We start from the raw sequence: 72,089 nt of genomic DNA, 5'->3' as shown, positions 1-72,089 counted from the left end.
AGTTCGTAGAAAGTCGACGGCGCGCAGTGTTGCCGTTTATAGGGTGTACATCTAATTTAAAAATTAACGTACTGTATATACAATTGATTATATAAATATATAGTAAATTATAAAATATCGGTAATGACAGAGGCGGTTAATGTAACTAGTTTATTAAAAAAGACTTTCGCGGTAAACCTGTTAGTCACAGGTTTATAACAGTCTTCCTGTACATATTACTATTGTTTTAAAAAAGAGTCCGGTAATTATTAAAAAATACATTCCATTTTAAACGAAATACTTAAATATGTATGAATTTTAATTAACTGCTCGCAAAATGCGGCGGACACTTGAAAATTTAATAATTTTTTATTATGTACTCGCCGGTGAATATTTTTACATATCTATCTCCTTCATAAATGTGCTTATAAATGCAGAATCTCTATGTCATATCTAGCTGTACGTTTGTACCTCAGTAGAAATATAATAACCAACAAGGAAGTCGTTATAAATTCAACATAATAACTCTCTTGACGAAGCAAAAATATAAAAAGTGTGATAGAGAAAAACCAGTTTTTTGAATATAAATTATGCATTCATTTAAAACATATAATAAAAATTAAAAAAATATATGAAAAGTTTTAGTGAATATATAAAATATTTCAAAAAAGTTTTTAAATAAAATTCAAATTTTTTTTTAACAAGATTGAGGTATTTTAACATTAATATACACCGACAGTTTTGTGTTGGTAATTAGAATTTTTGTAAGCAAAACAAGAGACATCGCTATGTCGTCGCTGTAAAATTAAACCAAGATAAACCCAAAAGAGGCACTTTTCAACAGAGCACCCCAAAGATTTTACAATTATCTTCTATGGTTTTCTACCGTTTATTTCGTACTATAGCTACCATTTGCATGGATAAACTTATGAAAAATGTTGCTTGTTGATATATTCGTGACAAGTAATGAGGTTGTTGACTAAATCCAGGAAAATATGCAGATCTGCCACTATGACTTTAAAATTTGATTTACCAGGTTTTTCCAAAATATCATCTGACGAGATTTTTAGACGAAATATTTGTTTGCAATCCTAGGAAAGCTTATTTACGGTTATGTAAATCTTTAGTTGTTTTCACTCGGTGCTTTCGGCAACAGCGCGTGTTGTTACCGAATATATTGTATATTTGAACTGATAAAGTTATAAATAGTTATTTTATTTTCTTGTTAGTATATGTTGGATAGCTTTACCCGAGATTTTAAATAAGAAATTCTTTATATCCTATCCAGTTCAAGTATGTCCAGAAATTAGTATTTATTTCAGATGGAAATAAGTTGAGGTTAAATAGTATATATAGTTCATCCCAAACCCTTCTTTCAGTGCGTCATAGTTGATCGAATTCTCTCTAACACATTAAGCTAGAAGTGGCAGAAAAAAACGTGAGTCTGTGATTATTATACATAGAACTTAGAAAATGATTTATCGTAAAGCTAATTCTACTTACGGATGTATAATTAGTTAGAGTTTAGAATACGCTAAATAGATATCCAATCAACGATGCGCATAAATATAATTTGACGCAGATTGTCCCGATCGTGACAGTACTTTCACAATGTCAACTGATAAAATGATAATTGTCATTCCAGGTTAGTATTATCAGAGATTTTACAGTAAAAATTTTGTATTTATTGTTATAAAACTATTTTAAATATACCGAAATATATTGAGAAAGAACAAAGACTAATATTAAAATTATTAAATTATTTTCAATTAGAAAAAGAGAGATTACGATCCTACAACTGTCAAATTTAACTAAAATGTCATGCAATAATTCTCGACATTCTTACAATCCTATATGACGTCAAAATTAGTGACGCACTGAAAGAAGGGTTTGGGACAGACTGTACCTCTGATCTGAACATGAGGGTTCATCAGACACATAATAACTTGTTACAATATTACTTACTTTGCTTGTGCAAAGTTTTCATAATAACACTTCTTTGTGTGCCCTAGTGACAAAAGTTGGTTTATTTCCTATATTTGGTGGTGTATGTTGGCATCACGTCCTATAATTAGCTGTAATCCTTTATCTAGGCAATATGCAACTATATCACTTATATTGCTTGGTGGATCTAGAGCCTCATCGCCTGGAAAGTAGGCTTAACACCACCAGTTTCTTCTCTAATCCTCTATCACTGTGAATTATACACGACCTTGGCCTTATAGCTTTAGGTGTGTGTATAACACTTTCCTTTTTCTATTGCTCCTGCAGGAGGGCAATATAATACCTATTCTACTCTTCTAACCAGCGTTGCAGATGCAACTTTTGCGTGTTAAAGATTGGTCTACAGGAGCCGTCTTTTTCTCTTCACCACAAATAGTTTTCCGGTGTTTTCTGCTTTGTATAAAAAAGTTAATTTTCTAACTCCGAAAAAGGGTGACATATTAAATTTATGGAGCTCTTCTAAAAATTTAAAATCAATTGAGAAGGTTCATAAAACTCATTTGTCTGAAGGTGTGCTTCCTTAGATTATCCATAGATGTGCTTGAGCCTATGGTTAATTTTTCTTAGTCTATTAGGGGTTCTTATGGACTAAACGCGTTCTAGAGGTGCATTCTCCCAAGGCCTTAGGAATAGAATCGCCTCCTTAAGCCACCTCTTATCTGTGTCATCTTCACAGTTAAGTTTTAGGAAGCCCGGTCTGCGGCTATTCTTTAGGAAGCAAACCTGAGTTCCTGCTTCATAACCCACCTAGATGGCTTTTTGGACGGCCTTAAGCTTATCTATATCCATCTTGACTTCTGAAAATTCTGATAGTACTGCCGCAACCTTAACAGAAGCGGCAGCTTTGCTTAAAGTCACATCCCCGGTTCTCTTCATTTTCCCTTTATTTTGTTTTGTCATGGCCTCGATGGCTTTGACGACAACTTTTTTGCCTTTGCAGCATCCTTGGTAAAATTATCCTTTATTACAGCTCTTTTGGCTTATGTGTAATCTTCACCATTTTCACCAGCTTACTGATTTTCTCTTTAGAGTTCTAGGTAGCTTTGAAGCCTTAATCCTTTCGTCTGTCATGAGATTAACGTCTTCCAACGCTGTTACTCTGACAAACTTTGTAGTTCCCTATCTATCAGCATGGGAGGTTTCTTTAAAACTTTCTGGCCTTTCGGGCGTTTTGATTTTCTTAACGAGTTCCCTGACCTTCAGCTTCAGAAACTTTGGTGTTGACTTCATAGTTTCCCGGCCTTCCGGAGCCTTTTGGCCCTGAGTTCTTGTTTATTTCGTTTGTCCTATTTGATTTTAGGAGTAGCTAGAAAAAGACAATCCACCTTTCGCAGTGCCCTGCTTGCGAGAGTAAGGTCTAAGTATGATGAGGTGCGACCTATTGCCCCAATGAAACCGTTCACGACACTGTCACCCTAGTATCTTACAGCCTTCACTACCGTGTCTTACACATTGGCTTGGGAAGTATTTATCGACTATCTCCAGCCTGTATCCGCTTTAGTAAATAATAATCAGATGAATAATGCGACGAACCTAGTTTGACTGGTAATAGTTAGTAGCTTTGTATGTCATTTTAAGTAAAATCTATTAAAAATACGGTTGTCTAAAGCGTTTTCTTACAAATAATACACATAAAAAAGCAAATTACCTCAAAAAAAAAAACTACGCACCTTTAAAACAGAACTTTTTTGGTTTCACTAGTCCATTATCTTTACATTTATCAAATGTACATGACACAAGCCACCAAATATGTGGGTAAAAACCACTTAAATGGTACAAAATTTGTTAATTATTACATCTTTGTTAAAAAGTTGGTGTTGTGATGTTGAGGTTATTAACAACAGATACCCTCCATGGCAACGTAAGACTACCAATAGGGTAGCTAAACATTCGGCGATGTCTTTGTACAGGCTTCAGATGGCAACTCGATCTAGTTGCCAGATTATATTGTAATAAATAAGAGATTAAAAAATAGTGTCAACACAATATGTCAATAATGACATCTCCTAGTGTAGATACTGGCTCAGACCACAGTCTTCTAATATATATATATATATATATATATATATATATATATATATATATATATATATATATATATATATATATATATATATAGTTCAGCTCAACAGGCCTCAAAGGCCCAAGGCTTCAACGGTTTTCTTCCATTTTCTTTCTATCTTGTGCTAAGTTTTTCCAATCTTGTACCCGCAGCGACTTCAGATCTTCTTTTGCCGACTCCAGCCATTTTCTTCGGGGGCGGCCTTTTTTTTCTTTTTGTACCAGCCTCCGTGTTTATTAATTCATTGGGAACTCTTCCTTCCTTCATTCTTGCTATATGTCCGAACCATCTTAATCTTTGAATTTTAGCAAGTCTTGTTATTTTTGGTTGCCCATATATTTGCATTATTTCTTCATTCGTTCTTCTTCGCCAGATGTTCCCCTCTTTTACACCTCCGTGTAAAAGAGTATAATTTGCTCCAAAATGGAGCAAATAATACCCACAATTAATAACACTAGCTGTAAAGAAATAAAAAGATATAACGGTGCACTACTTCAGGAGGGAGAAGTTAAGAAAAAATTCAGGCAGCAAATTGAAGAGAAACTGAAAAGCCAGACAACAGTAAATGATATAGAAAGCAGATGGGTACAACTAGAAGAAAAAATTCAAGAAGCAGCCAACTCAGTATTAACAGGAAACAGACAATGTAAACAAACGGATTGGTATGATGAGGACTGTAAGAAAGCCATTAATGACCGAAATAAAGCTAGAATAAATAGTATTATAAGAAATAATGAAGAGAGTAAAAAAGCTTATGCCGCAAAAAGACGGGAAGCAAAGAAGATTTGTAGAAGGAAGAAGCGGTCAAGTTTAGAGCAAAAACTAGTTCGTATTGAAGAAGATTTTTTACATAAACAAGTCAGGAATTTCTAACAAGAAATAAAACGAGACCGAACCCAATACAAAACCACATCAAGATATTATAAAGATGAAAAGGGGAATCTGTTAGGTGGAACAGATGAAAAATTAAGAAGGTGGGCCAATTATTTCGAGAACATATTATGTACGGACGACCAAGATGAAAGGGAACAAACGCAACTACAACATGAAGAAGTAAGATACCCAGATGTAAATGAAGAAGTACCTACCAAGGTAGAAATTATAGAGATCAAAAAAAACTTAAAAAACAACAAAGCACCTGGTGAAAATGGTATCATTGCTGAGTTTCTAAAAGAAGGTGGCGAAATGGTGCAAAAAGAAATCGCTGAGTTAATACGCGAAGTGTGGATCAGAGAAAAAATACCCAATCAGTGGAAAGAAGCAATCTTATGTCCAGTGCATAAAAGAGGAGACGTTACAGAATGTAAAAATTACAGGGGAGTAGCTCTCTAAGATACAGTGTATAAGATTCTGGCCATATCAATTAGAAATAAAATTAAAACAAAAGTTGAAAATTGTCTAGGTGAATATCAAGCAGGTTTCAGAGCAAACAGATCGGTAATAGACCAAATTTTTAAAATGAAACAAATTTTAGCTAGCTCATATGAATTCAACCTAACATTACGCATGCTGTTTATTGATTTTAGTCAGGCATATGATACTATAAAAAGAAATAGAGTATTCGAAGCACTGGAATATTTTAAATTTCTACCAAAAATAGTAAGACTGACTAAATGCATACTCAATGATACTAAAAGTAAAGTCATGTTAGAAGGACGGGTTTCGGATAGTTTTATCACTAATAGAGGTCTGCGACAAGGTGACCCGTTATCAACAGATTTTTTCAATTTAATCTTAGAGAAGATTTTACGAGAGTGTAACATCTACACTAGAGGCACAATATATCATCACATTCATCAATGCGTAGCATATGCAGATGATGTTACCTTAATAACAAGGAGACCTGCAGAATTAAGAGAAATCTTTACTAGAATAGAGAGAATGGCCAGGGAATATGGTTTAGAAATAAACGAAGAAAAAACAAAATATATGGTGATGAGGGGAAACGAAAATCATCAAGGACAGTTCTTTAAGATACAAAGCCCAAGTGAAGAATATAACTTTGAAGTTGTTAGCCAATTCGATTACTTGGGAGTGACACTAACAAATAGGAACAAAGAGAACCAAGAAATCATAAAAAGAATGGCCAAAGGTAGTAAGAGTGCTGGGAGCCTGACTAAGATACTGAGGTCGAATATAATATCCAGAACAGCAAAAAAACGAATATATACAACAGTTATCCGACCTACAGTACTCTATGCTAGCGAGACCTGGACACTAAATAAAGATATGGAAGTAAAATTAGATAGATGGGAACGAAAAATTCTTAGAAGGGCAGTCATTCAGATAAAATCTTTAAGCTTGCTTTAAATATGGCATAAAAATTAATGAAAAACTGATAAATACCATCAGAAAGGAAGCATTCTTCTTAAGCGTCATATCTAGAAGGCGACAATTCTTTTTCTACCGTTCGATTTCATTGTCCATGTTTCATACCCGTAACTGAATACAAAGAAAAGTAAGTCACGCATTGATATAATTTTAGTGTTCTTTGACCAGTAGCCATCTCTTCATAATTTTGATCGACTCATAGCATTATTTGCCATTTCTATTCCTCTACGTACTTTGGTTTCACAAGAGCCTGTACAACTAAAGCTCTCTAAAAATTAATAATAATTTAACGTCGCCTTATTTCCACTATATTCGTCTAAATACATTAACATTTACATGCCAAAAAATACGACTTTTGGATATTTCTCAAAAAATTTTCAATAATACTTGTAAAATAAATTCAACACATTGCACACAAGAAGTAATCTAAACAAAAGAATAAAAATATAGTGCACTAACGCGGGTATAAATGATATACATATTGTTATTGTATAAATATAAATAATTTTTTTTTATTAATTTAAATAAAAAAAAATTGTAGGTTAGGTTTCACGCAAACAAAAACCATAGACATATGATACAAATAGACTGATCGCTGAAATACATTACCGTTCCACCAAAGCGACAGAAAAAACTGTAACCCATGTGTACCCATTTGGGTACACTGGGAACACATGGGTTATTGGTAAGCGAAAATTTAAAAAAAATCGCATTTTTCGTACTTACCACATAAGTTGTTAATAAATTAAAAAAAAACGCCGACGTTTCTGTAAAAAACGTATAGGTTTTCTTACTATAGATATACATTAACGAAAAAAACTATTGTGATGTAGGGATGGGAAAAACCTACCGGTTTTACCCGAAAACCGGTTTTTTTACTTCGCAATAACCGGTTTTATCGGTTTTTTTTTTGTCCCGGTTATAACCGGTTTTTTATTTTTAAAGTAAAAACCGGTTATTAGGTTTTTACGGTGATTATGATTAGGTTAGGTATTTTTTTGGATCCCAATCATAATTATTATTTTCAAGTAATTATTCCAAACAAAACCATAATTAAAATTTTATTTTATTTTATAAATACAGAAGCAAACTGAAAGTGCAAACTCTCATCAGCCAGAAACAAATTAAGTTTTATCGTTGATTGAATATTCAATCAACGGTTTTATTATAATATTTCGTAGAAAAGGTATTTGTAATCATAATATTTACATAAGAAGTGATCTTTTACATCATCTATTTTTCACACTTGACTCTCTTGACATTGAAAGTGGGTGAATGGTTGTTTCTAGTTGTTTCTGATTACCAAAAATAATGTTCTGACTATAAATATCGAATTACCGATTACGAATACGAATCTCCAAGCATTTCCCTACGTTTTCAAAACGATACACACATACAGGAAGTATTAAATGAGTTAAAATGTACCTATTATACAAATATACAAACGTGTTAAAAGTAATACATGATAATTTTTTTTTGATGGTAGTAAAAATAAAAGATGAATTGCATTATTCAATTTATTTTTAAGTAAAATATTTATGTTGATATTTTTTTTTAATCCCATTTGAAAGAGTCTGGGAAATTTTTTATAAGTTGAAATGGTTATGGTGGGGAATTTTTTGGGTTTGAGAGGAGAGGAAAATTGGTGGGTATTTTAGAGGATTATATTTTTAAATGGTAAATTAAATTTGCATCATTAATTGAATAAAATAATTGCATATTATATTTCACTCTCATTATATTCATTGACAATAGAACCTGAATTATTTTAGCGCTCTCTGTTGAGCAGTAGTATAATAATTTTGGTTTTCTGCTCTCTGCATCTGACTACAACCAGATGGAATTCTGTCTACCATATGCTTAAAAGATTTACACTAATGTCCCCATATATAGCTGCAATTTTTTTTCAGATCCCTCAATTAAAAAAGCACCAAGGATGATTTCTGATTCAGATATAAAACTAATCACTGAAATTGTAAGTATTTTATCGCCTTTCGATGAGGCCACAAAGGAGATCTCGGGTTCCCAGTACATTACTGCTAGCCTTGTTATCCCCCTTGTGTCCATTATCGAAAGATTTTTAAGAAACCTCAAGCCAAACCTTAGTACAGCTCAAAAGTTATACCAAAAGTCCACAAGGAAACAAAGTTCCTGTATTTGGCTGTATACCATATATTAAAAAATTTTGAATAAAATCCTTTATAAAAAGGTATATAGGGGTTTTTTATATACCTTTTTATAAAGGATTTTATTCAAAAAAATTTTTATACCAAAAGCTTATAACTAGCCTTCAAGAGAGGGGCACTAGGCTTTTACGAAATCCCCTGCTTTGCCATGCTACAATCACGGACCCGAGGTTCAAAAAACTATATCTGAATCCGTATATAGCGGAGACAGTCACATCCAATTTAGGCTCGGAAGTTAGGACGTAACTTACCGAAATCGGAAAACTTTATCCTTCCTGCTCCTTCCAGAATGAAGAAGCCAAAGTGAGTTTAAAATCAAACCCTCTTTGGTCTTCACACGATCTGGAGTTGGTGAACAGTGGTTTCAGTTCAAGTTCTCAGGACACACAGATTGAAAGTTCTTTTTCAAATGAACTGACTCTATATCTGCAGCGGCCTTTGCTGCAAAGTGATTCGTTTTCATTCTGGGATCAGAACAGAACCTGTATGCCAAGCTTGGCTTTTATAGCTAAAAAAATACATGTCGTTGGTCGAAAGTTCGGTGGCATCAGAGAGACTTGTGTCATCATTGAATGATATTGTGTCAGATGAGAGAAGCCGCTTAACCGACCAACATAATGCTAAATCCATTTCATATAATATAACCTATTTGTAGCCTTCTAACCTATACTTTTTTACTTACAATATTACTTCATATTATTTTATTGTATATTATTGCAATATGTATATATTAATCTTACGCTATATTATATTTAATAATAATCGTAATAATCATAATCATAATTAATAATAAAATAATAAATAAATATAATAATTAATAGAATAAAATGGTTTTATTAAAAATTTTGATTTATTTATATTGATATTGATGTTCTTTCGATAGTTTTAATTTTGATCATATTGATATCGAGTCGAATGAAGTATCGCAAACTAAAGTGCATTGTAAATGTAACTTTGTAACTATTGGATTAAAAAACCGAAAACCGGTTTTTGGAAAAACCGGTTTTTTTTGGCCGGTTATAACCGCCAGGTTAAACCGTAAGCAAAAAAAACCGGTATAACCGAAAGCCGGTGTTTTGTCAAAAACCGCCATCCCTATTGTGATGTCGGTTACGGTTTACGGTTAAATTTTGCTTATCTTCCTTAAGTAAATTGCAAAAAACTAGATAAATCTAAAAATAATAAAATGCGTATATTTTAATTTAATATTTTGTACACAACAATAATTTTAATAATTGAATAGTCAGAATTAATTTTTCTGTTAGCAAACAATATTTTAAATTTTCTAGAAACAAACAGTGAACGTGTCTATTCCCTATTTTCTTATTATAAAACACAAACTAGCTAACAGCAATTTTCGTTACCACACAAAGGCAAAAAAGTCCTGCCGGTAAAATAAACAGCGGAAATATTACTGGAAACAGGACGCAGGGAGGAAGAAGTTTATCACTAAATAGCCGGAAATGCTTCCTTAAGGCTTTCCTTGGTGCTGCCAATTATGGTAAATTCGTGAAGTATTCAAGTTAGGTTAAAACGGTACAATCTGTAGAAATTTATTTATAAAAGGGAAGTTTGCGTGTAAGTTGGTGTTATGAATGTGCTTATGGATATAGTAGGTAGCGATTATGGTAATGAGGTAATTTAATTTGTTTTAAATTAATTTTTGCTATATTTTGAGAAGAAATTATATCTTTACATTAATGAAATTCTATTTCTCATAGTTTTATAAATATATTTGATCGTTTTATAGTGTGATGACTACTACGCTTATTATAGAATATTAAATGTAAGGAGCAAAAAGTAGATATTTAAAGAAAACTTTTTTGTATTTAGACATATCCTTAGTTTTTGTCAACGTTGCCTCTTATTTAGTAGCTACATTATTGTCATTATATCGCAATATAACGTTCTTTAGACATATCCTTAGTTTTTGGCAACGTTGCCTCTTATTTAGTAGCTAGATTATTGTCATTATATCGCAATATACCGTTCTGTTTTTTCCAGTTAGTAACTTAACCTCGAGTTATTCTATGAATGGTTAGTTTTTAGCGGTAGCCAAAAGAGAAACGTGAGATCAGAAATGTACCAGGTATACATGAGGGAGGCCACTAAATGTGTCAGTAACCCTTTGAATGATGTTAACTTTGTTAATTAATACATATTTGTTGTAAAATTTATATGATGTAGTTTTAAGCATTTGAGTTTTATCATTAGATAAGTTTTAAGAATGTCCGATCATATTGGAGAAAACACTATTTTGAGCCAATTCGTCAGACTATGCTTTGCTTCGGTTTGAATCCATACGCCGGTACCTACACTATCTTCTTCTTCTTAGTCGTTAACCTGATGCAGGTATCGTGATATCATGAAGCTATAAGCTAAATTTCCCAATGTTCCTCCATGTTTTTCTATCTTCTGCCATTCTAGCACATTCTGACAATGGAGCGCCAATGGTAGCAACAATATGGTCCGTGTATCCTGTAGGAGATCTACCTCTATTTCTTTTGCCTTCTACTTTTCCCTGGATGGTAAGTTTTTCAAGACCATTTCTTCGAAGCACATGTCCAAAGTAGCTTATTATTTGTTCTGATATTTGTGTTCTTAGTCTTTTCTTTATGTTTAGCTGGTCCAGTATGGATTCATTTGTTCTTCGGGCCACCCATGGTATTCTCAGCATTTGTCTCCAGCAGTACATCTCAAATACATCGATGTTCTTTTTGTCTTTCTCAGTAAGGGTCCAGCATTCCGATGCATAAGTAAAAACTGGAAAAACTAGACTTCTTACTAGTCTCATTTTTGTATCGGTAGTTATTTCATGGCTTTTCCAAATTTTTGTTAATTTTGCCATAGCGCTTTTTGCGATTGCTGACCGCCGCTTTATTTCTTCAGTACAGCCTCCTTTGTTGGTTATTATTGAGCCCAGATACACAAATTTTTCTACAGCAGCGATATTGTTTATCATGACCAGATGATTTTGATTGTTGTTAGCTCTGTCAATTATTATGATTCTCGTTTTATCTCTGTTTATTTTAAGGCCCATCGTTAAGCTTACGTCTTCTATCCGTTGTAGCAGGTGAATCAATTTAGCTTCAGAACTAGCGAGGATAGTAGTATCATCTGCATATCTCAAGTTGCAAATCTTCTTCCCGCCAATGGTGATGCCACCGTTCCAGTCCTCGGTAGCTTTCCGCATTATCCATTCACCATAGATGTTAAATAGAATTGGGCTTAGTATGCAGCCTTGTCTCACGCCCTTTATGACCCTGCAACTATAGGTTAGTTCCCCATTTATTCTAACCCTGGCATAATTGTTATTGTACAGGCTTTTAATTAGCAGTATCAGATGATTGGGGACTCCCATTTCAGACAAAACCTGCCACATTTTACTCCAGTTGACCAAATCAAAAGCTTTACTATAATCTATGAAGCACAAATATGTTGTGATGTTGAATTCTCTGGATTTTTCTACAATCTGCCATATGTTTAAAATTTGTTCTCTAGTACCACGTCCGGGGACGAAACCTGCTTGTTCCTCCGCAATGTTGGGTAGTAAAAAGGGCTTTATCCTCTCGAGAATTATGTGTAAGAGTATCTTACTGCAATGTGCAATTAGAGCAATTGTGCGATAGTTGCTACATAAATCTTTCGCTCCCTTTTTATGTATAGGAATATATAGTGATTGTGTCCAGTCCTCAGGCCATTTACCTGTCTCCCACACTCTTTGACAAATTTGATGTATTATATCCACTCCAACGTCATCTAGGGCCCAAATCATTTCAATAGGTATGTTATCTGGTCCATCAGCTTTCTGACTTTTTTGCCTCATAATTGCTGCTATAACTTTACTTTTGAGTACGTCAGGTTCCGTGACAAAACTGGCATCTTCTTGTTGTGATGGGGCGTCTGTGCTTTCCTTTATCATCAGTCGTCCACAGTATTCTTTCCATCTGTGTAAAATATATTTTTTAGAAGTGAGTAGAGTTCCGTTATCATCTTTGATAGCAAGGTAGTTTGGTGTAAAGGAACGTGTTATCTGCTTTATTTTTTTAAACATATCTCTGGTCTCAGTTTTGGTTTTATGCCCTTCTATTTCCATGCAGATTTTGTTCAAGTGTGTGTTCTTGTCCTTTTTGCAGAGTCGTTTTATTTGACCGTTCAGCGCTTTATAGGCCTCTTTATCACTTTCACTGTTCAGTCCTGTGTCTTTTAAGCACTTGCTCTCCTGTATTTTAGTCCACGTGGAGTCTGTTATCCATTGTTTATTTCTTTCTTCTCTATCACTCTTAATGTTTTATACACTACAATGTATATACATTGTACACTATAATGACAACTAAATAGCTGTGAAAAGGGGTAACCCTGGATACGATCCTCTGCATAAAGTTCGTCCGCTAGTGAAACATTTCAATGACAGGTTTCTATCAGTCCCTATGCCTTCTAGGTTGTGGGTAGATAAACAAATGTGCACTACAAATATCACTGGTAGTGACCTCCGACAATATATGCCCAACAAGCCACATAAGTGGGGCTTCAAATTTTTTTACCTTTGTGACAGTTCTGGACTTTTGTATTCATTCGAAATTTACACTGGTGCAGGAGACAATATAATCTTGGACGACACTCCAGATCTTGAGGCTGCCTTAAATGCTGTGGTTCGCTTATCAAAGCATATTCCAAATTTTTCTTAATCATATTTTATACTTTGACAATTTCTATACGTCTTTGGGCGTGCTTACCTATCTCTGAAGTAGAGGAATATACAGCTTGGGAACAGTGGGAAGAAACAGAGTACCCAATTGCAAATTATCAAATTATCGACTGACGTAGATTTGCAACAGAAGAAAGTTGTCCGTGGCTATTCAGAAGAATTTGTTGGTAACGCTTGTGGTATAGATATTACCTCTGTACTATGAAACGATAGAAAATACGTGCGACTTTTGTCGACTAATGTTGGCGTGAAACCATTTGCATCCAAAAATGATTGACTACAGTCCCAAAAAATTAGACGATGGGAAAGAAAAAAAAAGAGTTCACAATGAAATCGATTGCCCACTGATCATCAAAGAATATAATCGGCATATGGGAGGTGTTAATTTGATAGATGGACTATTAGGTCGGTATCGCATCATATGAAGACCAGAAAATGGAATAATCGTATTTTTTACCACCTCATAGAAGTGATGGTGATCAACGCTTACCTACTGTATCACAGGATTTATCTCCAAAAAGAAAAGTTGCCAGTGTTCAGAACACAAGTAGCTGAATCGCTCTGGTTGTGTGGCATGACTCCATTTAAACGACAAGTTGGCCGACCTTCCAGTAGTTCACCTAAAACCACTGCAAGAGCACCAAAGAAAGCATAGCTTTCGACGGAGGGTTACGATCAAATAGGCTACTGGTGTGTATTTCGGGATCGTACTGGTAAAAAACAGTGCAAATTTTAAAAATGTACATCCGAAACCTAAGCATATTGTATAAAATGCAATTTATCTATGTAATTCAACCACAAAAACATGATTTTACGGTTTTCATAATAAACAATAATTTCAATATGTTTTTATTTGCTTAGTTTGATAATTCAAATAATTAATTGCTGTTACCTTAATGCATGGTTACTGCACAAGTCCGCCTCAAGGCGGATGTCTGTTTTTTCCTTTTAGATGTACACTTGACAGTAATATCAATTTTTTCCTCACTACAGTTGTGTTCGTAAGTGCAAAATCAAACTTTCCTGAATTTTGCAGCTCGAACAAAAATTGATGCATTAGAGGGTTAAATCAAATTTCAATATCATAATTTTGATATTGAAATTTGATTGAAATTTGAATATATATATATATATATATATATATATATATATATATATATATATATATATATATATATATATATATATATATATTAATTGATAACTATCCTTCAAAGGAACCATTGTATAATTGAGACAAAAATTTAACAACAATGTTCCCAACCCCGTTCTTTGTTACACGAACCTCTATCGAAGCTAGTGGTCGACCGATAGAAGCGAGCAACATCCAAAGTTTAGTTTTACAAATAAAATTAAACGTCAGAATAGTTCGTATCAGTGTTAGGGCGTGTCTAAGGGTCTAACTAGCTCTGCCTTCAGGCGAACACCGCCAACTTTGCACTTTGATGCGCATTTTACCATCAAATGACATTAGATCAAGCCCTTGCCCTTGTTCGGATCCGCTTGTTGGGATACTTTCGGTCAGGATTTGACTCTCTGTTCTCGGAGGGGAATCGGAGTGTTTATTGAGAAAGTTAAGCCTTTTACCGAATTAATGCTCTGTCTGTCCGACTACAAATTGCATTTTGCCATTAAACAGCTCAACTATCAGTGTTCGTTCGGTTCAGTAGTTACCCACAAATTCAAGAAATTTAGTTTAAGTTTATTTAAACTTGAATTATGCTTTAGCAGCTATATACCTTTATAAATAGGATTTGAGAAGATAAAATAATATACAAGGAGGAATACTAGATTAAGTACATTGTCATGGGTTGCCATACTTTATATCTTTGCTTTGCTTTATATCTGCTTTGCATTACTGGCTTTAGTTTTGTACAAGAATCTACAAAAGTAATATGGTCACCTCGATAAACTTCCAGTACAATGTTAAATGCAAATGAGCTGTGTTATAAAAACTATGCTAATAACACGTTTAGGATGGTTCTAATTTTACAAGTAATTACCAATAAAACATTGCAATTTACAATGTTTCTTGCTCACAGGGCGGATAGTTTTTTTCGTGTATTTATATATTGTAATGGTGTGTAGAAATGTCTCAAAAATGATTTTCAATGAAAAGTATTCATAGAACCTATAAAAAATACACGGACCCACCGGTGTACCGCGCCGTCCTCGGGTAATAAGCCAGTATCACCCGTAGGTCGCTTCGGCAAGGGTGTCAGGTACAGTTGTCAGCAGCGACGTACCTTAACTGGCTCCCAAACTCTACAAAATTCCTTTTTCTAATAAGAAGAAATTGAATCTCTTTCTTAAACTTGGATCTTGAGGAAAATATGTATAATATACACCAGAAATTAGAATTGTAGTCGTAAACAATTTATTTATTAAAGAAACTGCAACCTACAGGCTATACAGGTTGATAGCTTCTTGACATACTTTTTAAAAACTCAAAAGCAGTTATACGTTTTTCCTATAAAAGACTTATTTGATGTTCAATGAAATTTCTTTTAAGGCGAATTGATTTTCGTTATACTCTTTTAGGGATACTACTACTTCTTACTTTATTATAGGTATCTACTTGAACATTTTTCAGAACCTCTAAAAATTGGAAAATGTTCAGATGGCAAGTATAAAACAAAGAATTGAATTTTGAATGGAAACTCTCGCATGCATTCGTCGTTCTTTGTAGAGACGTACTAGTTTCGGTCCATATGGTAGGTAGAAATTTATCGTCTTCAGCAATGTAGTTCTCCACCAAGAAATCTGAAATTGTTGAACTACTGAATGTCTGGGTAAGATATCTCCAATGTCAATCGCAAAACAATCCCTACGCCTACGTCTTCGGAGTCCAAAAAAGGACGAGTAAACACGTATTTCAAGTAACACGTGTAGATAAAATTAGTATATACACAATAGGACAAACATGAAGAATGTTCTAAAATGAGATAGAGATTATAACATAGATTTCTGGTTACAACTTATGAGAGCTCTTACCTGTAATATAAGAATGTCTTAAACACTTACGGTTCAAAAAGCTATCCAAAGGTACAAAACGATTTATTAAAGAGAAAAAGAAAGAAAAACAAATAGCATAAATAAAATCAGTACATATACATAAAGAACTAAACAAAATTCCTACTACTAAATACTACTTACTAGTTATTAACTCTTTCGAAAGTGTATGTGCACTATTGTCTATCCAAGTCGTTATCACGAAGATCCTGGATCAAGAGCTGCGGAGATGTGCTAACCATGTGTCAAAGACCACCCAAAGAACCATGCGAAAAATACCTTTAAACACTTCTAGTGTATACAAAAAACGGGCACTACTGTATATTATAATCAATATGTATAATATATCTGTGATTATAATTGATTGCTGTTATACCAACAGCGGGACAAATCGTTGACCGATTTGGAGAGCACTGTATACCTGTTTTGAGGATTAAATCCTTGACGGATTTTTAGGGACTTCTGCCAAACAGAGATGTTGCTTCATCCACGTCTAAATGCGCTCTGAGGGTAAGCGGGTGCCTGATTTTTCAGGAAGTCTTTTTTGTAAGAGATTTAAAAAGCGCACAAAAAACTATAATTCTGTTGACAAATTGTTTGACAATCGTTTGACATTTATGACATTTATAGAAAGGGTGCATTTTTGTCAAAAGTGGAGTTAAATACTAAATTAAAAATTATTAGATGTCGCTACATAGTGTCTATACGAAGCCATGTTAGAGTTGCTTTCTAAGACAGAAAAGATTTATTTCACGTTCAGAGCGTTTGCGAAAGCCGTTCTGATGATGCCTATTAGGCTGAAATACGTATAAACGGATGCGCAAGCTCCCTATACGTGAAATAAAATCTTAACTGTCTTTTCCTTTTTAAATTAAAAATATTTATAAATAGTTTTACATGGAATGGAATTATTCGAACAACACGAAATGTCTGATTCTTTCAAATATTTCGTTGCCAATCCCAGCTTCTGAATCTTTCGCCACCTGTTTCAGGTGACAAGTTCATAAGACTAATAATCTAATTTATATTATATTAGCCTAATGGGTCACTTACTAAAAATATTCTTAAAGATCATACAGAATCGAATTTATCGAAAAGGGTATATCTCTGTTTTATCGACTACCAGAAGGCTTTGTATGAACTACAGAAAATAAAGCCAGAAGGAAGAAATCTGGTGTGCGACAAGGCTGTGTTATGTCTCCATTGTCTTTTAACTTAAACTCTGAATGCATATTTAAACAAGATCCCCAGACGACCAATAGTTGTGGGGAATAAATGGTTGTGTTATTAGGGGAGAGCTACATTTCTGTATCTGAGTCTGAGAGAATAGACCTAGATAGTCTCCCTATATATATTAACTATCCGTAAAAGATAATTTTAGAATTATTTTGAACTAGATACAATATATTCTCGATCAAATATCAGTTGTAGAAAAAGTTTAGTATGCAAAAACAACAATTTAAATTAAATATCATTGCAAAGCATTCAATTTATGAGAATTAAATCAAAATGTTGAAGTCAAGTGTATGGTCCACGTAAGAATGAATTAAAGGTTAAAATATTAATAAAGGTTTATATTATTCTCAAAAAAAAATTTAATTTAAATAAGCACTAGATAGGGTCGAAGTTGATATAAAAGTAAACGATAACTATATTAACAATATCAGGTATGAAGACGATACCGTTCTGATAGCAAAAAAATTAGAAGACAAAATTATAAAATATACTATAAATAGATAGAGTTATTGAGAAAATTAATGTTGCAAGTGAAGGAATGGGATTGACAATAAATTTTAAAAAACTAAAGTATTAAAAACATAAATAGAACAGGCTAGGAACATGTACAACAAATTTAAGCAAATTATCTATAACTGAAAACTAAGCTTAGACATCCGAATGAGAGTTATTAAATGACATGCTTGGTCAATTCTTCTGTATGTAGTTGAAGCCAGAACATTAAAATTAAATATTATGAAGAAACTTTATCGCAAAGTGCTTAGAATATCATAGACGTAACATATTAGGAATTAAACAGTATTAAACATCATAAATCATAAATCATAAGTAATACATATAGGAACACACAGAGGATGCGTTCGAACAGAGAACCTAAACACCAAGTACATCAACATAGAACGAGGAGTGCATCAAGGGTGCATTTTATCCCCCCTAATATTTAATGTATATGCCGAATATATAATTAGAGCTTCTCTTGAAGATCGCCCTGAAGGTGCCAGAGCCAATGGAATCATCATTAACAATATAATTTATACCGATGACACCGTAGTATTAGCAGAAACAGAAGACCAACTAAAAATATTGATGAACATATATCAGAAAAAAGTCACAGGCTGGGCTTTATACATTAACTTTTCCAAAACTAAAATTCTGGTATTCCACAAAAACCCCCATGAAAAAGTTATACCTAACATACAAATAAATAGTATCACCATCTAAGTTCCCAAAGCTTCATATACCTGGGCAGAGAACTAAATGGTCAACTAGACCACTCAAAAGAAATTAGAACACACATTGGAATAGCAAGATCTGATTTCATGAATATGCGTAAAATGCTCTCTAACCCCAAGCTATCAGCCTCAATAAGATTGAAAACACTAAAGTGTTATGTGTGGTCTCTATTACTATATGGCTGTGAGACTTGGACATGAAAGCCAGTAAGATTTGGATACACGGACTGCATGCTTTGTAGTTCAACTAGTTATTGCTACAATTTTGACACATATTGTGGAGTATCAGTGGATAAATCAAAAGTCGTGGCGTTGCCTTTAGGATCAAAAGTTGTTCTAAATTTGCTTAATGTCGTTAATGTGCCTACTGACTAGGAAGTATTTTTGACAATTATTTTACTAGTTACATTTGATGGAAACTTTAAAAGAGCAGAGGTTTAGGGCAACAGGCACAGCAAGAGAAAATCGTATAAAAAAATGTGCTTTGTTACCTTCCGCTGTAATGAAAAAGTAAAATCGTGGATATTTCGAATAACGCTTTGACAAAACAAGTCTACTATGTTTTGTAAAAAAATGGAAGGACAACAATGTGGTCACAGTGGCATCAAATACCGATAATATTGAACCACTTTCAAAAATGAATCATTGGTGTGCTGCTGCCAAACGAAAAATTGATGTACCCCAACCAAAACTTTTCTCATCATACAATGCTTCAATGGGCGGTGTTGATCTCTTTGATCAATCAGTTAATAACTACCGAGTCAGTATATAAGGTAAAAAATGGTGGTGGCCCATTTTTATCCACATGCTCAACTCAGCTCTTGTTAACTCGTGAAGGTTACAAATATTTGCTGAAAATAAAGAAATGGATCTTTTGGATTTTCAACGAGATGTAGTACGTCATTATTTAAGAAGTTTTTTGAAGTCTGCTTAGTCTAAAAAACGACTAGGAGGATCTGTACCAATTAGTCTAAAAATAGATGAAAGCGGTCATTTTCCAAAGAAAATAGACAAACAACTTCGATGTCGCTTATGCCATCAAAGAGTAAGTTGGATTTGTATAAAGTGTGAAGTTACTCTGTGTATTGAACGTGATTATTTTGTACAATTTCATACTAGTTAGATTATATTACAGGATATACCCAAGTGGGTACCTATATTGTAAGAAAATAAAATATTTTTATTTTTACACAATATTTTTGACTCCCGATCAGCCTAGTGTACTCGTATGAGTCATCACCATCCAGCCTTAAGAGTCCACTGCTGAACATAGGCCTCTTCCTTATGTTTCCAACCCCGTCTATCTTGCTCCGCTCTTAATCAGTTTTTATTGAGTCTTCTTAAATCGTCAGTCCATCGTGTAGGTGGTCGACCGACGCTTCTCTTGTCTTCCCTTGGCCTCCATTCCAATAACCTCTTTGTCCATCGCCCATCTGTCATTCTGGCTATGTGTCTTGCCCATCTCCATTTTAGTCTGGCTATCTTCTCGATGATGTCAGTCACTCCGGTTCTTCTCCTGATGTCTTCGTTGGTTATTCTGTCTCGCAGAGTTATTCCTAACATGGATCGCTCCATTCTTCTCTGCGTGACTCTGTTTGGTAGCTGCTGCTTTTGTTAAGGTAAGTGTTTCTGAGGACTGGGAGGACGCACTGATCAAATACCTTTCTCTTTAGGCATGTGGGCAGCTCACTTTTAAAAGTTTCTCTCAGTTTTCCAAATGCTGCCCACAAAAGGCCGATTCTTCTCTTCAGTTTATGAGTCTGGTTATCCCTGCCAATCATAATTCCATGTCCCAGGTATTTATATCTATCTACGAGTTCTATTTCTTTCCCACCAATACTGATGTTCTGGTTGGGTACCAAATTGGTCATGATTTTTATTTTCGAGATATTTATATTTAAACCTACATTTTCTGTAGCCACAACGACTTCCTTTACCATCTCTCTTGCCATACCTAGATGTTCAGCTATTATAAGTATATCATCGGCGAAACGTAAGTTGTTTAGATATTCTCCATCTATTTTTATTCCCTTTGTCATCCAATCCAAATTCTTAAAAGCATGTTCTAGCACCGTATTAAAAAGTTTAGGTGACATTGGGTCTCCTTGTCTAACCCCCCGTTCAATTTTTATGCAATTACTGTTAGTATGTAATCTGACAGTGGTTGTTGCCTGTAGGTATGTACTCGTATAAGTACACCTACTTTTTACTAAAAATTTAATTTTTTTATGTCAAATAACAAGGAATTGTTACTATTTAACCAAGATCCAACAAGAACATTCTAAAAAATTTTGTATTATCGAAAAAAAAAAATGTCGTGGGATCAAATGGGTTAATTAGCTGTAACAATATTGACAAATAAATCTACAAGTCTATACTTTTAAATTAGATATATATTTAAAATTTTTATCACAATTAGCCTTTTTAAAAAACATGACTCGCGACTCGCCGGTGGGTTACTTCGTCCGTTGAAGCAAAAGTAGTGTTTCATCGGTGGGTCGCTCCTTATCTACGGACAAACTATTAACGGTTCACCTGTGTACCGCTCCATTTTGAACGTATTAATAATTTTCAAACGAAGTTAATTTTTAAGATATCCTTATAAAATTGATATAATAAAAGTAATACTGGTATATAAACAATAAATTAAATTTCTAGAGAAGCAGTTAAGCGTATAATTTTCAGTTATAAAAGTTCAAAATAACAGACAAAGCTGAATAGAGAAAAGAATCGAAAGTATCAGCTAGAAATAACAAGCAATTATCGTGCAAAAGTTATTAGGCTTCGTTTCTCTTGACCAACGACCAACGAGGATTTATTTCAAAGCAAAGCCTTATTTTCTCATCGTACAAATCCTATTAGATTATCCTAGCGTGACGTAACTTCTGTTTGCCGAAAGTGTATTGTTACCGAACCAAATCGATAATTTAATTGAAAAAGCACGACATTACCGAGAAAAATTATTAGCAGTTTATTGTTGTTTGGTTACGATTGATTTTTTATTTACGTCAAGCGTGTAGAGATGGGAGAGACAATTTGAAGCTGTTATCTTATAATAACGGTATAGTGTTAAGATTATTATTTATTCCATAAAGGCTAGGGCGAAAATTATTTTTTTTTTGGTTTTGTGGTGTATTTTTTTTTATTTACACAAATATATCTGCATCAATAAGCGATATTAGCGGGGGGACATGCACAAATAGTAAGATACATATTATTACATAATAATTCTTTACAATTTGGTACGTAGTTTAGTTACAAGATAATTTAATAAAATGTTAAATTTTAAGTCAGACCATTTTTTAAATTATCACTAAGGGCAAAATAGAAGGGGGGGGGCGGGCTGGGAGAACTAACTACGAACAAGAAATCGGGAAATACTTACAGAGATATCCTAGGCAAATACTATACAAGAAGATTTCTTAACTACTTAAAATTAGGACGCCGTTTAAAAAAAATTTCTTACTCCTTAAAAAAAGGTTTAGGGTTTTTCTTTCCTAAAAATTTTAAAGTGTGAATATTTTTTTAAAAGAAGTATTTTTTTAAACTCATAGTTTAAAGAAAAAAAACTACATTTTTATTTTATATTAACAGTTATCACAAAAAAAAACTAAATCTATCAAAAACCATTGAACTTTCTATCAAAACAAACTAACTTTAAAACTATTGTTATGTACCAAATGTCAGAAAAAAATGTGCTAACTGTCATATATCGAAAAAAAATTACCAAACTTTTAAATTAAAAACTTAATGAATAATACAATATTTAAAAATAAACAAAATTTATTTATAAATTTTTAAATTGTTATGAGAGCCAATCCTAGTGTATTAACGATAAATCTTTATTTTAGAAAAATTTAACAAAACTACCAGCTGCACTGGCTAGTTACTTTTTTTAAATTATAAAAAAAACCCGTAAACTAATTTTTCGAAGCCAAATTCAGATTTCTGCTTTAATCTGTGCCTTCTAAGAATTGCAAAGCAAAACAGGCGTTGATACCGATGTTATTAGAGACATGGGGAATCTAAAATTGGATTCCACAACATATCTCCTCAACTAAGCAAAGATCCTTAGCGAATTGGATTCTAGTACTCATAAAGGGTATACCGGAATAAAAGGAAAAAGACAGTTAAGATTTGATTTCACGTATAGTGCGTCTGTATATCCGCTTATACGTATTTCACCCCAAAAGGGATCATCAGAACGGTTATTTACAGACGCTCTGTGCGTGAAAATAAATCTTTCCTGTCTTGAGGCTTTCCTATTCTGAGCAGCACAAGAATCGCAGAATTACTTAAGACGTTGAACAGTCTTAGGTAGGAAAGTTTCATAGAAACAACTTCATCTAAACCTTTTTTTGTCAATTATTTGATCATGAGTAAAAAATATAGAGTCACCTGTAGACAAAATATGAACATTGGAAAAGTAAAATAATAATTGCCGCCGGTTTTAAACATCGTTCGTTGACATATTTGGCACCGGAAGATTTTTCATAAAATCAAAACATAAGGCCTCAGAATTAATTAGCTCGCTTTCGAGCAGAATACTTGGCTAGTCTCCTATAATCATACAACGTTTGAGCTTTCTTTATGTGCAATTTTCATCATCATTGTTACTCACTTAAATTTTTTCTTCAAGACAGTTTTGCTATATATTCATCACACGCTGAACATGTATCACTTCGAGGATAACAAAAGGATATGTTGTATTTTGTTGATAAGATCTATCTGTATGTTTCGTAGGAAACGTTATTTGTAGAAAACTTTCCGTTATACGTATTATATAATTTTTTAATATTTAATTCTTCAAGCAAGTATCTTCTTCTTGTAGTATCCAATATCCGTTGTGGATATTGGATATTTGGATAACTGCTGCTCTGAAAAGATTTGTGGTTGTTGTGTTGAACCATGTACGTAGATTCTTCAGCCAGGAAATCCTTCGTCTACCTGGTCCGCGTTTTCCTTTTACTTTTGCTTGTAGAAATATTTGCAGTAACCCATAACTTTCGCTGTTCCTCATGATGTGACCGAGGTATTCGATTTTGGCTGTTTATATTGTGGTTAACAACTCTTTTTCTATTTGTTAATTTGTTCTTAATAAAACGTTCTGGTTAATAACGTGGTCGGCATAGGATATGTTCAGGATTCGACAATAAAGCTACATTTCGAAATCCTCGATTTTCTTACAGGTAGCGCCTGTGAGAAGCCACAAGCAAGTGTAGTTTAGACAAATCATGACAGCTTTAATGTAATCTCTGCCTTTTAATAATCTTATGTGTTTATGTATATGTTTTTTGTTTCATCAGTTAATGAATCAATTCCATTTTTGTGTTTTCATTTGCCATCAGTTGGAGCCTTCCTAGTAGAGATGAGTGCCTTTTTTATTCTCTTTATACGTTGGTTTATAATGCCATGGATGAAAAGAAATACAAAAAGAAAACTTGTTAACATATAAGCACTTACGTCATTATTGTACCACTTATTACTCTAATTTTGTAGGAATATGAATATTCGCGTAGGTTACTCTCATTTTCATTCTTTTAATTTTAGTAATGACACTAAAGCATTTCAAACGTATACATTTACAATCCTCAAACTGCTCGAGTTTTTGTGGAAAAGTCATTTAACCTACCGTGTTTTGCTCGCTTCTTTAATGCACAAAGCTTTTGCTGAACCTGTTTATCTTCATCACTACTCATATTTTCCATTGATATTTTAAAATTTTTACAATGAACTAACTTTTTTAAACACAAACGAACACTAAGAGTACAACAACTTGGAAAAACCGAACAAATACAATAAGAATAGGCGTCAAACGATATTTTTTTTTCTCCTACAATACCGGCAACTACCGGTACCTACTAAATTAGCCGAGTAAACAAAAGCAGGCAAGCAGCGCTGTTTATTGTATATTTAAAACATATATGCCATCTGGACTTTGATTGGTGTTTCCTTTCTGCCTGTGGACTCTGGCTGTTATTTGCCTGTATGGCATATTTTCAAACGTTATTACCTATACCATTTTTCACAGTAAAACACTTGCACGTCACGATCTATACAAAGTGACGTCAATTGTATTTAAAATTTCCAGAACATCAACCTTAGAGTTCAAATTTTCCTAACACAGCTAATAATACGAAACCCATACGGAACTGCCCGATCTTTCATAGGCGTCAACATGGTGTAATAATCAGAAAAATGTAATCATCATTATATTGGAAATTTTAGAATTATATTGATTTAATAACCAAAAACATTTGTTATTATTAATAATAAAAATTTTATAAAATAACTCTTTGAGTGTAATATTCCATAAAATAATAATTTTAATTAAAGATATTAGACAATTGTACGCAACTGATATGAAAATACTTCAAATTTTATTAACAGTTCAGCGTATGGCAAAAGTGTATAAAGTGTTGCCGCTTGTTTAGAGTAAGAATTTTCTTTATGTTTTGATTTCTTACACAATTTGATCAAAATATAATATATATTAATAAATTGTATTTATAAATACATATTAAATTTAGATTAATAGCATTAAAAACTAATTATTGTTATGCATTGTGATTGTGCTATGCAAAAACAAATAAATAGTATGTAGAAAGCTGATAAGCTTTCATATAAGATAGATTATTTTGAACAAGAAATAATGGCGGAACGTTTTTACTATTAAAGCCCTAAAAGAGGTAAGTTTCAAATGTAGAATATATAATTTAGTATTAACATGTTTGTTTATGTATTTTAGTGTATTGCAGTAGTCTTAAAACTAGGTGTATTTACTGTTAATATAATAGTTTGACAAAAGGTTGACATTTTAAAAATTCCTCACTTACTCACTATTCTGATGTTTTGGCAACGCTGTGTGGTTCTGACGTCGTAAATCTTGAATGACGTGCAAACATTTTTATATGAAAAATGCTATATGTATATAATAAGGCTATGTTTTCATCTCTTGCAACTAGAATAGTGATTTCTGATGGTTTCGTACAGAATGGCGAGAATAATTCAATTTTGAAAAAATGTGACTTTGGCTGTTTTTCCCCTCTGCCCTTTTATATTTTCGATACTTCGGGCAGGATTTTGTAATAAGAATAAATTTTGTTTTTGTTGTTTCTAGTGAGAAATTAGTTTTCACAATTACATTAATAAGCGCTTATTATTGCTATTGATAGTATTATTGTCGTTTTCTTAAAATTCTTTCATGTAGTTTCGTCAAGAAGTCTTTTTCATATCATATCATTTCCCCATCAACAAGATCGATTTTATATTTCAGTGAAACCGAACAATTTCTCAACAATCAAACGTCAATTTCAGTCGCCGGGAATCGCAGTCGTCGAAGAAAATTGCATCGTCTCTCAAGATGAACGATCAATATTCATGCGGCGTTACTGTCTAATTGTTTTAGAGAAGAGCAATCATCGTCTATTAATTTATCAAGTTATGCAAAACACAGGCAGCGATCTCATGAATTATTAAACCGACTCCTTTTCGAAACCACAAAACCAGCCAGAGACGCCACTTTCTCCACGCCAACAATAAATATTTCCGCTGCTTAAGGATATTATTGGTCCAAGGTTAAGTGTTTAGTATTTGTGTTTTCTTTAATACCTTCATAAAAGTTGTGATAAGAAAACTTTATTTATGACTAAAAAATATGATAAAGCCCAACAATCAGAAAGATTTAACTGAGTTTAATATACAGTGAGACCTGTGTATAACGGAAGGGCTTGGTATTAAATCAATTTTCGGATTCCAGCATAGGTAAGTTGGATTTTTGGAATTACAATAAGCAGGTATTTTTTTAAATTATAATAGTAAGTATGTAAAGTTCGGGTACTTATGTTTCAATGTATTTCTATATTGTTTATTAATTTAATATAGGTATTATAAGATAAATTTAAAGAAATCCTCGTACAATTATTAAATTCTTAACATTATTTTAACCCAGTAACGTCAAAATTTCGAGCAAAATTTATGTACTGAAGTTAAAAAATGCAGATATCATATGAAGAGTCAGAGGGGAAAAAACGATGAATGTCGCAAATTTAATAATTTGCTCTACAGCATTTTTTATAATTTAAACTTACACCTACCACTTAAAAACCATTCGAAAAGTAAAAAAAAATTAATAGGAACAAGCTATAGGGTAGTTGGGGGTAGAAACAAGCACGGGACTAAAAAAGCACCTTATTTAAATTTGCGTCTAATGTCCAGTTTGAACCGATTTTAATCGGTTCAAACGTTTGGCAACAGTGTGCCATATGTGTTGTTTCAAGTTTAAAGCTGATTTAAGGCGTTGTTTACAAACCATAAGGTAAGTATTTTGAGGCTGAAAACCTATATAAACTCGGCGACAACTTCAATCTTCACAATAAAATTAAGGAAATTGCTGGTGTCTTCAAGAAAAAACAAGTCACTGGTATACATAATGACCTGAATAAACTAATAACGGACCCTAGCGATATACTTAATACTTGGAAATTGTACACAGCCAATTTGTTCAATGATGACAGAACACAAAAACCACCACAACTGAGAGACCATTTGTATGGCCCAAGTGTATTTTGAAAGCTAAAATTGTACACGCTATCAAACTATTAAAAAGTAACAAAACCCCAGGACCAGATGATATGTACGCAAAAACAATCAAGTTACTTAATGAAGAAAACCTAGACATTATTGTCAAACTCTTTAACGGCATTTACGATACGGGCCAGATTTCAAAAGATTGGCTTCGCTCTACATTTATCGCTCTATCAAAAACACCACGTGCGAACTTCTGGCGAAGGACCACCGACTAATAAGCCCAATGAGTCACTTTTTAAAACTTTTCCTGAGAATACTGCACACCAGATTGTTTAAGAAATGTGAAGAGGTCAGTGGATGGAGTCAGTTTGGTTTCAAAAATTGACTTGGCACGAGAGAAGCGATCTTTAGTATGCAAACTTTAATACAGAATTATTTAGATCATAGAAAGGATATTTTTGTCTGTTTCATCGCTTATGAAAAAGCATTCGATAATGTAAAACACGAATTGATGATAAAATACCTACAAGAGTTGGGATTGGACGACAAGGATATAAGAATTATCGCCAATCTATATTGGAACCAGACACCAACAGTACGATCTTCAAAACGAAACAGAAGATTTCTCCATTAAAAAAGGAGTAAGGCAAGGTTGTATACTGTCTCCAATGCTGTTTAATTTATACGTAGAAAAAGCCTTCGCAGAAGCAGTGGCAGACTCTAATAAGGGTATTAAAGTTAACGGCATATTTATTAATAACATCAGGTATGCCGATGATACAGCCATAGTGGCAGATATCATCGAAGATCTTTAATGCCTTTTAAATGATCTAACTCTTGCAAGTGAAGCTTGGGGTTTGAAAATAAATATCAAGAATACAAAAACAATGATTATAAGTAGAAATGATTACCCCAACGCAAATAAATATGTCTCTGGAGAAGAAGTCGAACAGGTCAGGCAATTTAAATACTTGGGTTGTTTGCTGAACGAGGGTTGGGACCCCAAGAATGAAATAAAGAGCAGAGTTAAACAAGCCATATATGCTTTCTTGAGGCTTCGTAAGTTTCTGACTGATCGCAAATTGGACTTCAACCTCCGATACAAGATGCTTAAGTGTTAAGTGTGGCCTGTTCTCTTATACGGAATGGAAGCATGGACGTTAAAGGCCAGTTCCATTAACAAACTTGAAGTATTTGAAATGTGGTGCCTGCGTCGAATGCTTAGAGTATCATGGACGGACAGGGTCAGAAATGAGGAAGTACTCAGAAGAGCGGGCTTACAGGATAGGGAACTTTGTAGTTATGTAAAAAGTAAGTAGACTGTATACTTGGGACACATATTACGAGGAGAAAGATATACTTTTCAGCAACTGATACTCGAAGGGAAGATAGAGGGTAGCGCAATATGGCTGCGCAATATTCGACAATGGACAGGAATCCACAGGTATGAAATGCTTCGCAATGCTGCTAAAAACAGAAATATTTAATCCTGACTATTTAACATCTCACCTGACAAGACGATGTACGGTGGACGCCTACGCAGAAATGCACGGCACCTTAAGAAGAAGAAGATAATTTCTTAACCTGTAATAATTTTCTTGTTGACTTTGAGTAACGCAAAATTCTCCCTCCACCGGAAAATTTGATTCCGTCCAACAAGAGTTCATCGCTTGATTTGTCACAATTTGGTTATTTTATTTATATTCAGCGGTTTGACTTTCTTATATCTTTTTGTTTTATGTGAAATACTTCCCAAGATATTTTTTGGAGAGTAACTTGTAAAGTATACACTTTAAATTGCTTGAAAGCTTTCAGAATGTCCAGTTTTTCTGGTAAATTTGGCACGCTAAAATGGAACATCGATAAATTACTTGTCTGGATTTGCAGGAAATAATGCATGGTACGTCAGAGCACGAAGTTTGTAAATGATAGTGGCCGAACAACATTAATCTTACAATAATTTCAAACGAGCCGTGTCTACACGGTTATTGTAAGTAACAAGGGTGAAGAGAACGGTAGATAAATATTACTGTCGATGTGTAATCGTAATTTATTTGTTCGTTTGCTAAGGGTCACAGGATATGACAAATAGTTGCTGGTAAATTATAAGCGTTAGAGATTTATTTACCCATTTATCGAAGTTTTGAATTAGGTAGAGCGGTAGTTTTCTATACTTTTAGACAGTTTGACATCAACTAATTTAACTTATTTTCAAACTTGTCAGTGTGGTGAATATTCATAATTTAGCAAATATAGGATTTTAACTGCTGAAAGATATTTTAACGTTTACTAAACTTTTAATGAGGTATACGAGCGTTATGTCTTGAATTTTAAAACAGATAAGTAAGACGAAATATTAAAATATAAGTAGGGGAAAGTGGTCTACATTCGCCCGTAGAGAACATTCGGCTACTCCCAATATATCCGATTTACGTTTAAATTAGGCGCCAATATCAACCCAAGCTGATAGAAGAAACATCGTCCAAACTTGGCAGTGTGTTAGCACAGCGAGTTTTAATAAGTGGTAGTTATTTTTTCGTCGTAATTTTTTACGTATATTAAAGGTAAGTTTTATGTGTTACTTTTGTTAATATATGTACCAATTGTCGTGCATATGGTAGAACATTTATTACTTTTGTAGTAAAACATAACCTTCAAAACATTACCCATTTTTTCAATTTTATTTAATATTAGTTTTAGAGCACGTGGAGAAGTTTCGGCTAACTGTTATGGGGAAGATTCAGCTAGTAGCCGAATGTTCCTCACGTACATTATTTGTATATTGATCTTTTTTATATCTAAGTAAGTAGTAATTTATGTTTACTAATTTGTTCTAGATGCCTAGGAATTACACAAAAAAATCAATCGCTGTGACATTAATAAAAATACCATGAAATTGGCCATTAAAGCCGTATTGACAGGGCGTTTGAGTCAATACAAGGCTGCCCAAGAGTATCAAGTTAAAAGACAAACCATACAGTCAAGAATTAAGGTCCTTTTAAAGAAAAAAAAACAAAAGAAGAGCTTTTGTCTGGATGGGCTGATTCAGGCAATGAAAGTGAAGGGGAGGCTTCGTATACTAGCAAATATACAGCTCGTCAAGTTTTTACTTTGCATGAAGAGTTAGAGCTTGTAGCTTACATAAAAACGTGTTCCAACTTAAACTACGGCCTAAACTATAAGGATATAAGGAAACTGGCTTATTATTTTGCTAATGCTCTACCGAATACTACAGCACCAAACAGTTCGGAGTTGAATAAAATGGCAGGTTAGTTTATTTCTTTTGTATATGTGTAAATTCAAGTAGCTAAATAAATATTTTTTAGGTCTGGAGTGGCTACGTTGCTTTATGAAAAGATATCACAACGACATCTCGCTTCGCAAATCCGAAAATACAAGTATAAGTAGGTTGATGGCTTTTAATAACTACTTATAAAAGATTTGTTTACCAAGTATGCCAGTGTCCTAGAAAAATACAAGTTTAAGCCGAAACAAATCTGGAATCTGGACGAGACTGGCATAACGACCAGTTATGCCACCTGCTAAAGTTGTTGCCCGAAAAGGCAAAAAACAAGTGGCTCTCATCTCTTCACGGGAGAGAGGTGAACTTGTGACGTTCGTATGGATGATTAGTGCAGCTGGTGGAGCAGTACCACCAGTCTTTGTGTATCCTAGAATTAAAAACCCTGAAGAATATTTAGGCGACGAATACCCAACATCTGCCATGGCGTTAGGGAATAAGAAAGAATTGATGACGTCTGACCTTTTCCCAAAAGTACTAAAACACTTTGCGAATTCTGTTAAATGTTCTGTGGAAAGCAAGATACTTCTGCTCTTGGACAACCACGAATCTCACATATCTGTGGAAGCCATTAAATTTTGTCGAGAAAAGGGGATCGTTTAACTATCTTTTCCACCTCATGCGACACATATAACTCAGCCACTAGATGTTGCCGTATTTGGACCGTTTAAGTCCTATTTAGCTACAGCTCAGCATGACTGACTACTTTTAAATTCTGCAAAAACCCTTACAGTTCGATATGTGGCGCGTTTGGCTAAGAAGGCATATGAATGTGCATTTACAATTAAAAATATAACCAGCTCGTTTAAAAATACTGGTCTGTGGCCAACAAATCGACTTGTATTCAGTGATACAGATTTTATGCCAAGCGAGGTAACCGATAAACCATTAATGGAAAACAAAGACGTTAGTTCTATTGATACCATACAAAGTGAATTAAACACCGAAACAATTCCGCAAATTCCTTTAACATCAAGCTGTGTAGTAGAAAAGATTATTAATAAAACACATCCAGGCTCGCCTCAAGTTCTTCCCACATCGACTAACACACTGAGTCAAATTAGACCATATCTAAAGAAACAACTTGAAGAAAAGAAAAAACAAATAAATAAGAGAAAAGCACACTCAACAATATATACAGAGAGAAAAAGGAAACTAAGTTTAAAACATAATAAGGTATCAGTAAAAAAAGATTTGATTACAGTGGGTAGGAAAAGAAATTATTCTATGTCAATCGAGTGTAGCACTGACGTAGTTTTGCAAGATTGTTCGTCAGACGACGACGAAGAAGATTTCGAAGATTTTAAAGCCATCCCTGACAATGAAAATATTGGCATCGGAAATTTTGTTCTTGTAAAATTTCTTGTTTCCAAAATAGACATTTTTTATGTAGGTCAAATAACTTCTTTCCAAGATGAGGATTACGAGGTGAAATTTCTGCGCCGCAAAAATAATACAAACAGCTTCTTATTTCCCATTGTCCAAGACATTGCAGTAGTAGCAAAAAAGATTAACTTTTCTGGTTTAAACGTAAGATAAAATCCATGTTTAATTAAGTTTATAGGTAGGTACTTTTCTTTTACTCATATTTACTTTTACTGTATTTTGATATATAGCCGAATGTGCCCCTTCATATGGCCGAAACTATGTGGGATAGTTTCGGCCAATTGTAAAAAAATTAAAAATACAAAAATATAAGCGAACTTTATGTCTACATTTTTTTTTCTCTTTTAAAACAAGTTCCTAATAAGTTACAGTTCTATCAAAAAATATTGTTTTCTGAATTATGTAACCAGTTTTTTTAAATTTGGCTTCTCAAGGCCAATATGCCGAATGTGGACCACTTTCCCCTAATTGATTTATAAATATATCAGATCACATTATTTATGGCAAAAATAACAATGGGCATTGTACTGTTCAAAGCAGAAAAATCTAAATAACGATATATTTTTATAAATTAAACCTCGACAAAATGCGAATATGTAAGGCAAGGTAAAGAAAATATTAAGAATTAGGTACTATGTTTTATTGGGAATAAGCCACAAAATAATTTTTTTTTTTGAGGTTTCTATTTTCACTTTGGAAGTCCTTCTTAAAATACTAAACATTATTAAATTAAACAAATTTAGTTTTTTTTAATTGGTGATAATTTTTCTAATAATATAATTTTATTTGACTCAATTTAGACATATATTAAATATTTTAAAGTAGGATACTTTAAAATAATATTGCAAATATTGCTGAGTTGCATTTCTGGGACGACTTTATTATAAGATAATTCATTAGATTACATGAAATCAACTTTAACTTGAGAATATTCGTCAGAAAAATCATAGCATGTGATTCGTCTTTAAAAAGACAGCCATATGCAATGATGACAGTAAAATTATCTTGTTAGTGATTCCATAGTATACCATCAGGGAAAAACCAGATAAAAACCTCATAAAACCATCACTGCATGGTAAGTATTTGGTCTTACCTTCATTTTACTTTCAATAAACACCAAAATCTGATTGAATATTTTATTTTATATTTTAAAAACATAAATGATGTATCCTCGATATATTAACGACTTACTGTTAGTGGTGTTTTTCTTTTATTGACTTTCTATTTTATTACGGGTAACCAGATCCTACTGAATTCTGCCGACGAATTTGCAACGCAATTGGTCTCTTCTTTATGTGCCGTCTTCTACCGAAGGTTGGCGACCATCAAACGATAGGTTTCTCTGTTTTGTGCCGCATGTATTATGTTCGCAGCTTCTGGTATTTGAAACCATTCTCTCAAGTTTCTTAGCCAGGATTTCTTCTTTCTGCCTAAACCTCTTCTACCTTCAATCTTGCCTTCCACGATAAGCTGTAGCAGACTGTACTTATCATTATGGAACACATGGCCTAGGTATGACGCTTTCCTCCTTTTAACAGTTGTTAAAAATTCCACCTCTTTACCCATTCGTCTTAATACCTCTACGTTGGTCACTCTGTCTGTCCAAGGTATTCTCAGTATGCGTCGATACAGCCACATTTCTAGAGTCACTAACTTCTTTACAGTTGCTGCTGTTAACGTCTACCCTTCAACTCCGTAGAGTAGCGTAGAGAGTACGTAGCTTCGTGGCGCGCCATCGGAGGTTAACGCTTAGGTAGCGGTTGCTTAAGAGCTTTCTCATTTTGATGAATTTGGGTCTTGCTATTTCAATTCGGATCTTAATCTCTACGTCTGGGTCCCACTTATCATTTACTGTATATTCCAGATATTTAAATCGGTGTACTCTTTTAATACGTTCGGTTTCAATATTCAAGTCGATATGTTGAATGTTCTTTTTACTGATCACCAAAAATTTAGTTTTCTTTCTATTGATCTTCAGTCCAAATTGGTTGCCAGTTGTATTTACCCTATTTATCATCATCTGTAAATCTTCAATGTTATCGGCCAGTATAACAGTATCATCTGCATATCGAAAATTACTTATTGGTACGCCAATAATCTTGATGCCCTCGTTGTACTCTTCCAGTGCCTCTAGAAATATTTGTTCCGTTTACAAAAAGCAGTGGCAGTGGCGTGAAAAGCAGTGGCGAAAGAACACAGCCCTGTCTAACCCCTCTCGAAATGGTTACGTTTTCACTTACCATATGTCCATTCTTCATCTGGGCTGTTTGATTCCAATAAAGATTTTTTATAATCTGGATGACCTTAGTGTCAAGTCCTGTGAGTAGTAATAGTTCTATGAGTTTGTCATGTTTGATAGTATCGAATGCTTTCTCATAGTCGATTAAACATCTTTCTGTTGATCCAGACATTTTTAAATCAAGACTTGTATTGCAAAGAGCGGCTCTCGAGTTCCAAAACCGCATCTAAAACCGAACTGTGTTTTACTTATGCTGTGTTCTAATTTTGCTCGTATTCTGGAATGGATAATACGCATGAATACTTTAAGGGTGTCACTCATTAAACTTATAAGGTGATATTCACTACACGTCTTAAAATTCGATTTCTTGGGAAGGGGCACAAATGTAGATTTCAACCAGTCCGATGGAATTTGACCAGTATCGTATATCTTATTAAACAGTTCCAATACTACATTCAGGTAGTTCTCGTTAAAAACTTTTAAAAATTCGACTGGTATTTCATTGCATCCTGTTGCTTTCCCATCTTTCGTTTGATCCATAGCATTGATCACCTCACTTTTCAATATTTTTGGTCCATTCAGATCAAGAGTGTTCGTAGAAATATGACGATAATCCGTAAACAAATCTTTTATGTAATTTGCCCAAGTCTGTACCTGTTCTTCTTTATCTACAATAAGTTTGTTGTTTTCTTCTATTAACCTACCAAACTGTTTTTTCTTGTAAGTATAAGTAAACTCCTTGATTTTTTTATGCATATTAAAACTATCGTGTTTTCGTTCTAACTCTTCTATCTCTTGACATTTTTCTTGTAACCATTTCTATTTGGATTCTTTTATCTTTCTGCTGACAGTTCTATCCAGTTCTTTATATTGTTCGGGATTATTCTTATTTTCCCTCCTTCTGTCTATAAGGTGCAATATTTTATCTGTCATCCATTCGTTCTTCTTCTTCCGCTCGTCGTCACCGATGACTTCTTTCGCACCGTTGCATATAACGCCCCTTAAGTTGATCCAGTATTGGTTGTTAAAGCAACATTACCATTAATGCTATTTGTAAGCTGGTCTCATTTAGCATAATTCCGCTTCTTCTGACGGTCGTCATTAGTACGGTGCAGCCAATTCAGAAAAGGAGCATTTTAACTTGGGAAAGGATCTCCCACTACAGGAGCAATGCGAATAAATTTGTGGCAATAGTGTTACAAGACCCTGATGGTTTCTAGAGCAACAGCTATAGTATAATGCTCTCTGGGACCTGCAGCACACATATGTTTTTAAAATCACTCGCATTGGTATAAATCCACTCTTTTTTTTTCACATATCATGAAACATATTGTGCGTTCAATATTCCTATTTACGTATAATAATATGGAATAATATGGAACTAACTTACGGAATGGTAAACAAATTCTGAGAGGTAATTACTATGAATAAATCGCGTAAAAAATCCTAAAAGTAATTAAAAAAGAACTATTGTTATCAATTAATAAGTATAATAGGATTAAAGAAGCCATACCATTCAAATGAGTTTCTAGTAGTTATTCTTGAAAAATCTTACCTGAAATAAAAATAAACAATTCAAAATTTTACACTTTAAAGATATTTTAAACAAAATATTAAACATATCGTTCTAGAAATCGCTTATTTTTATCAACTGACATACATAAATAAAAATAAATTCTCGAGAATACAACTTTTTATGGATTATTAACTATATTGTGAACAATACCATTTAGAAGAAGATATGTCAGCATTATCTCAAAAGTGACGAGTTTGGATTACTATTATGTTGCCTGCCAGGTTTAAATATGTTTCATTATTGGTCTTATTACTTTCGACCATGATTGTTCCGCTCTTCGCCTTAAGGAACTATTTGGTACCGAAGTGGGAAAGATACATCACTCCGTAGACAAAAAACTAACACCCACGTAAAAGCTCCTTCAATATTGGAAGTGAGAGACGCAATCACGCTCCTCAAAAATAACAAGTCCCTAGGGGTAGACTGTACTCCTGTAGAGCTCAGCAAACATGAAGGTATGTAGATTATATGTAATAGTCAAAATCTGGAAAGAAAAACAAATGTCAGAGGAATGGTGCACTCAACGAGGAAAAAAACAAACTGTTGGCGTCGGTACTAAATAACAGAGATAGAACTATAAACGCCGAAAAAAACTTTAGTATAGACCAAAAAACCAAACTAACAATATATAGAACACTCATGCTACCAGGGCTGACATATGGGTTAGATATATGGACCATCTCCAAAACAAACGCAAGAATGGTATTTGGAGAAGGTGATATAATTTAGAATTTTACGAGAAATATAAAGAAATAGTTAATGGTAGAGATTTAATATCTTTTATAAAAATAGGTAGACTTGGATGGGCTAAACATGTGCCAAAAACAAATGAAAGTTGTTCATCCAGACGAACTCTATTAGCGGCACCAGTAGAAAATAGGGGTAGAGGTAAACCAAGACTAATAGAAAAGGATCGTGTAGACGAGGACGCAAAGAAGATCGAGGCAGAAAACTGACAATATTTAACAATCAACAGAAACGACTGTCGAAATAGACTGAAAATAGACTGAGGAAGGTCGAGGCTAAACTTGAGCTGTAGCACCACTGATGATGATGATGATGTTTCTTTCGCTAATTTTGTTATATCTCTATCATATTTGAAGTGTCTTGGTATGTATTTTTTTACAATCTAAGCTTATCCTTGATATTTGTAATTTGTTGTCCGTCATCATCTTTGAGTATTCCATATGGCACTTGTTTATTGGTATTTGTTATTTACTTTTTTTGTGCGTATTAAATCTGTCGTATTTTCTATTATACTAATCTTTTTAGATACAGTGACCTATTGAATACTTTTCGTTAGCTTGTTTTAATAAGCAAGCTAGCTACTAGAATATGCTAAGGATATATGCATTTATATTGACAATTGTGATCTTTAACCTGGTTACAGTTCTCTAAAATGACTCGAAATTATAAATAAAAAAAAACAGTTTTTTTTTATTTAACGGATGGTAACAAGAAAAAGGTATTTCATTAAATAGCCTATAGTAAGGCATTTAATGCAGTAGTGTAGAATTTTTCAGAGCGGCAGTCAACAGAGTCCGCATAGCCATGATGATTTTCAACCTTCGATAGAAGATGGAACTTAAAGAAGAAGAAGGCAATTAAGTTAAAAAAATCTACACATGCATATTCAGCCAAAACCGGACAGTTCCCAATCAGATTGTATTAAAGAAGCGTAATTTTCCAGCAATCTGATCCGTAAAGATCAATCTGCAGTATTTGTCCAACTGAAATTACTAAAAAGACAACTTAAACTAAAAACCTACATACTATCAATTTTTAGACTCTAATAAATTAATTATACACATTTGGACGTGTATCATTACCGCGATGTACTTTGCTTTATAATATTATTTCACTAACTCGAAAGGCTTCTTCCTCGTGAGTCTTCTGATTAAATTTATCTTGTTGAGCTGGATGACCTTAGGGTTACTGTGATTGAGAAGTCGTTTTTCGTGACTTCCAAAAAAATTCTAGACGATCTGATTAACAGTGTCTATTTCTAAGTCTCTATGGAGGTCACTGATTTTGGAATATCAAGGGGAATTAGGCATGTTCCTCAGCACTTTATTCCGAAAACGCTGGATTATGTCTATATTGCTTTTGCTGGCACAATCCCAGAGCTGAATGCCATAAATATGTCTATATTAGCTTAAAGAAATTACAGCATTTCCAATTATTACAAACGTCTCCAATCAACTCTAAAGGCACATCTTATCTTCTCTAGATATTAAAGAAAATACCCTACATACCGATTCACCAATCTACACTCGTCCTGTAGTAAGCATACTTAAGAGAAAGTCAAGTAACCTAACCAGAAACTCCCACGAAGAACTTTAATTTTTTCTAGAGTCAATTGAAGACAAAATGGAAAACAAATCATAATTATTTATCCTAAACTATATTGAATTATGTGACTTTATACAAAACATACTATATGCCAAATATCCTGAAATAATTTCAAAAGATTGCTCAAATGAAACTACCGAGCTACTTTAGATTTTTAAATTTGTATACTGTTACACTAACAATTTAAAATTAAAAAATAATATCACAACGTTAAAAACAACTAAAGCCCAATAACCTCTCTTTCACAGAAGAGACAGATGAACCCTATCTCAGGCAAAATTCCAACACATCTGATTGCTTTATTTTTCAGTGGGATCTTAATAGATTTTATATCTATTTAGAACAGCTTTTTTATACTCACTGAAACAGAACTTGTATTTTGGTACTTTTATATATAGGTATCTAGATCTATGCAAATGGAAAAACAGAAAAACTGGCAAACAAAAGTAAAATGACCTCAAACTACACTGCAAAATTAAAAACATGATTTTACACCAATCCTAAGAACCTGACTAAAATTCACTTTACTAATCCATGGCAAAATCATTGAAAACAATTAGGTACAAAATTAAATGTAATCTGTCCCAAAAATCTATGCTGTCCTAGATAATCATTCAAACAAAAGTAACCAAGCTATTATTAACTGTTTAAGAATTGGTCATACTGCCTTAACACACGGATACTTTAATAAAAAAATAATCATTGTACTCTGCTCCAGCTGCTCTGATCCACTGACCGTTAAACATATCCTGCTTGATTGTTTGCAATTCATCGAAGAAATAAGATCCCACGGACTCATGGGATCCCAAAACAGCTCTCACAAAAAAAATATCTTAACAGTGTTAACCTATTTAAAAGACATGAAGTTATACAATTCTTTTTAATGTAATATTTTTTCTGTTTGTTATATCCACTAAAACCCTACGCGGTTGATTTAAGGGGCAAAATTAATTAAAAGGCAATTATTTCAAATTAATCTGAGTTAGGTTAGGATAGGTTATTTTAGTTTATAAATTAAAATACAAATTACTTAAGATAGTCTATATTTTGTTAATTCACGTATTTACAGATTCACCAACCATTTCTTCATACTTTGAGATATAATAATTATTCTCTCCGGTTCGTCTGTAATCATTATTAGGTAACGAATTTATTTTCCCCGACAGATTATACAGCTAGACCTGCTCTGTGTACCAGGCTACCTTAATTACATCAACAAGAATAATTAGCCCTTTTGTAATTAACAACTAACAGAATGTAACACATTTTGGCTCTGCTGTGTATAATTTCGCATTGCACTGTTGGAAATGAGTTTGGTCCGAAATTGGGGTTGGCGAACGTGAGCTCTGATTTTTTGCGGTCGCGTTTTAATTTTGTGTTATGTACAATGATACGTGGGATGTGAGTGAGACGGAATTATCCTTGAATGGGTTCCAAATTTCTTAAATTTCATTTTCTTTTTTTTGTGTATGTGAGTCGTGTTAGAATATTTATTTCATATAGAAAAAGTGCATTGATAAAAAAGAAGAAATACTAAAATTCTAGATTTTTCGATTTATTTAAAAAATGTCTAGTAAACTCTGAAATGTCAGAAATGTATGTAAACACGGGAAGTTGACAGTTCAAGTAATAGGTATTATTAAGTTTTTGAAGTTGATAGTTATCATTGAGTTAAAGTTGTAAATAAGTATTATTATGTGTTAAATAAGTATTAAGTGTTTTAATAAAAGTGTTTATCAAGGAATGTAACATTTAAGGCAGCAGTAGGATAAAGAAGATATTTAGTAATTGTTAATACAAGGTCTAATGAATTTAATTAAGAAATTGATACGTCCGGACCTTCTCATGGTTTTTAAAAATAATAGAAAAGAAGAGAAGCGAGAAAATCATAAATAGTATATCTCCAATTTACGAAATTTTTCAGTTAGAGCTAAGTTAAATTACTAGTAAAATAGACAAATTAGAAGAACGACAGAACTATATATAAAGCGATTAAGAAAGTTAAAAAGTACAACTTCAAAACGATTTAAAAACTAATTAAAGAAATCAAATAGCTAAAAAAAATTGTATCTATTGCCGGTTCACAATTTGTTGATAGCTCACTACAAGTTTAACGCTAATTAGAAAACTGAAATACAGAGAGAATAGGTAATACGATATAATAACAAAAACCAACCTAAAACTGACGGTTTAAGACGTTTTCGACTAACGCACCTTATATCTGAAGGAATATAATACCTTATAATCCTATTGCGGGGGTATTTTGAATGGTTAGAGATGAACGACCAGTGTCGTAAAGTATAGGATTAAAACATTTATTTGAACTAAATAAATATATTTTTTAAATTGTACTTATGTAAATTGTATTTTTTAATAAAACTTATTTATTTTATTCAAAAATAAAAAGTTTCTTGCCATTTGTAAAAGATACATTTATTTAATTAAGGAAAAAGGCGCCAAATGTCGCCTGGCATAATTTCCAATGTGTTTTAAATGTATCCATTATTTTCGAATCCGTAGAAAACCAATAAATATTTTAAAAAAATTTAAACGCAGAATGAAAGATTACATTATTACTGAGGGCAGAAAGTCCCTGAAAACTTTTACAATGTTTATTTTAATATGTTATGTAACAGGGGTGAAAATAAAAGAGAAAATATAGTATAATTTTTAATTGAAAATATTGCATGCAAAAGAAACTTTTTATTTATTTTAATAAATATTTCATTCTGCCTTCAAATTTTTCAAAAATGCTGTTTAGTTTTCTCAGGATTTAAAAAAAATGGATACATTTAAAACACATTGAACATTTTGACAGGCGACATTTTGCGCCTTTCCCCTTTAATACCTTACGATTACAACTATTATTACTTACCTTATATAATTACGATTAGAAAACTATTCAAATTCAAAATAAATATCAACTTCGGAATCCGAGTGAATTTGAGGGTTAATAATTAGCGGTTGTGACTCTACGGTTGCATCAATTATGTTATCAAGATCCCACATTTTTTGTTCTTCTCCTATTTCATGCCTTAATGCATCTTTCCAGTTTTGTTCTGTAATATGTTGTAAAGACTCGTATAACAATTCACGTACAGCTTGTATTTTATATAACGTATTTTTTCTAGCCACAAAACTTTTCATTTGTGCCCAAATGAGTTCAATTGGATTTATTTCGCAGTGGTAGGGTGGAAGTCTAAGTATATTCCTTGAACTTAGATTTGTGTTGCCGGGCAATTTTTAGAAGTTCTTCTTTTACTGTTCCATCTTCGTAAGGCAGATACTTCCGCAGCCAGTCAAGAATATCCTGTTTCTTCCACGCAGTCGTTGGAAGTCTTTCTACTAGTCGTGAATGATAAGATGCATTATCTAATACTATAATTGAATTTGGTGGTATGTGTTCAATCATCTGCTCAAAATACTCTTCGAAAACATCAGCTGTCATCTCCTCGTGATAGTCTTTTGTGCTTTTGGACTGAAATTCCAACAAACCATGCTTAACAATTTCTTTTTCACTGCCAATGTGAGAAATTATTAATCTACTGCCTTTACCAGAAAGTCGGGAGATACCAGTAGACCAACCTTCCATAGAGGCTTGCCTGGAGCTTAATATATTTTTATCTGACCAGATTTTTTTAGAGTATGACCTGAGTTTACCCACGTTTCATCCTGGTAGAAGATGGGCCTTCCTTTAGCCCGGAATTTTCGTATGGATCTTAGATAATTTCTTCTCCAACATATTATCTCCTCCCGGTCAATCAAAAGTGATTTTCGGTCTGATTTCTCCCACCGGAAATTTATTTCTTTTAAAACTTGCCACAATTTAGTTCGTCCGATATGAGGCAAATCCGGGTCGTCTCTAACTTCTTGTAAAATTTTGTTTAGGTTTGGTATTTCTTTTTTGAAAAAAAGTCCATGAATTTTCATTCGAATACCATTTTTGGCAAATTCATCAATTTCAATAGGCTTTTTCCCTCTCTTTAAGTGTTCGTTTGTGTTTGGGTTAGCTATACCGTGTTTTTTTCCTTCTGATAGGAACCTATATATAGTTGACTCTCCTACGCCAGTCATGTTGGCACAACTTTCGACTATGTTGCGAACAGTGTTTGTGGGATTCTGAGAAACCAGAGCATCGTGAACATTCAGGACAATAGTCTTCTCTCTTGGTGAATAGACAGACTTACTGACTGTACCGGTGTAAAACTTGATGATGTTGATGATGAAGCCATCATAAACAATCCAAAAAAACGAGCACGAGCGAAAGGTACGTATATGTTCGTAGGTATATGGAATAAAAAATCACTCACGCACTGCATATAATTCGCAAAAGAAATATTCGAGACGCTAATTACTGCCGTAGACGCGGACACACCGACGAGCCGTAAATTACATGCGATCAAAAACGTACTAAACAAAAAAATTGTTTTCGTTCGTAATAACTTTACCCTTTTAAGTTAAGTTTCAAATATAAACTGAACAAACGAGGCACGTGGCCAAAGCATACCCATTATATTATTAAAAATCTGGGGAATTCCATCCTAATTACCTTGCAACGAATAGTACCTTCGGATATGAATTCCAGGTTTTCTAGTAAAGTGATTAAACGCGAAGATTAGTATTGAAATATCCAAAGAGATAAGGTATTCTTATTTACAAAATTGTTAATGGTTAAATCCTTATTTTTATTAATATAATATAATTACGTAACATTAGCCGTGAAAGTTTAAATTGTTTTTTTGCTAAATATATTAGTATTAAAATATTATTAATATTGTATATATAACAGTATTAAAAAATATTTTATTATTATTTATTGAATAAACACCTCCAAAACGCCTATGGTTTACGACCGTTTTATGAGTTTGAGGCACATTTCGTGCTCTCAACAATTTATGAACGGAGAATAAACTTCTTTATCTAATATTGTTTTAGTAACTAATGTCGAATCTAAATAAATAGCATCATCGTCTTCCATAGTTAAACGTTAAGTTAAACATACGATTAGTATTATCAAAATTTTACAACTACACACATTATCTGGTCAAACGGTATCAACATTATATAACAAAACTTATCGTTTTAAATTTGAACCTGCAGCTAGGGATGGAGTAAAAAAGAAATGACTATCTTGGTAGCCTTGCTTTGAGGACAGGAAGCAGCTGTTTTGCAATTTTTTTCCAGGATGCACCCAGTTATATCTCTATCGTTGAATCCTTAGAAACAAGGTCTGGCTAGCACCATCTAAAGCATGTTTTACTTTTTGTACTTTTAGCTAGCAAGTCAGGTAAAAGTTCGATATGAAAAACATGACAAATATCTGCCATAGTTTGAAGCCAATATTAAAAGATTGTTCCATTTGGCGTACCCCCAGCCATCTAAATATTTTCTGAAACAAATTGGAATAAAGCCATTTATAAATAAAGTACAGGATGTTGAAATGCAGTTCGACTCAGTCTGAATAAAAATGAGTACCTTGGGTAAAACCAGGGGTAATAATAGACGGTTGAAGCGTAGCACTGGCCATGTTACCTTCCTTGTATACCGTAGGCCCTAGATATAGCAGACTACCCTGCTATACTCCCAAAGCCGCGACAGCGGTATAAAACGGGAGACTATTATTATATGTTGAAATGCAACAACTTCGATTACAGCATCACCAAATCCTAAAAAAGCGCTAATCTCTGCCCAGGAATATGAAGCGGCGAAAAGTATTTCCAGATCACCCAAAAATTAAAAGTAATAAGATTTTAAGAAATTTGTTGTAACCGCAGAAAATAAACAATCTAATTTATCCCAAATATTAAGCATATTGCGAAATCTAGAAAAAACTCGAAATAAAATTAAAATATGTTTTAATTGCGAAAGAAAAAGACATTTTCAATATAATTGCACAGGCTGATCCGAGACAAGGAAAAAAGAACCATAGAATCAGGTCCAAGAGTCGCCCAGAAACTTAATTTTCTTTTTCTTTAACATATAAGTAATATATTGCAATTTATACAAAAGAAATAAAATCGAAATATATATAGAATACTTTCCATTGTATTTTAGACATCATGCTTCAATACGCTGAGTGCCTATAATAAGAGACATTTGGGTATATTTCCAAGACAGCTCAAAGTTCGATATCAAAAACATAAAGAAAGTCTGCCATAGTTTAAAGCCAATATTAACAGAATATTGCATTTGGTATACCCTCAAGCATCTAAATATTTTCTGAAACAATTTGGAATAAATACATTTATAGATAAAGTACAGGATGTTGAAATGCAACAACTTGTGCTAAAAATATTCTAATTAGAGGCGTAAAAGAATCTTCTTCTGGGGATGCACGGGAAAAGAAAAAATAATGCATCTTCTGGGAAAAGATGACGATGCGAATAAGGTTAAGCATGTTTTGGAAACTGTTGGCTGCCAGGAAAAGCAAATCAACTTCTACAGAGTCGGCAAAGCGAACCAACGATTTCCCCGAATGATAAAGGTAGTGATGGGTTCAGAAGACCACGTTAAAGATATTCTAAGAAATAAAGCAAAACTTTTGGAGAACAAATTCTCAATAATTGACGACAAGACGCCCATCCAACAAGTACGTTTAAAAGAACTCCCAAATGAACTAGAAATTCGCAAAAATAACGGTGAACATGATTTAACTATTCAATAAATCAATGACACTCCCAAAATCACGAAATTTCGTTTATAATTTTTTACCGACAAATTTAATGACTGGCTATTTCTATATACTAATTTAGATTCACTTTCCGCTAAGTTTGACGAAATTGTATGCACAGTGCAACTTCTTATACCGAACATTATTTGTATTGCCGAATCCTGGCTTAAACCTCCAATTCCTGACTCTTTTGTTAATATAAATGGATATACAATATATCGTTAACACAGAGAAAATCGTGTGGGTGGCGGTGTATGCATTTATTTATCTAATATTATTACCACAACTTTCAAAATCACCATTAAGCTATTAGATATTACTGGAATAGATGCAATTCGCTTATCCGTTACTTAACATTCTTTTTGCCTTAATTTAGTAGGTATACAGATTGAACGAATTTAAAACGGAACATACAATTTAATATATGTCTGTTTGAACTGCATTTGAAATAGTGGACCAATATAAAACTTGGACAAAAATAAATCCATACCCAGTGATAGACGTTGTATAAAATATCGTTCAACTATCTGTCTCCTTTAAAGGAAAGAGGAGCTTGCCTAATAGTCGGAGAGATAGAGCCGAAATTTTGGAATGATCAGTAATATGACATTTCTCTATTAGAATATATTCATTGTAACTGGGTTAAGACTTTGCCTTACAAGCGGACGCCCCTCGTGGTACAGGGGGTGGCTATACAGGGAAAAATTAACGATAAGTAATATGTCCACCATTTTCATGGCTCATTATTTAGCCCCTAAAAACTCTAAATCCAAAAGGGCGGACAGCTGGGTTGGTACATAGAGCCATAAAACGGGGTCAAATGTACCACTTGCCTGCGCATTTTAGGTCTCGGTAACAATTTTCAAACTGATTTTATTATGATATTTTTATACCGATTGATTTGAAAATTTGTATGCTAACTTCTGTTACTATTCTGAAAAGCGTCAAGTAGAGTTTTCCTCAAAATTTTCCAAAAAAATTTCCGTAAATAAAAATTTTCGCAATTTTTTGAGGTAAAATCTAATTTGTAGAATCCTTTCGATTTTCTGTCAGTTATACCATGATTTTTTTCCAAAAATTTTCAAACGATTTTTCCGATAAGAAAAAAAAATTTAGGAAAATTTCGTCATTTTTCTCACTCTCATTGATGTCATCACATTCATCATCTTCGTCACTTTCACTTTCAATAATATCACATTCATTATCTGCTTCATTTTCAATCACTACTTCTCGAACTGATTCTGGCATCTGAGGTCCACTAAACCATTTGAATTTATATGTTTCATCTTCAAACTCCCAACCATGTTCTTCAACAATCAATTCTGTTGGTACTTTTTTATGAGCATTTGTCCAAATATTTGAAATATAATGGGCTCGCAGTAGATGTTGGTGTAATTCATCTTGACATGGTGGTAAGCTTGAAGCATCGAAATTTTTTAGTTTTTTTTTAAAAAGGCTCGTTTACATCATGCAACTTATACTGCCGGTTAAATAGTGAAAATCTGACATCGTTTACTTTTCTTTTTGGAATTGTTCTCGTCAGTCCTGTTCCATATAAGTGACATATGAAAGTTTCTAAGGTTTCAAAAACTTCATTATAATCGAAGTCAGTTTCACCAAGTTGGATAAAAGCATCTTGATACTTATTACATTTAGCGCATGCGTCTAGAATTACTGATCTAAATGGAACGCGCATCATTATTATTTTAATATTTTAATATTTTAAAATAATAATGATGCAAAATTAATGTCCAAACAGAATTTGTAAAATTATAATTAACTAATGAAAAAAAAATTCAATCAATTTAAAAGTTAAAAAAAATATTGAAAATATCTACAAAGTAAATTTCAAAACTTAAAAAATTGATAATTCCATTATTAAATTGAATTTTATTAATAATTATTTGTAAAATGTTAAAGGAATTCTACAAATTGAATTTTACCTATTGATAAATAGAAATAATATATTTTGTATTTGATTATTAATGTAATAATAAATCAAATTTTTCTTATATCTGAACAACCATTATTTATGCAATATAAATTTAAAAACCTTTTTATTATAATAAAAAATAAGTAAAATTACTATTTGTTATACTAAAAATATTTAATAGTTAACATTATAAAATTATAATTTAATAAAATATCAAATATCAAACATTTATTCAATTAAAAATTAATTCGTAAAATATTTATATTTAAAAAAAAAGTGATTTGTAAAGTAAATATGACTTTAGTTTGAAAAAAAAAACATACAGAAAATCGAAAGGATTCTACAAATTAGATTTTACCTTTAAAAATTACGGAAATTTTTTTGGAAAATTTTGAGGAAAACTCTACTTGACGCTTCTCAGAATAGTAACAGAAGTGAGCATACAAATTTTCAAATCAATCGGTATAAAAATATCATAATAAAATCAGTTTGAAAATTGTTACCGAGACCTAAAATGCGCAGGCAAGTGGTAATTTTTTTGGAAAATTTTGAGGAAAACTCTACTTGACGCTTCTCAGAATAGTAACAGAAGTGAGCATACAAATTTTCAAATCAATCGGTATAAAAATATCATAATAAAATCAGTTTGAAAATTGTTACCGAGACCTAAAATGCGCAGGCAAGTGGTACATTTGACCCCGTTTTATGGCTCTATGTACCAACCCAGCTGTCCGCCCTTTTGGATTTAGAGTTTTTAGGGGCTAAATAATGAGCCATGAAAATGGCGGACATATTACTTATCGTTAATTTTTCCCCAAAAAATTGCAACTTCACCCCTGTCCGCCACCCCTTATGTATCCACTCTCGCGTCCGCCCTTTGGGATGTCGTCTAGTTATACCAAGATCTTAAAAAAATTACAACTTCATCCCTGTATAGCCACCCCCTGTACCACGAGGGGCGTCCGCCTGTAAGGCAAAGTCTTAACCCAGTTACAATGAATATATTCCAATAGAGAAATGTCATATTACTGATCAGTTCAAAATTTCGGCTCTATCTCTTGGACTATAAGGAAGCGATAAGTGGTTTGACAGCATAATAACTACTTGTGTAGTCTAGTTTTTTCAGTGATTCTAGGCAACCTATTTGGGTGGAGTTTTGACTTGTTCTTGAATGAATTCAGAATCCAGCAGCCCGCTGAAGTATTGGATTTTTATAATATAATTATTTGACAACCTTTTGTTGGCCAACCACCTAGAGCGGAGTTGAGCCGAAATACATTGATTTCGTATGTTCTGTTTTAAATTCGTTCAATCTGTATATCGTCCACCTGTTACACTACATGCACACGATAATGTTTTCTAAATAAAACTTGAAGAACTATCATGATAATCTTATCATTACTGGAGATTTTAATTTTCCAGAGATCGCCTAGCCAATAACTTCATTATCTGACGCCGAAAACGCTCATAATTTATTTAAAAACTTTATAGTAAATTCGAACCTGATACAACTCATTACAGAACCTACTAGATTTAGAAATAATAACCAACCTTCTACTTTAGATCTAGTGTTTATTAATGACGAACAGCTGATTTTTGGCCCTCAGTAATAATGTATTCTTTCATTCTGCGTTTAAATTTTTCAAAAATACTTATTAGTTTACTCAGGATTCGAAAAAAATTAATGCAAACAAAAAAGCATTGGCCTGAAATTTTGAGCCTATGCTCTTAAGAGACATTTGTCAAACATATTATATCTTGACGACATGTGGTGGTATAAACATTAACCATGTTGCTTATACTATGTACATTTAAATGACACCACAAAACATAAAATAGAACACACTTATTGAGATTAACACTTTTATTTTTTTCGTAACTTTGATTAGTATATCTGACGTAGGTACTTACACAAAATTTTTTTAATCTCTTAAATCAGATATTTATTAGAAAAGGTGTAGACTTTATATTTTATTTTTACATGTACTGCATGCATATTACATGTACATTATCATAAAAAGTTAAACCAAATGCTAGCATATAGGATTTGTGTTCCAGAACGTATAGTTGTCATTAAAAAGCAAGCATAAGTTCTGAAAACACAACCTTTTATGACCTCCGCGAAACCGTTCCCAAAATATATCTTTCCATATTTCATTACTTTCTTAGATACCAGCATAAAAATTCAACACTTCCTCGTATTCGTACGATGAAACTTTTCTCTCTGATTGCGGAAGCTCTAAATCGTCAAGACTAAAACTTTTAAGGAAATTTCACTATCTTGGGCCATTATTTTCCACTGTTCATATGAAACGTCCTTTATATCTCGGTGCTGAATTATGCTGAGGATTTCCAAAGATGCGGCTCAGTGCTGGAAAGTATATTATGACTGAATTAGGGATGCTCGGAAAGAACATGATATAATTTTATTTGGTTTAAATAAGAGGATTTAAATGAATAAAAGAAACGGAATTTAGATATATATTAGGAAGAATATAAATTCATTGTATAAAACAGCTCAATCATTTTAACAACTCTGAATGTCAAAGGCAATTAAAATAATTTTATTCCAGTATTATTCGAATAAATAATAATAAATTGTTTCCGCAGTAAGCCTATTTTATAAATAGTTAGGAAAAAAAGAAAGATTTTATTATAAAAAACATTTCCAAAAAAAACACGCCTAATATCGCTCCTTAAATACAAAAGTCACACATTCCAAAAAATATCAAAACTGATTTTTTTGCATAAAATGCATCTTAACCGATGAAACTTTAATATTTCGCTCAACCAGCCGTCGTTTTATGATCAAAAGCACCCGTAAACCCACATACGTTAGTTTTGTTTTGTACCGTTTCTGTAACTGAGTTCCGTGCAAAACTACCACATCCTCAGTTGCCATCAGACATTCGGCACGAGTGCACGCATTTTTTATGAAAAACTAACACATTCCAAAAAACTGCTAAAAGACAGGTGAAATTATATATTCAAAAGTGCCACATTCAAAAATACATTCGTATTGCAGATCACATACACGTAAGTATCTTATCATTTTTATGTGCAATAGTACAATATTTTAAAATAGGTTAGTTTTTCGTTTATAAATTTCATATTCTCGCTTATTTTTGTATGCAATACTACCATATTTTGAATTATGTTAGTTTTGCAAAAAATAATTGGAATTATTTTCTTATTTCTTTATTCTAAAGTTACATATTTCGAAATATGGTATCTTTGTATTTGAAAGTGATCTCTAAATAGATTTTATTTTATATATTAAAAAGCAATTTTTAGTTTTACTGTTGTTTTATCGGAAAGTTTTTGTAGTTTTTGGAGTAATCTTATGGGTTAAACAAAATAATTTAGAAATCTTAAAACCAATTAAATTTTACTTACCCATATAGATACATTATAACGCCTATTTACGAGAAAGTAAATTGTTTGATACAGGTAGGTACTTATAATTAATTTTTATTTTCAGAATGGCAAGAAGAGCGCAACGTATTTTGGACATGATACCACCAATAAATGACCCTCGAGATGAACAGCAATCTTCTTTAACAATACGACCTAGTGAACTGGATTCAATTGACATTCAGACTGACAATATTATTTATCATGAATATGATGCTAATGTTCTACAGAGTTTACGTTTGAAGAAAGAAAACACATCTTTGAAAGGTTCTGGGAGTGCGGTGATCTGGAAATCCAACGACAGTTTATTCACGATCACATGACCAAGGTAGAACCAAAATATAGATACGTTCGTGAAGGTAGCAGTCGAAAAATTACAATCACTCATTTTATCTGACTCGGAATAATAAAAAAACTCGGGTATGTAAAGTATTCTTCATGAATATCCTTGCAATCTCAGATACTATGATCAGAACCGTTGTCAAAAAACAGTCCTAAACTGGTGTGCACCTTAAAGATAACAGGGGAAAACATAACAACCATAAGACACTAGACTCAGAGCTGACCGATGGTGTCAAAGCACACATCAATTCAATACCCCGCATAGAAAGTCATTACTGTAGGTCGCGATCGACTCGGGAGTATATTGAGGGCGGGTTAACAGTCACGGCACTACATCGACATTACGTAGACAAATGTGGATCTGAAGGTAGACCACACGTTTCATATCAAGTATACTACAACATATTTATACATGATTTTAACTTATCTTTCTGGCAGATCCTTCATCAAGAAGGATCAATGCGAAGATTGCATGGCTTACCAAAACGCTGAAGATAAATCGTTAATATAAGAAACTTACGACGAGCACCTGAAGCAAAAGACTCTCGCTAGAGCTGAAAAAGATAGAGATAAAGAGCTTGTGAGTAATACCTTCGTAGTGGCTGTGTACGACCTCCAAGCGGCGATGCCTTGTCCACGGGGTGATGTGTCGAGCTTCTATTATACGTCTAAATTAAATCTACTTAATTTCACAGTAACCGAGCTCGGTACAAAGGACACAACTTGTTTTGTATGGCACGAGGGAAAAGGAGCCCGAGGTATTAATGAAATTGGCTAATGTGTTCTAATGTATCTTAGAAAATTGAATGACAATGTCACGGAACCTTGTGATGTCACTTTCTATAGCGATAATTGCTGTGGCCAACAAAAGAACAAATTCATGCTGGCAATGTACCAATACGCAACTCAAGAATTGCCAAACATCAAGAGTATTACTCATAAGTTCCTAATAAAAGGGCACACCCAAAACGAAGGAGACTCTGTTCATTCTCATCCAACGTAACATTACTAGAGCATTGAAATCATCTCCAATTTACGTTCCAGACCAGTATATCACTCTGATTAAAACAGCAAAGAAAACTGAAAAGCCTTATACTGTTGAAGAACTGACACATGAGAATTTTTTTGACCTCAAACCTCTGTGTACAGGAAACTACAATATAGATGATGATAGCAATAAATTCAAATGGACCGATATAAAGATTCTGAAGGCGGATAAAGTAAGCAATGGCATATTTTTCTTTAAAAGTTCCTACGAAGAGGAAGAGTTCAGGTCGGTATCTACGTTGAGAACACGCCGCACGAAGTCAACGGCAGTGCCTGATAATAATTTTACTCTAAACCAACTTTACACTGAAAAGCTTACAGTTCCTGAAGCAAAGAAGTAAGGTATTCTAAAGCTAATCCAAAAAAAACGTAGTGCTAAGATTTTATGAATCTTTTTATGATAATCTCTAAATTAGTGCACAAGTTACTGTTGTTAACTGATTTTTAATGTTTTCGTTAAGTTTTTTTTTTGTTCTTTACGAGCATTACGCTCAATGTAGTTTTAAGAAAACGTTTTATAAAAATATTTTTGTAAGAACCACGTTTATGTGCTTCATACGGTTGTGATTAGTGTAGATCATGGAAATGATTATTTTGAAGGTGTCTTTCTCCTTAGTGCCTTATTTTATAAGACTATAACTGCTAATAATACTATTTTAAGATTAAGTTACCTCTGTTTCTCTTAAAGGTTTTTGCTTTAAAGGTTAAGTTTTGTTTTTAACGTAAATTTATTCCTGTTATCTACTACTATAGGTAATATTAAAGACTTAATTGATGATCTCATGATAAAATTAACAATTATTTGTTTTCCCTTAGCAAGTTTAGTATGTATAAGTTAGTATGTGCCTTTTTTTAATAAATTGACATTTTGTAAGGTTGACAACTGAAAATAAAACTCAAATTTTCCTAATTATGGTGGTTTAATTTTTAAAATTTTAATGTTCTCGACGACAAAGTCTATATACAAAACTAACTTATTTGCATTTTTTTGACAGTCCATTCGAGCTATGGTTAAGATTGCTTTATTGATATATAGGCTATTTAATTACGCATCTTTTGATACCAAAAAAATCTACCTAATACACATAGTTTATACAAAAATCATAAAGTAATCCACATTATTTTTGTAAATGCCTCTCCTGTACAATTTGCTTATTTTGACTTGTGGTGCTTTTGTATTTAAGGAGCGATATATTATTTTGCCGACATTCTACAATTAGGTTCACCCCGTAATTTGAATTTATTTTAGAAATTATTATTCTGTTTTAACTATTTTCGGTTGTAATATAGTTTACTAATGGATTTCTTGAAAAAAAAATTGTTGTCGTTGTTGTTTCGACAAGCGTTTGAGATAGAAAAGGCCCCTTAGCCTAATTAGCTAGAGAGTCACGGCAGTTTCTCTTCGAAATCATCTGCAAGAAGTGAGAAATATAAACATAAGTGAATGAACAGTTAGAAGACGACTTCATGCTGCTGGTTTATCTTCTCGAACTAGAGTAACTGGACCTCCGCTTTCCCGTGAACACCAAATTGCCAGATTGAATTTTGCACGAGAACACTTGGCTTGGACAATGCAGGATTGGAGTCGTGTATTGTTTTCCGATGAATCGAGATTCTGTCTTACGGGCTCAGACAAACGTATAAGAGTGTGGCGACGTCCAGGCGAGAGATATGCTCAAGCATGTGTTGCCGAGCGTCTTCCATTTGGTGGAGGGTCAGTTATGGCATGGGGAGGCATATCGTTTGATGCTTGCACGAAGTTAGTCTTTATCAAGAATGGGACATTGACAGCGCATAGGTACCTGACACAGATTCTGAAAGACCATGTTTTACCGTTTATGGTTATTCTTGGAGACGACGAAACATTTATGCATGATAATGCACGATAAGAGACGTTTACGGAGTCATGAGCCGGCCTCCAGAAATTCGAGAGAGCTTCGCGACATATTGGTGCAAGAATGGAATAATCTTCCGCAGAATGTGATCCAAAATCTGATCCAATGCATGCCTCGTCGTTTGCAAGCTGTTATCGCTGCCAGAGGAGGGAATACTTGCTACTAAAGTTCTTAAAATTTCTTTTTTTCAACAAAAAGCACATCAAATTAAAATTGTCCCTTTTCAATATTTAGTATATCAAAGGAAAATTCTTCATTTCCATTATTTTTAATTAACTTTAAACTACAAAAACGTTGTTTTCTTTAAGCAATCCGTTAGTAAACTATGTTACAACCGAAAATAGTTAAAACAGAATAATAATTTTTAAAATAAATTCAAATTATGGGGTGACCCTAATTTTATGCTCGTTATAATAATATTTTATATTATATAATATTTTATGTATAATAATTTAAAAGGTTCAATATTCTAATAAAATAAAATATAAGGACAACATCAAGAAAATTGAAATTGATTCTGTTCCATCATACATTTTTATTCTAGTAGTGGAGTCATTTTGATATATAAATTAGTCTTTACTTAATTCCGTGTAAAATTTAGGACTAGACTTCAAAAAATGCAAAATGCATATTGTCGGCTTACTGATAAAAACCAACTAACTTCATTTTTTAAAGATTTGAGGAATCTAAGTTTTAAACTTTAATTTGAAATAAAAATCTCCTGAATTTAAAAATGATTCAATGACTGCAAAATATTAAAGTAAATAACATTATACTCTGTTATAATGGGGTTATCTCCCTTTCAGGGAGTATAACAGACCCATACAAAGTCTTTTCATAGATTTTCGACAGGCATATGATAGCGTAGAAAGAAGCCAAGTATGGAATGCCATGGCGGAGTTCTCAATACCAAAGAAACTCATTCGCATGACCAAAGTCTGTATGGGGGTGGAATATCTAAAGTACGTGTAAATAATAAACTGTCTGGCAGCTTTGAAATCAACAGTGGACTCAAACAGGGTGATGCGTTATCTCCACTACTTTTTAACCTTGTATTAGAGAAAGCCATGAGGTCGGCCGAAATAAAAACAGAATTGCTATCGGTTCAAGGTCCCAAGCTATTACTCGCATATGCAGATGACATAGATCTTGTTAGAGACTCCATCCTATCCACGAAAGACATCTTCAACAAGGTAGAAGGAGCAACAAGTGAAGTGGGGCTGAAGATTAAGAAGAGACAGAACAGGACAAAATGTGACAGTCAACACCTTCAATTTCGAAAAAGTACAACGTTTTAAGTATCTGGGGGCCGTAATCACAGCTAAAAATGATGTTACTGAAGAAATAAAAGACAGAATTCAATCTGCAAACCGCTGTCTATTTTATGTCTAAACGTGGATCATGACCAAAGCAAACGAAGAAAAGCTCAGATGCTTTGAACGAAAAATACTTAGAAACATTTTCGGGCCTCACCATGACATCACCACAAACCAGTATGAGATCAGAACCAATATCGAATTAAAAGCACTCTACAATGACGCCGATATTGTCCAAGAAATTAAATCACAGCGACTAAGATGGGTAGGCCACGTGCACAGACTGCATAACAAGAGACTTGTAAAACTGGTATATATATATATATATATATATATATATATATATATATATATATATATATATATATATGTTAGATCACTAATCACGTATTTGACTTTTTAAAAAAAGAACTTTATTTGTTACAAATTAAATATTAAATAATAGTACAAAATTAAATTAATTTAAAATGACTACAATAACTGGACTGGTCGAAGTTGCAGCTAAGAGTGATTCCGGCATCTGAGAATGGTAATTTATAGGTTTGGTATGAAGTGCTGAATTGCTGTTCCCATGAATGTTGGCCAACGGTTCGTACAAAGTTCTAATGCGTGCTCAGCGGTTTCTATGGGAATGGGATGATGAAATCTGAAGTCGGCGAACTTAAGCTAGTTCAAGGTTAATATTTTCTCATATAACAGCTCCCCTTATTAGTGAAAAGTCAATGCCATTGCTTTGACTTTTACAGAGTAATTGGTGTTTCTGCTTCGCTTTCCTGTTGGACATTGGGTCTTCTTCTGAAGGAGGTTAAGCTTTGAAGTTTCTGTCTAATGGAATTTCTGCGTGGTAGTGGAGTTGGAGGCTGATCCTGGGACAAGGAGATTGTAATTTTTGGGAATATTTTGGTTCGGTATTTGCAGAAAAGGTATAAGATAACTAGGATAATAATCAGGGATAAGGTTGATATAGTGAATAAGGGTAGATGTTCCTCAATGAATGATTGGCTCATAATATGGTCCAGTTCTTCTGAATATTGGTCCAATTTGTGTTGTGCAATATTTAAGTCATCTACGTTGATTTTACTGAGTTTTAGTGGTTTCAATTTTGATAGGTGACTCTTTGTCTCAAAATGGTCACAGCATCTGTAGGGTACGTTAACTGGGTGAGTTCTATACGTGATATTTGTATATTTCTCAATTTGGTCTCTAGCATGAATTCTGGTACTGCCAATGAATGCAATACATTCGGGAATTAATCTTAAGATTGAATTTGTTTTTATTATTTGTGTAGTGACGTCTTTCCTTGCACATTTGATTGTTACTGGTAATGGATCGGAAATGGTTAGTAACCATAAATTTCGGTCAATTTCTTGTACATTGTAACCTTGTGCCAAGAGCATGGACATCTGGCAAGTTTTTGGTAAGTTGCTGAGAGGTTTCAAAAGCTGGGCTTCACATATAGCATCTGTGTCTATGGGATACGGAAGAATGTCTGTACACATTCTTTGGTTTTGACTGATTTGTTTGCATTTTTCGGTGTCCATGGGTAAGACATATGAAATTGAATCATCATCTCGCGCTATGTATTTATGAACAGTTGAAAGTATATGATGAAAACCAGTTTGATTATCTAATATTGGTATTGAATATAATTGATACAAGGTGAATATTTCGGGATCAACTAACGGAATTTCGAGGACGAAAACAATTTTTGAATCAAGCTGATAAGCTTGTAGTTTTATTATGTCAATATACTGAGCTATATTTGACATATACGTGGGTAGAGGCAATACGTTATTTTGTAATGACTGTGAGATTTCTTTTAATGCGTCCATTAAGTCTATGGGCGAAATAATAGAACTATGTAGAATTTGCAGGCGAGAGAATGTGATAGAATTTAGTATATCATTTAAATAATTTTCTAAAAATACGTAGCTTTCCATTAAGGACTCACATAAATCTAGTATTTGTAATTGTGCTTGGTAAAAGGAGATGTCATTATTAATGTCCAGAAGTGTAGTCTCGATAGTTTTTAAGTCTTTGTTAAAAGTTTCTTCGTCTATTTGCAATTTTTGAATTGTAGTGTTGAAAGTTCTTATAACTGAAGTGGTAACAGATATTTGATTTTTTAGCAGATTTTCAATTTGAGTTTCATCGGAATTTATCTTATTTATACATTTATTAAAGTATTCGCCATCAGAGGCGTCTAAATTTCCAGTAATAGATTTCCAGATTGTTCCAATACCATTTACTAAACCGCGTTTTAGGCGTTTATTATAAGGTACTGTGTCAGAGGTTATTTCTTTATATTTTAAATTAACAGAGTTTGAGATTTGTTTTAGCAGACTAACATGTGTCTGTACTTCGGCTTGAAAGGCAAGTTTTCTCGGTGTATCCACGTTAATAAATTTTTCTAACAGGTTTTCCAAAATTCTGTCATTATTGGATATTGTAGTTTTGATAGGTAATAATTCTTTGTAAACAAGTAAAGTCCATTTGTCATTAGATATTCGTATAGTTCCTTTTTCATGAAAAAATATTCCAATTGTGTTATTAATTGGAGTGAGGAGAATTTGGGATTGGACGATAGGAAGGAGTCCATAGAATCTGTAAAGGAAAATTATTCAAAATAAGGTTTGAGTCTGTCAAAATTTACTTTAGAGGTTTGGTTAGTTTTGGGGTTAAGGATAATTGCGGAATTTGTAAAAACTTCTTGAATTTCGAAAGGTCCATTAAAAAGATTATCCGATTTTGATTTAATTTGGGATTCTTTTACGTAAACTTTGTCACCAATTTTAAAATCAGGTCTTCGTTCTGAAATATTCTCATCAAATCTTACTTTCGCCTTTTCTTTCTGTCTTTCTGTTTTTGCTCTGGCTACTTTGTAAAAATATTCCATGCGGTTATTCAGGTCTCGAATATATTTACTCATTAGTGTTTTTTGATTGTATAGAGTTTCTGGTGGTCGGCCTGCAGTGTGCCCAAATATAAGTTCATATGGTGTGAAACCGTGGGTCTTATTCTTTGTGTTGTTATAGCATATTATTGCATAAGGAAGTATAGTGAAGGGATGATCGTTTGGGTTCTCGGCTTGATTTGCTCTAATCATTTCTGAGAGTGTGGCATGAAACCTTTCTATAGATCCATTAGATTGTGGATGGTTAACGCTAGAAAATGTTAGTTTAATGTCGTATAATTCGCATAGATCTTTGATAATAGCATTCTCGAATTCTCGACCGCAGTCACAATGAATTCTTAGTGGTGTTCCATAGTGTTGAAAAAAGAGTAGGAGTGTCTTGACTACTGTTACTGCCTTTTTGTCTTCCAAAGGATAGGCTTGCGTGAATTTTGTCAATTCGTCACGAATAGTTAAAGCGTAGTTCCTAGTAGGGTATTCGAATATGTCCATATTTATTCTTTCGAATGGTGTTTTTGGAGTTTCTGTTATGACTAGTGGTCCACTTAAGTTTTTTTCCTGCAAATCTTAACTTTTTGGCAAATTTCACATGCTTTTACAAATTTCTCTACATCTTTTGTTAAATTCTTCCAATTGTATTTCTGCTTTATTCTTCTGACAGTTTCGTTTATTCCTCGATGTAAATTGTTTTTACCACAATGGTAATGATCTAAAATTTGATTGATTTCGTCTTCGCTGGCTGTTTTAAAGGGTAAAAGAAGTGTGGGCTGCTAATTAAGGGCAAAAGAAGTGTGGGAAGAAGAAAAATATCGTGGCTTCGTAATCTACGTGAATGGTTCGGGTGTAGTTCGATTGAACTTTTTAGGCGCGCTGCTAACAAAGTCGCAGTGGCCATGATGATTTCCAATCTCCGCTAGGAGTGGCACGAGAAGAAGAAGAAGGCTGTTTTAATTATATTTTGACAGATTCTTAATTTTAATTCTTTGTCAGCAAAAATATAAGAAAATATTTCTAGGATAGGTAGTTCGAGATTATTTTCGACGCAATATATTTTTGATTCATCGAATTGATCTTTATTTGCAAAAAGTACAAGAAACAAGTGTGATATTACTCGTTCGGGATCAAACGGTAATGGTATAATAAAATATTTTCGATCTTTTACAGTTTTGCTGTGTACAATATTAATTCTTCGGTTACTGTATTCCATGTTTTCTTCGAATATGTCATTCATTATTTGCTCGTGGAGTTCTTCAAGTTTATTTTGCCAAAAAAATGTAACAATATTTTTGTTGGATTTGTCTAATAAGTCCGTATTCGATGTTTCAATTTTAGAATAATCGATTATTGACTTAGTTCTATACAGTTCGATAAACTTGTCAAGTTCTTCGGACATTTTTTCTATATTTTCTTCATCGTCGTCTTCGTTTTCTTGAGTTTCCGTGTCATCTTCATTCGATGCATGTAATGAGATTTTTGATTGAAAGTTTGCACAATCCTTGAAATGGTTAATCTTTATCCTTGAGAGGGCATCTGCATTTCTGTTTATTTTTCCTGCGCGATGTTCTATTTTATAATTGTATTCTTCGAGTTTTAGGCGCCAACGCGCTAATCGGCTTCCGGGATCTTTTATCGAGAAAAGCCATGTAAGGGGTCGATGATCGGTAATCAGGGTGAATTTTCGGCCAAAAATATATGGTCTAAAATGTTTGACTGCCCATACGATAGCTAATAGTTCTCTCTCTATAGTCGAATATTTTGTTTCGGCACCGCATAATGTTCTGGAGGCATAAGCTATGGGTAAATCTTTTCCAATAGGGCCTTGCGATAGAACGGCTCCAATCGCGAATGCACTAGCGTCAGTTGTTAGTAAAAATGGTTCCTCAAAATTGGGATATATAAGTATTGGATCTGAAGTTAAAATATTTTTGAGTTCGTTAAAGGCTTCTTTGCAATCAGAATTAAAAATAAAAGGTACGTCTTTCTGAAGTAGTTTCGTAAGTGGTTTAGAAATTTTGGCAAAATTTGGAATAAATCTTCTATAGTAACCGGCTAAGCCTAAGAATGACTTTATTTCTTTGGTGTTCTTTGGTTCCGGGAAGTTTTTGATACAAGATATTTTAGCTGGATTTGTTTTTACACCATTTTCTGTTACAAGGTGGCCCAAATATGCTACTTCTTTTCTTAAAAATTCGCACTTGTCTGGCTGTATTTTTAAATTTGCTTTTCGTAACCTTTTAAAAACTTCTGTTAGTCGTGACATGTGATCATGAATAGTGGGTGAGTAGATAATTATGTCATCCATATACACTAAGCATCTTTCGTTTTGTATTCCTAAGAGGATGTTGTCCATTACTCTTTGGAAAGTAGATGGAGCATTCATTAGTCCGAATGACATGCGAACAAATTCGTAATGTCCATTTTCGACGGAAAAGGCCGTTTTCTGGATGTCTTGTGGCTCGATTTCAATCTGGTGAAATCCAGACGCTAAATCTAGTGTTGTGAAGTATTGGCATCTTCCTAGTTGGTCCAATAGTTCTGATATTTGTGGTAGAGGATAACGGTCTTGTACTGTGAGTTCGTTGAGTTTTCGATAATCAATAACAACTCGCCATTTTTGTTTTCCTGACGCATCTAATTTCTTCGGTACGACCCAGACTGGACTCGACCAGGGCGAGACACTTTTCTGGATTATTCCTTCTTCTAACATTTTATTAATTTGCGTCTTTACCTCTTCCTTATGTATTTGAGGATATCTATAGGATTTAGTGAAGACAGGTTTAGCGTTGTTTGTTTCGATTTTGTGCTTGATTTCGTTTGTGAAGGTCAGTTTGTCGCCTTCGACATAAAATATATCTGCGTATTCAGTACATATATCTAGAATAAGTTCTTGTTCTTCGCAATTTAGATGATCAATTCTTAGTTGTTCTTTAATTATTCGTGTTCTATCTACTACGGGTTCTTCAAAATCATTTCCGTTGTAGGATAGGATTGTCTCCGAATTTTTGAAAGGTTCGATTGAAATGTCTGAAAATTCGATTGTCTTCGGCATAGCATTAGCATTTAGTACGGAAGTTAAGAATTCTCCATTTTCATCTACATGGACTAATGCATGAGGTAATCTAACTTTTTCTATTTCTTGAGCTGATAATATGGCATCTGTATTTGATAAGTTGCATTTTAGTCTGCATATTTGTTCGGTCCGGCTGTCAATGGTAATTCTGTTTTTTCCTTTTATTCGTTTTCTCTCTGGTCTTTCAAGATTTTTGTCTTGATCTCGATTGTTTACGATAGTATATTTTTCATTTATAGGGTTTTGATATTTTAAATTTGATTCCTGTTTAGAATCTGATTTAATTTTTATTTTAGGTTCGTTTTGTCTTATTTCTGTGGGGTGTGTCGGTGTTTTGTCTTTAGGAGGTGTGTTTGTCTCGTGTCCTACTTTGTGAAGGGTGACAGTTTTAAAATTTGTATGCAACTGTCGGGATTTAAGATCTATTACGCATTCATAATGATCTAGAAAGTCTAGGCCTATTATGCCATCGAAATCAATGTCTAAATTGAAAATAAAGACTTTGTGAGGATTATTGTCAGTGAAGGGAATTAGGACAGATTCTGTTATTAACAATTTTTGATCGGTTATACCTTGAATAGTAACGTTTTCAGGAAATCTATTATGATAATTGCGTGCTGTGTTTTCTTTGAAAACAGTGATTCCAGCACCAGTGTCGATTAAAAGTTTAAAAGTGTTGGTAGCATCGTTAATGTAATATAAATTTTTGGAACTCATTGTATGAAATGGAGTTACATGAATGTCTGTTCGGGAAAATTGAGATTCGGGTGAAAGTTGTCTAAGTTGAGTGCTTGGATTTGTTCGTGGATATTCGTAATATCCGTTGAGGGGTTCGTATGATTGGGAGGATGATTTTGATTCTGAAGTGAAAGAAAATCCTGATAATTTTGTGTGTTATTGGTTTCGTAAATGTTATCAGTTTGTGGATTATTTTCTGTATAATAATCTGTTTCATAGTTTTCATAATTATCGGTATTATAATAATTATCCTTTATAGTATTCGTTTGTATAATAGTTAGTCGTCATTTCATCAGGGTATTCGTTTAAAACATGTGCCCGTTGGAAGTTTGGGTTTCTTTGAATAACAGATGGACGATTTTGATTTTGAGATGAAAAGGAAGGTCTCTGTTGGTTGAAATTTGGATTGTTGGAGGAATATTGATTCCTATTAGGATTCTGATTGTTTTGATAGTTGTTAGGTCCATTATTATATTGGTTTTGATAACCGTGTGGCCTAGAAAAAGTTTGGTTTGGCTGTACGAAACGTGAAGAGCGGCATTTACTATTTAGATGACCAATGCGGCCACAATTTGTACATTTTGTAAACTGAGATGAGGGTCTTCTCATTGGTTGAGAGGGTTTAGGAATAGTTGATCTAGAATTAGATTTTTGTTCTTCAAAATATGACAATTGAAGTTCGCGTCTAATACGATTGCTTGCTTCAATGAGATCTTTTGGATTACTAGCCCTAATAATTTGTCCTAGACGAGGTTCTAAACCGGTTAAAAGTGTGTTTAGGGCCATGGTATCGATTAAGTCACATTGGGCAGTTTTTTGATCTGGGGATAAATTTGCTATTTGGATCGAGGCGTGCATTTTTGCATTCAAAACTTGTAAGCGGTTAAAGAAAGTTAGAGGAGATTCGTTAGATAGTTGTCTTAGTCTTTGTAAGTCTTGTATTAAGGAGGTCAGGTCTCTACTGTCTCCGAAATGTAGATTTAGTAATTGTTTTATTTCTGTATAAGAAATTGGTTTTCTAGAATTAATAAGCTGTGCAGCTTTACCTTTGAGTTTATTTTTTACGTGAATCGTTAATAGAACGCGCTGATCGCCTGTGGCCATTTTAAAAGCACAGTCGCACGCATCTAAAAATGTAGAAAGAGAAATCGGATCGCCTTCAAATTCTGGGATAATAGAAAATATTTCCGAAAGCTTGTATGGTTCGATTTCTTGTTGAGTCTGGGAACGTGTCTCAGGCATTTTTCGAGATATTTTTAAACGAAAATGAAAAATAGAAGTATGGAGAAATATAAAATGTATCAGTATGTAAGGGAGAAAAAAAATGTGGTGGTATATCAAGGGCAAAAATGTATCAATATAAAAATATCAAATAATATATCAACAAAAATGTATCAAATATACCAGATAAAAATATATCAAGAAAAATATACCAAAATATAGCAAGTAAAAAAAAATATGTCAATAAAATATCAGTATAAAATAGTATGTATGGAAATATCAATAATTTCAAATATTAGATAATCAACTTGTATTTTTTTTTATGTATCTTGATTAATTGACTTGCAGTATAGTCAATTTCGTAAATTGTTATAACAAAATTATTAACGAGATGATTCAAAATCCACTTACATAAAGAAGAACATCGGGACGCCTTGTTCTCTCTGCTCAGCTACCAGGGGCTTCACTAGGTGTTCCTTCCGTAGATTACAGGAGTGAGGTTGTTCGAAGATGCTTTCTTCTTTAAGGGTTGTCTTGTTCTCTCTGCTCGGCTACCAGGGGCTTCACTAGGTGTTCCTTCCGTAGGTCACAGGAGTGAGGACTTCCGTAGATTCTTTGTTCCGTTAAGGGATGAGAATCCGCCGCTGCCAGTGAGTATACACGTGTTCTAGCAACGTTAACCGGATCCTACTGACTTTGCGCCAATTGTTAGATCACTAATCACGTATTTGACTTTTTAAAAAAAGAACTTTATTTGTTACAAATTAAATATTAAATAATAGTACAAAATTAAATTAATTTAAAATGACTACAATAACTGGACTGGTCGAAGTTGCAGCTAAGAGTGATTCCGGCATCTGAGAATGGTAATTTATAGGTTTGGTATGAAGTGCTGAATTGCTGTTCCCATGAATGTTGGCCAACGGTTCGTACAAAGTTCTAATGCGTGCTCAGCGGTTTCTATGGGAATGGGATGATGAAATCTGAAGTCGGCGAACTTAAGCTAGTTCAAGGTTAATATTTTCTCATATAACATATATATATATATATATATTAAGCCAAATAATGCCCTTTTTATACTCACAAGATGCCATATACAAAATCATATTGGATTTACCCAAATTAAATTCATAATTTTAATGTCACAACAGAAAGATAAATTTTTTCATTTAATCATACTAGGAAGTATGTCAGAAATGTATTAATAGAGAAAATTCAGCACCCATCATAAATACAAAAAAAGAACATTGAAAAAGTCACCTGAGTCCTGTTAGTTCAACAAAGAACATTCATACTCGACATATACGTCATATGAAATTAAATTTTACATTTTTATAACAGTTTAATTCCACGTTGCATTCATCTCTTTATGAAACTAGTGTCATACTATATCCCAACGATGTTTATAGCGTCCAGAGAACTGAGGAAAAACAATGAAATTCTGAAAAAGCTGAGCTAACAATCCGGTGGGAATGCTGGAAATGTATTGCCGTTTTTCGACCGATATTTTTCTGTAATCATTTAAGCTATAAAAGTTATCACTTACATGTTTAAAGTTTTATTTTTTAGTTGTAAGTATTTTATAGACGTGTTTATATATAAATGGTTTAATGTCTTTCTTTTCTTTCTTCAATGTTGATATTAGGAAAATAGTTTGTTTTTGAATGAATCCCAAAAATTTAAAATTTGGTATCATTAAGATAAGTCTGATTTAATTTAGAATAGTCAAAAATAATATTGACGAAAGGTAGCAGAAAAATAAGCCCGCTTTTTTAATACTGTCCATAATATAATTTTACTCAAAACAATCTTTGTAGAAAAAAGAAACAACGAAAGTTCATGATAGTATATTTATCATGTGACTTTGGAAAATATTGGAAATCAACTAAAACCGTTAAATAAATATATGTATTCAAGCAAATTACCAAGGATACCCACTATGCCCGATCATACGTTAAGTTTTGGTGGTATTTGAGTACGGTTTTCGCGTATTCAGTGTGGATTTACCTTACTCCACCTCAAATATTGCTGATTTACATTTCCACATACTTTAAAGATTGAAAAAACATATCTTGGTAACGAAGTTCTCGTCAGTTACGGTTTTATTCATTTTTACCTCACTAAACTGTATTCTACAGTCGTAGTCATCTTCATTTAATTCTTGCAATAACTGGATTTTTAGGGCTTAAATGATTTCTTATGTGATACATGCAAGAGAGACAAATGACCCACATCATGTATTTGGCTTAAATCTAATGTTTTATTGAAGGTGATAACAGTTTTTGGTCCATTTTTTTTTGAATTCCATCTTCTACTCCACCAGTTTTCTCAAAGCGCTTTACAATTTTTTATACCGTCACCTTATGGTATACTCGTTTTCATCGTTCTTGGCGTGTGCCTGAAATAAGCTACTACGGAATTTTTAATATTCGTCTCTCTCTGATACACAGATGCGTAATTCAATTGTGCGAGTCACGTTCGTCATGGTAAAGTGCGATGAGAAGGGAATGAAGAGACCACTCACGTCTCCCAGTATTGTAGCAATAACACCGATGCGTTTGGCCGATACGGTGTCGGTGATAAGTTCGGCCTCTTTACGAATGCAGATAGCTGGTAGTGACGTGTTTTTTTTAACATGTTACCCTGATCTGTGCAGGTTTGAAGTAGCTGATGAAATAGTTTTTATAAGTAAACAGTTTTTAATTAATTAATAGTTTGAGCTCTTACTGTGTGGAATTCCATTACATAAAATAATACTCTCGACACCTTAAAAATTCCAATTTATTATAAATTAACTCTCTCTCTCTCCCTTCCGATACCCATTGCAATAATGACTTGTGGCATTGCTCTTGAATGAGCTGGCTAATAGGTTTATAATTGTAGCAATTACCATTGATATTTTATGTTGTTTTAGTCGATTTTAGTCAGTCATTGTTGGAATTTGTTCCGAACAGTTTTACTTATTATTTTTTGTTGTGAATAACTAATTGTTCTATTTAATAAAAAAAATGCCGAAAAAAACGATGACAGGAGAAATGCGACAATGCGTAGTTCATTTATTGGAGTATTTTAAAAAACAAAAAGAAAACAACGGACCTTTGCTTTCGTTATCATCGGTACATGAACGAGTAGCGGACGCTTTAAAAATCAGTCTTCGCACAGTGACAAGAATAAAGAGTGAATACAAGACAGGGGCAGCTCTTACTATACCAGGAGAGTCACGTAATGTACAAAAAAAAAGACTAATGATATCAGCGATACTATAAAAGGAGAGATTAGAAATGTACTGTATGGCATGAAAGCAAAAGGAGAGCACGTTACAATTAAAGTTCTAAATACACAATTAAGAAACAAGCATCTTTATGACGGTTCTGATACAAGTTTGTGGCGTCTTATGAAAAATTGTGGGATTTCATACAAACTAGAAAATAGTAGACGAGTGCTATGTGAGAAACCATGTATGTCTCTAAACGACTGTAGCCCACTTCAGTTCGTTTTTTTAGATGAAACATGGATATTCCTAGAAGGGGCATATAAACGTACTTGGCAAGATGACTGTGTGAAAAGCATCAGAAAAGGACACGAAAATACAGGTAAACGCTTTGTTGTTTTACATGCCGGAAGTAGGCAAGGATTTGTTAAAGATGCTGGATTACTGTTTTCTACGAAATCGAAGAGTGCAGACTATCATGATTCTATGGATAAAGAGTCTTTTAAAAAGTGGGTCTCCGAAAAGCTAATACCAATGTTGGAGGAACCATCTCTAATTATTATGGATAATGCCTCATACCATAGCTCTTTAATAAAAAAGTTACCGAATGCCAGTTGGAAAAAATCGGACTTACAAGAATGGTTACGAGCGAAAAAAATAATTTTTGGCGACGATTCGGGCAAGACAGAGCTATTGAATCTTTGTCGCCAGAATAAACCACAAAATACCAGGTACGTTATAGACGAGCTACTCCAAGAACATGGGCATTAGGTTTTGAGATTGCCTCCATATCACTGTCAATATAATCCGATTGAGTTGGTCTGGGGTATTTCTAAACAATACTATGATCGACATATTGGAGAACATGGACGTGGAGATGAAACAGTAAAAAAAGTTTGGGGCGATGCATTAGCTGAGGCAACACCTGCAGTGTGGGCGAGTTGTGTTAACCATACTGAAAAATTAATTCAGGACGACTGGGTAAAAATGGTCACATATGATGAAAATGAAAGTAGGTTTATCATCGATTTGACGGAAGATTCCAATGATGAAGACAGTTCCAGTGAAGACACTGACTGATTAGCTAATTAATCAAGGTCAGTACGTTGTAACAGTTCAGAATTCGCTACAGTGCTTAAAACTTAAAAAATCTGTATCATTTTTTAAATATAGTGGGTTAAATAATTAACACTTCTTTGGGTATATTTCAAAATCGTTTTAAAATGTACTTTTCGTTATATCTTGTCCTATTGTACTGCAAGCTAGAAAAATACTTCTTCGCAATTTATACGTATATTCCGTTATTAGAAATTTAATGAAAAATAATTTATAATTTTCTTTTATAACTATTATTTCGTTTGACATGCTACGTTTTGCTCCGCCACTGGAGGAGGTAACCGAATCGAGCTTAGACAAGGAAAGACAGATGAAACAACTTATTGCAAGTGTTTTTACACGCACACACCAAGAACGATGAAAACGATTATATACAATAATTTACTGTGTTACTTTGTACGGTATATCTTATGGCAGTGTGGTCCAACCTCAGGCACGCGGGCCGCATTCGTTAAACTGTAGCCTCCGCAAACACATTTCAAAAATATTGCCATTGATAACTTTTACCTGTTCCAACCCTGTCTAACTTTTCGTAATCTTAAGAAAGTAGTTAGCCTTGAACACCCACTTCCGATGAGCAGGCAGTTAGCTTCAGTCAGCTGCACGTGTCGTGTTGAATTAACATTGGCGAATCAATTGAATGTTAAATTCAGAATGAGTAATGGCAAAAAACGCAACATTTTCGAAGAGAATCGTACGTTCCAAGGAAAACGGGAAAATCAATATTTTCTCATCGAATTAAAAGGCAAACCTCAGTGCATTATTTGTTGTCAAATACTCGCGGTATCAAAAGAATACAATATTAGTAGGCATTATGAAACCCAGCAGAAAACAAAATACGACAAATATCAAGGTGAAGCTCGCAAAACTCTTGTAAAATAACTTAAATTTAAATTAAATAAACAAAAATCTCTATTTACAAAACCGACAGCTGTGCAATCAACAAGCTTAGCAATATCATATAAAGTATGTTTAGAGCTTGTCAAAAGTAAAAAAGCATTTAGAGATGGAGAAATGATCAAGCGGTATGTCGTTAAAATGGCGCGATCCTTTGGAGATGAAAAGATGGCCAAAAATTTTGAATGTATTTCAGTTTCCCATCAAACGGTATGTAGAAGAGTTGATAAGCTGAATACTTGTGTATTTAAAGTAATGGTCGACACAGTTCGTGATTGTTTGTACTACTCCTTAGCCCTGGACGAATCTGTTGATATTACTGACAAAAATCAGCTATTAATTTTTGTTAGATGCATCAGTAAAGATTTTTTTGTAACTGAGGAACTTCTAAAAATGCACCACATAAAAGACGGGATTAAAGGTATAAATATATTTAAAGCAGTTAACGACGCTGTGAAAAATATAGGCGGTTTTCAAAACTGCTCTTGCGTTTGCACCGACGCGACGGAGCAAAAGCAATGACGGGACGCATAACGGAATTGGCTGGACTTTTGTGGGAAAATGGTGTTAACTATGTTATGTTTCATTGCATTATCCATCAAGAGGCTCTCTGCGGAAAGATAATTAAAATCAACAATACTATGAAAACTGTAGTGCAGATATTAAACAGCGTAATAGGAGGAAACAGAGCTCAGCGACACCGAAAATTCATCTCTTTCTTGGAGAAATTAAATACTGAATATAAAGACGTCCCCCTACATTCAGAGATACGCTGGTTGAGTGCAGGTAAATGTCTTAGAAATTTTTTTTCTTAAAGGAAAGATATTTTTTTGTTTTTTGAAACGGAAATTGTTATTAACACGGACATATTTATAACGAAGCTTAAGAACAAAACATTTCTTCATGAACTGGCATTTCTAACAGATATTACCTCTCACTTGAACACATTAAACCTACAACTCCAGGAGAAAAATAAGACAGTATCATGGTTGGTTGGTCAAATTGAGACATTTCGCAAAAAACTTGATCTTTTCGAGAACTGCATGAAAATAAACGACCTCACACATTTTCCTGCGTGTTTCGAAATAAATCAAGTAGAAACCATGGTCGATTTCTTGAGGTTTGCAAAAGTTCTGACAGAAATAAAAAGAGAATTCGATGAAAGGTTTTCGGAATTTGATGCACTAAAACCTGATCTTGCTCTTTTTAAGAATCCAATGGAAGTCAACATCCAGCACCAAGCAGCAGAATACCCATTAGAGCTGTGGGAACTACAGTTCGAATCTTTTTTTCAAACAAAGAAAAATGAAGACATTAGTACCTTTTGGAAGTTAGTCTCCAAGGATCGTTTATTAGACTCACTACGACTAGCATAGATATAGATGTGCAAAAGTTAGTAGAGGATAAACCCTTGCCTCAAATATCCCATTGATTTTTTTTCATGTTAAATTTTAAACATAACATGTAAATTTTAAACCATAATTAAGTACCTGTAAATAATATTGCGTTTGTATATTATTTTTTAAAATAAACTTTTTTTGAACCAGTCCAGTTCTCTGGCCCTTTATAATAATTTCAAATTTAATACAGCCCGCAAAGTCTAAAAGGTTGGACCACATTGCCTTATGGTATACTGTATAAAAGGCCCTTAAGGCCGTTCCTCGCGATTATGGGCATAGCTTAATTCCAATGTAAAAGTTTATATCAAATAACGCAAAAACTATGGCAGATATTGAGAAGATTCTTTTATTAAATGAAAGGTCTTAAAAAGTTCTAGTGCACTATTTGGTTGTAAATTAATAAATTGTTTAAATAATATTTTAAATTTTAATTTTAAAACGTAATTTTTTTTTAATAGGGCACTACAGAATTTGACCCTCTTTCCGAATCTGTTTTTATTTTTATCATAAAGTGTAATACAAAGCAGCTATTTGGTATAAACTTTTTAGAAAATCTCAAAGTTCTGCTAAATGTTACTCTCTCTCTCGGTCAGTACAGGCTGTCCTCGTCGATAGTTTCTGGATTCTCGCCGACGGGTAGGTAAGAATGAGGGAGGGTCATAAATAATGTTAAATAACATTATTAGGGCTTATTCCGACTTTTGGCAAACCAGTGTGTTAATTGTTTTTAATATGGGTAGTTCACGAAGACGTTTGTGTTCCGGACGAAAAAGTCGACGACGATTGAGGAAATTTTTTATAAATAAGCAGTAAGTACCTATAATTTGATTAAATTTTTATATCAATAGAAATATTTTCTGTTGATTTGTGACATTTTGCCTCTAAATGTTTATACTGTTTTTATAATAATACTATTGTTTCAGTATTTGCTTATAAAATAATAATTTATTATGTAGAAATTTTGGTCAATCAGTCAGTACATTTTTTTGTATTTCAATCAGAATTATTATTTTCTTTTCTTCTGTACATGAACTCAGAGTAATACCCAAATATTTTGCAGTATTTGAATATGGAGTTTGATTATTTTTATTTATTGGACAATACCCAAATATTTGCCGTATTTGAATATGAAATTTGATTATTTATATTTATTGGAATATTTATTTTGAACGTTTTTGTTAGTAAAGTTTACATAATATATGAAGTTTGTTTCGTCACTTGCTTGTCCAGTCATATTAGTCCAGGGTAATAAGGATTTTCTCGTGACAATCAATAATCCAGGTAGCTGACAACTTTTTAGTTATTGTAGACATATAAGAACAAAACCTACCTGTTTCCTGTCTAAAGTTCGGAGCCGTTTTTTAATGATTAACAATTTAATGCAAAAACGCGAAATTTTTTCGATTTTTTGCACTCCATTAGAAAGCTAAATACTTGGAATAAAATTATAAAATTTTATTTTTTAGAATATTGACAAAGCTTCAAAATGCCGATTTTTGTAAATCGAAAAGTCAATTTGTTGCTTTGCAAACTGCAAATTAAGTGACAATTGATATTTGTTAAAAACTTTTAGTAAAACTTTAGTAAACTTAAACTTTAAAAATCGGTAAGATAGTTTCGAAACAAGAACGGCTATGAATAACTATTCTGATGAGCTTTATTAAAGCGAAATACGTATCAATAGATACATAGACGCTTTGAACGTGAAATAAAATCTTTTCTGTCTTTTTCATTAAACTTTAAACTTTAGAGTTCCAGCCAAGGTTGGATATTGGGGTACTTAACAAAACCTCATATAAAGCAAGAGAACTTACGCCTGAAGAAGCTATTGAACAAAAAAAACTTTTTGCCAATTTTGCCAACTAATTGACGGCCAATTGCATTTGAAACGAACTGATTCCTATTACTATCAAGTGCAGGGACAGTTATTTATATCTAATAGAGAATACTGTTACTTTGCAGTATGGACCCCAAAAGGTATTTTATTCGAAAAGATCTATAAAGATGTAGAACTGTGGGAAAATATGCTACCAAAATTGCAAGATTTTTATTATAATTTTTATCTGAAACAGCTTCTAAAGAAGCATTACACATAATTCTATTATGTGAATTTGATAGTAATATGCGCGATTTCTCTTTAAAATATATCTATTATCTTTCACTTCCATATACTTTAGTATTTTCTTTCTATTGCATCTTTAGGCCATAAATCTCTGCTGAAATTGGACATTTAATTTGGACAATAATATTACCTATGAGTCGATCAGGTGTTGCAGCTAAAAAACGATATTCCTGATGAACAAACATTCCTGATGGGCAAATATCTAAAGCAAGTACCACCATAGTATCTCATTTCATAAGACCCCTGAGAGCTATAATTAATTCTTTTACCTCCTAGAAATTTGATATTACATTATTATGTACTGTTGGGCATAATTGGTACTCATATTATTTAAAAGACTATTTGCATGAAATTTTACTCTAGCTGCACATGAGCTAATATCTTTTAAGAGTCTGCGTTCTTTCATTGGTATTGTTTAGTCAGTTTCTGATGATTTTCTGTGACAAAAATAATCTGTGCAATTCGAATAGTTTCCAAATACATGAAGATGGCTATTAGATATATCATATCTTGGTTTATCTGACTGTCCATGATATTCAGTTGCTTTTGCGTAAATCCTTTCATTTTAATTTCATGAATGTTTTTATTCGCCACATCTCAACATTTTCCATTTCAGAATATTTATCATCAAACTGTAATCTACGTTAAAA

This window comes from Diabrotica undecimpunctata, chromosome 3, assembly GCF_040954645.1.
Source record: "Diabrotica undecimpunctata isolate CICGRU chromosome 3, icDiaUnde3, whole genome shotgun sequence".
In the NCBI taxonomy this organism is placed as follows: domain Eukaryota; kingdom Metazoa; phylum Arthropoda; class Insecta; order Coleoptera; family Chrysomelidae; genus Diabrotica; species Diabrotica undecimpunctata.
The sequence above is the reverse complement of the archived record's forward strand: the minus strand, read 5'-3'. Positions refer to the sequence as shown.